We start from the raw sequence: 54,703 nt of genomic DNA on the forward strand, positions 1-54,703 counted from the left end.
GCTTCTGCTGAGGAGACAGAGAGAGTGCAGATGTAGCTGAACGTGACTCTCTCCTCTTGCAGGAGCCAAAGAACCCTATTCTGTGTGGACTCAGTTTCCTTTTTATCATAAAACTACAAATTTGAACGTAACAGAAAATAGTTTGGTGTGGGGACTTCAATGCACATAGCACTTTATGGGGAGATCAATATGATTATAATGGAGGAATTTTAGAAGAGATAATTGAAGAAAAAGAATTGGTAGTTTTAAATAACGGGGTACTCAGGTAGACTTGGTAAGAGGTAAGGAATCGGCTATTGATCTGACTTTAGTTTCTCAATCTATTGCTAATAATTGCAGTTGGAAAGTATGTAAAGAAAATACAATAGGGAGTGATCATTATCCGGTTTTTACAAGGATAGGAATAGATATAGAGGAAGATCAGGTAGAAACTGAGGGGAGGTGGAAATTTGGGAAAGCAAACTGGGATAGGTTTAAAATAATGAGTGAGATTAATATGAAAAATGTAGATATAAGTAAACCAATAAATGAATTAAATTTAGAAATTAGTAATTGTATTATTAACTCGGCCAAAATATTTATTCCTAGAAGTAGTGGTATAAAAAAAAGAAAATAGTTCCTTGGTGGACACCAGAATGTTCATTTGCAATTAAACAGCGGAATAAGGCTTTTAAAACACTTAAGAAAACAATTTGCTTCCAAAATCTAGTTAATTATAAAAGGAAACCGGCAGAAGTTAGGAAAACTATAAGAAATGCTAAACGGGATTATTGGAGGAAATATTGTGAGTCTTTGGGGAAAAATACTGCTTTAGATAGAGTATGGAATACTATTAGGAAAATGTCAGGGAGTTCAAAAGAATATTTTTCCCAGTAATTAAAGATAATGGAAATATTATAATAGACAATAAGAGTAAAGTTGAAATATTAGTTAAAGGTTTTGCTAAGATACATAGTACAGAAAATGTAAATAATAAAGAAAAAAGAGGGTGTGAAATGACATTAAAGAGAAATATTGCATTGGTCAATGATGAAGCGGATTGTGAGGATTCTATTAACATGAAGTTCTCCTTGTTAGAATTAAATAAAGCATTGAAGAATTCTAGTAAATCTACTCCTGGGAAAGATCAAATTAGTTATAGTATGTTAAATAATTTTAGTGATGTGAGTAAAGAAATATTATTAGAATTATATAATAAGGTGTGGGAGGAAGGGATATTACCTGATATATGGAAAGAAGCCATCGTTATACCAATTTGCAAACCTGGTAAAGATCCTAATTTAGCTGAAAGTTACAGGCCAATAGCTCTAACATCATGTATGGGTAAAGTCATGGAAAAAAATGGTAAATAACAGATACATTTATTTTTTAGAATCTAAAGAAAAGATTAAATCTTATCAATTTGGATTTAGAAAAGGCAGAAGTACAATAGATCCTGCATTATATCTGGAACATGAAATAAGACAGGCTCAGGTAAATAAGAAGAGTGTGTTAGCAGTCTTTCTGGATGTGGAAAAGGCTTATGATATGTTATGGAAAGAAGGGCTATTGATTAAAATAAAACGAATAGGTAAAAGAGGTAAAATATATAGATGGATAAAAAGTTTTTTTAACTGAAAGAAGTACTAGAGTAAAAATAGGTGGGGTAATAAGTTCAAAATATCAAGTTGAAAATGGCACTCCCCAAGGTAGTATAGTAAGTCCTATTCTATTTAGTATAATGATTAATGATATTTTTAGTAGTATAGATAAATCCTTTGGTGTCTCATTGTTTGCAGATGATGGTATTATTTGGAAGAGGGGGGAAAAATATAGAGTTTGTAAATAAAAAACTACAAGAAGCATTACTGAATGTAGAAGCTTGGGCTTTAGATTGGGGTTTTAGATTCTCAACATCTAAGTCTAAATGTGTTGCTTTTACAAATGGAAAATTAAACAATAATGTAAATCTCAAATTATATGGGGATGTTATAGAAAGGATAGATCAATTAAGTATTTGGACATCTGGTTTGATAAAAAACTTACATGGAAGATACATATAGATAAAATAGTTGAAAAAAGTAAAAGAATTTTAAATATAATGAGATGTCTAAGAGGAAAAGATTGGAGAGCAGATAGAAAAGCATTAAAAACAGTATATAATGGACTAATTAGATCAATTTTAGATTATGGTTGTATAGTATACAATTCAGCTTCAAGTACTTTATTAAAGAAAATAGATAGAATACAATATCAGGCATTAAGACTTTGTTGTGGAGCAATGAAAACTACCCCGGTTTCCGCTCTACAAGTGGAGATGGGTGAGATGCCACTGGAGCTCAGGAGAGAACAACTAGCCATAAATTACTGGGTAAATATTAAAGGATTTAAAGAAAGTCATCCTCCGTATGTTACACTGCAACCATGTCAGGAAAAAGAAAAGAAAAAAATTAATAGTTTTGGATGGACAATTATGAATAAAGTAAAAAATGTAGGAATAGATAACTTTGTAATCAGTCCTGTGATTGTTATTCCTGCTATTCCATCATGGATCTTTGGACAGGCTGATGTTGATTTAAATTTATTGAGAAAAGGGAGACAGTTAGATAAAAAAGAGGTGGAAAATTATATTAAAAAAGAATATTCAGAGTATATACAAATTTATACAGATGCTTCTAAAACATTAAATGATAAAGTAGGTATAGCATTTGTAATCCCAGATTTAAATATTATGAGGAATAAAAGAATAACAGATAAATTGGCAGTGTATACAGGTGAATTAATGGCTATCTTAATGGCTTTAGAATGGTTGAGGAAACAAAAGAAAGGGAGGTTTTAATTTGTTCAGATTCAAGTAGTGCATTAATAAGTATTCTAGAATTTATTTCAGAGTCAAGACAAGATATTATATTGGATATTCTTCACTCAATTTTTAGGATTAAAAATGGTGGTTCTGTTGTTAAATTAGTCTGGATTCCTGCTCACATTGGTGTTATCGGTAATGAGTTAGCTAACAGTTTTGCTAAGAGTGCTGTAAAAAAGAATGTTGATTTAAACATTAACATAAGTAAAAATGAGTTAAAGAATATTATTAAAATGTATTTCAAGAAGAAATGGCAAGAACAGTGGGATAAAGGAGGGAATGCTAGATTTTATTATAGTATTCAAAAAAAGGTTGGAGAATTAAGAAAATGTAATTAAAGAAAAAGAAGATATTTATCTAGAATAAGGTTCGGACACACAGGATTAAATAGTACTTAAAATAATGAATAAGCATAATACAGGGTGTTGTATTTGTGGGAAATTAGAAACTGTCCAACATATTTTTTTAGAATGTAATAAATATACTCAGGAAAGAGAGATGTTGTGTAGAGAGTTAGACAGGAATAAAAGTAAACTAGATATAAGGGAATTGTTTCAAATGTCATCTGGGGATGTAGTTTTTGGGAGTATTTTTAATTTTCTAAGAAGAACGGGTATTTTAGGGAGAATATAATAGTTTGTCTGGCCCATACTCCATTCTGGAAGGTGGCGGTAATGCACCTATAAGTTGTTTGCCAACCGCCATTAAAAAAAAAAAAAAAAAAAAAAAAAAAAAAAAAAAAAAAAAGAAGAAGAAGAAGACCTTCTCCCTTACCAAGATGGCGGCAGCGCTGACGCATCCGTTCGCCCTAAGGTCCCCCGGAAGTAGCGCTGAGCAGTTGTTAGCAGCTAGCTTGCTTTGTGGACCGTCCGGTCGGATCTCAGGCCAGTTTGGATCAGCAGCTGCAGGAATGGGTTCAGTTCTTCCTCTCAGAGACTTTATCAGGCAGAGACTGGATGCTGCTGCGGAGGAGATCTTCTCCGAGGTGGAGAAAACCATCATCCGCCTGGAGGAGGAGCTGGCCGCCCAGAGCAAGCTGCTAGCTGTGTGCCTGAAGCCGCAGGTCAGGCTGCAGAGGCTCGGTAGGTCTGATGTTCATCTGCATCGCTGGAGGTTCCTCTCACTTAGATCCACATTACTAGATGTTCCCACTGTAGAAACACACCAGACTAACCTCCCAATCAATGAGGGCTCAGATTCATGTGGGTTTAATGACTGTTATTATCAGCAGGGCCGGATGTGGGAGAATATGGGCCCCTGGGCTGCAGATGTGGAGCAGAAGGTTCCTCTGTAGCAAAGGTGTAGGGTGGGGGGGTTCTGAGGGTGGGGGCAGATGGACCTACAGTTACTCCACCTGAATGCTTTCTTCAGGTTTTTGTATTTTCTAAAATTGAATTCTTTCCTGTTGTTGAGAACACAAGGAACCACAATACACTGATATTTATGTTTAAAGATGTTAGAGAGATGATTTTAGTGCATTATGTATGTAATGGGTTTTAGAAGATGTAGATTAAATTCTACTAAAATATGTTTTATAGTTATTTGTGATGATGAGTGGTGTTTGGCGCCCCCTACTGGTTGGCCTATAAATACTGGGAACGGCTGACAATTCCACAGAATGTGTTTGGCCCCCAGCTGTGGTGAGTGCTCCGGTCTGGCTATCTTCTTTGTAGAGTTGGGTATCCGAGGGATTGCTGGACTTTTTATTGCATTCCAGCTGTTGGTGAACCAGAGGGGAGGCTAACCAGAGGATTTGTTTTTCTCTACCATTCATTACAGTAAATCTTTTTTTTTTTTTAAACCCAACTGTCTGGCATCTGATCTGTGCATGACAGGATGGCTAAGAGAGGAGCTGTGACGTATATATACAGCCCAAAAACATTGATGTATAAAAAAATAACCAATAACAGCCGATTCTGATGACAAAATCAATAAATCATGCATCACTAGTAAAACAATTTTTAGTTCCATCCATCCAGAAAAATATGGATATGCTAGATTTTAATTATAGAATAGCGTATTTTTTTCTTGAACATGGATATATATTTTATTGCATGTTGCATATCCCAGTAAATCTGTTTCTCCTTTAAATCTGCAGCTCTCCCTGTTTCTCTCCGTTTAAAAAGATTTATGAACCTCTTCACTAATATAATGATGCTAGAAACTACATTTCTAGATCTGTAGAAGCTCTGCAGTCTGATTCTCTCTTCAATAAGAAAACATGTTAACCTGGAACTGGGATTCATGGTCCTCCAGTGTTTCCCACAGGATTTCAGGAGACAGTGGTGGGAGAGTCTCTGACCCTCGGGGGTTTTCATGTGTGCACATTTTTAAGCGTGGTGTATCCCACCTAAAGGGGAACGCCGTTTTTTTACATTGGGCTTTATGTCATTTGGAGCCGTTCTGAAGATATTCCGTGAGGTTCTATCCAAGTAACGTCTTCCTATGAGCAACAACTTGAAGGCACAAACTAAACTGTTCATCATTTATTCTTTATGGTACGCCAGCATTCAGAACATGGAGACGAATCACTGTCCCATTTTTTTTAGGCCACTTTTCTTTTTCTTTTTTCTCTTGTGGTCCACTAAGGAGCCTACAAATCATTATCTTAGAGAGAAAAATACAATGGACAAGTTGATTAAGTGACTGTTGCTGTGTGAATCAAATGCCGTTATTTAAGATAAAATATTTCAAATTCAGTTATTTATTTTAGACCAAATAACTTTTAACATTTACATCCCGCTAGCTCCCCACCTTAATGTAAGCCAGGAGGGCGCTGAGGGTAAACATGCTTAGACATCCCAAGTTCCAGAAACTTATTTCAGGGAGATGCTTGTTTCATGCTTTTCTGTGCCCCAGGAAAACACGCTGCTCCCCCAGGGAGGAACAGTAGATCTGCCACTGTTCCTCCCCTTCACTAGACGTGGATATACTTTAGTATATTCTGCAGTAAAATTAGTCATATATTTTTGTTTTTTACTGGAGGATTGAACCTCAACCATTTCATAGGATGCACAGCTTTGAGTTGTAACTAGGTGACAGAAACTTATCAGACTGATCCAATCAGCTCTCTGATCAACCAGTCACCTGCATCGCTGGTTGAACAGAGCACCGCTTTGGACAGATACGCTGCACAGGTTTCACCAGCAACCTACACCCCGCTCTCTATTGTTGTTCCTGCGCAATCGAAGTAGTTCTAATCCACACATGATGCATGAATTATTGCCTGCTTGCACTCACTGGCATTAAAAGAACAAAACACCACCTTGCAAAGTGTAAAATCCAGGATCATTTATCTGACTCGCGGGCATCTATGAACAACTATATCAGGAAAACTTGGGATATCTGCATGCTGTGTCTCTGACCGCAGCGCTGATGGGGACTTCTGTGGAAGCAGGATGACGGGGTTGGGACGGGGGAGGCGCCCCACGGCAGCACCTGCTGCTGGAGGACAGGAATAGAAACGGGCGAACCGGGCAGCTGGGGTGGCATTTTTATAAAGAGGGCGGGACGCGCGCTTAAAAAAAATACAACAATTTGTCTCTCTGACAGATCTTTTTGTTGTTGTTTTCTCTCTCTCACTGTGTCTATATAAGACTGTGGCGGGCCCAAAGACACTGTGGCGGGCCCAAAGACACTGTGGCGGGCCCAAAGACACTGTGGCGGGCCCAAAGACACTGTGGCAGGCCCAAAGACACTGTGGCGGCCCGCCATTAATTAGAAACACTGGTCCCTTTAAACCCGTGTCCCTCGGGGGGCCCTGTGGGGGGTTCTCCGGGAGTACGGGGTGCCGGGCCCTTTGATACGGGCTGTCAGGTCCCTGTATGACCGGTGTCAGAGTCTGGTCCGCATTGCCGGCAGTAAGTCGGGCTCGTTTCCAGTGAGAGTTGGACTCCGCCAGGGCTGCCCTTTGTCACCGATTCTGTTCATTACCTTCATGGACAGAATTTCTAGGCGCAGCCAAGGTGTTGAGGGGATCCGTTTTGGTGGCCTTAGGATTGCGTCTCTGCTTTTTGCAGATGATGTGGTCCTGTTGGCTTCATCAAGTCGTGATCTGCAGCTCTCGCTGGATCGGTTCGCAGCCGAGTGTGAAGCAGCCGGGATGGGGATCAGTGCCTCCAAATCCGAGGCCATGGTCTTGAGCCGGAAAAGGGTAGAGTGCCTTCTCCGGGTCAGGGGGGGTGTCCTGCCCCAAGTGGAGGAGTTTAAGTATCTTGGGATCTTGTTCACGAATGAGGGAAGAAGGGAGCGGGAGGTCGACAGGCGGATTGGTGCAGCGTCTGCCGTGAAGCGGGCGCTGTACCGGTCCGTCGTGGTGAAGAGAGAGCTGAGTCAAAAAGCGAAGCTCTCGATTTACCGGTCGATCTACGTTCCTACCCTCATCTATGGTCATGAACTCTGGGTCATGACCGAAAGAACGAGATCGCGGATACAAGCAGCCGAAATGGGTTTCCTCCGTAGGGTGGCTGGGCTCTCCCTTAGAGATAGGGTGAGAAGCTCGGTCATCCGGGAGGGACTCGGAGTAGAGCCGCTGCTCCTCCACGTCGAGAGGAGCCAGTTGAGGTGGCTTGGGCATCTGTTTAGGATGCCTCCTGGACGCCTCCCTGGTGAGGTGTTCCGGGCACGTCCCACCGGGGGGAGGCCCCGGGGAAGACCCAGGACACGCTGGAGAGACTATGTTTCTCGGCTGGCCTGGGAACGCCTTGGGGTTCCTCCTGAAGAGCTGGAAGAAGTGGCTGGGGAGAGGGAAGTCTGGGCCTCCCTTCTTAAGCTGCTGCCCCCGCGACCCGACCCCGGATAAGCGGAGGAAGATGGATGGATGGATGGATGGATGGATGGATGGTCCTCTGAGAAGCCCAGATTTTTTAACTAGAAAAGAGAATATAATACTCTGGCCTAGAGTGGACATGTCCCCGCCAACTCTGGCCTAGAGTGGACATGTCCCCGCCAACTCTGGCCTAGTGTGGACATGTCCCCGCCAACTCTGGCCTAGTGTGGACATGTCCCCGCCAACTCTAGCCTAGTGTGGACATGTCCCCGCCAACTCTGGCCTGGTGTGGACATGTCCCAGCCAACTCTGGCCTGGTGTGGACATGTCCCCGCCAACTCTGGCCTGGTGTGGACATGTCCCCGCCAACTCTGGCCTAGTGTGGACATGTCCCCGCCAACTCTAGCCTGGTGTGGACATGTCCCCGCCAACTCTGGCCTGGTGTGGACATGTCCCCGCCAACTCTGGCCTGGTGTGGACATGTCCCCGCCAACTCTGGCCTGGTGTGAACTCCTTCACAGTAGCTGAAACAGGAGCTTTACCGATCTCTTCCTGGTTGTACCTCACACTGACCTCGTAGCGTTAGCTTAGCATGTAGCATCTCTCAGGGTTTCGTTTCATCTTGTCCGACTGCTTCATAGAAAAGGCTCCATCGAACAGCTGGCGCTGAAGATAGATTCTGATTTCCTAGATCTATTTATTCATGAAGGCCTGATTGAATCTGATTCAGGATTTGATTTGATTGGTTTATGATTTAGTCCAGAATATCAAGCTGTTCCAGTTTTCCTTGGATGTAGAAAATGTAATTTTTAGTTCATTTTTTTTATTTAAGATGAGAAAACACAGAATTGATACTTTGAATAAAGTCAAACCAGAGCATGCTGGGTAAATAAAATGGCTACAGACTTTGATTCTTTTGTCTCACAAATGTTAAAATAAAGGATCATTTCAGGGGTTTTATGAATCACTGTCGGGTCAATTAAAGGAAAATCCATTTAAATCGATTATTTTTATTTTTTATTCTTTCGTCTTTTTTTTTCTGGCTTTACTGGACGTGTGGAGACTACACGATCCAGCATTATAATGGGATGGCTGTGAATGGAAATGGGTCCAATTCTTATAGTTGAATACGTCATTGTTTCCTCTTAAGCCCACGCTGCTCCCCAGGCGCCGCACAGTGGCAGTCTACTGCTCCCCAAGGGGATGGGTTAAGATGCAGAAGTGAATTTCTCCATTGGGAGATTAATAAAGTTCAATTAATAGTTATTATTTTCGAGTCGATCATTCGGACCATCTCCAGTCCTTTCGTTTCATCCTGTCTTCTCCATTTTCTCCAGCTTAAAATCCTGTTTCCTGTTTCTTCGCTTAATCTTATTTTCCAGCAGTAACAGTTTTATTTTCTGTGTTTAAATGTTTTTGATGATCTCCAGATGTGATTGTTATTATTTTAGGTTTTCCTGGTGAGAAATCACAATCGGCTTCAATGTAAAGCCTCTTTCCCAATGAAAATATGTTTTTTAAACATGTGTCGACTCGCTAACAATCGGCATCTGGCTCCCTTCCCATTGGCAATAAAAGCTGATCTAACCCCTTGCTGGCAGCTCCGTGGCCTCTGACCCCCTACAGCTGCATGTGTGGTGACGCCAACACATGGGTTAGCATTGATGATGTCACCAGTGTGACAGAAACCAGGAAAGTAAACATTGGAGAGCAACATGGAAGGAAGCCACGGCGTAGTCAGTGTTATTTATTGTTTCACTCTATTATCTGTATGAATCCGTCTCAACAGAGCTGCTCCATGTTTATCGAATGGAAAAAGAGTCTTTCTGCTTGTTAGATCAGACCGACTGGCCAGTGGGAAAGGGGTATGAGATGGAAGTTTCATCCACATCTTCATTTGCCAGGTTCATCACTGTCTTCCTCAGAGTCCAGCTAGGTGCCTCCCTCCTCATCCTCATTCAGCTCCATGTTTATCAAATGGAAACAGAGTTGTTTCTGCTTGTTAGATAGGAACCGACTGGCGTGGTGTGTTGGCATCTGTAAGTTGCATACAATGGTGTGAAGTAATTAAGCGGGTAACCCTGGCTCTGGTGTTCCCACAGAATTCCGATCAGAGCCGAGGCGATTTCAATCCGTGTTGCTTGCCGAGTCGTTTGACCCGGATAGACAAGCAATCGTGAGCTGTTCCCACTTCCACTAAATGCCAATTGTTCCCGGTTTTAAACAGGTTTTTCAGCCAGTGGGAAAGGGGTATTGGAATCCTTCCCCTCAAAATAAAACACAGATTTTAATTGGGGTCCACAGTAGAAGAAGAAATGCCTTCATCGTCCCGCAGTGGGGAAACTGATTGGACTGAGAAACAAACAAGCAGACAATCGATGATACACTGAAGGACGCAGAAAGAACAAAGCGGTGAAAGAAATTAGTGAGTCCATGGAGGGTTCCAGAGCTGCTCGCCCTCAGGCTTTCAAAACTCTACATCTAGAGTTCTGAATTCTAGAGTTCTGAACTCTACATCTAGAGTTCTGCTGTTCTTTGTATAATGCCACATAAAGGCTCTTTTCGAAGTCCTGGGCTGCATCCTCCAAGGAGCGGTCTACCTGGACTGGATCCTTCGAAGTCCGTGAAAAAAAGGAGACCGGAAGAGTTTGGGCTGTGAATCCGAACAGGTCTACCCTTCGTGAAAGTTGACGCACAAACAGGAAAAGAATGAAAAACGAAGTTTTAAAAACTGTTTGTTTATTTCTTTCATTTTTATTGAGTGGAATAAAGGTTCCAACCAGCGGGAGCAGGAACAAATAAAATCAAATGTAATGATAGAAACCTTAGTCAGTTAAATAATAAATAATATGCTGCTGTCATTTTGCACATCTCTTTTCAAATATCCATTATTGTAAAAATGTCCATAGCTGGATATTGGTTATTTATTCTCCAGTTTTATATTGTTAAAACACTTTACAGGATTTGCTATTATGTTATTCTTATAAGTTTTTCTAAGGTCCTCATTTGTGTGACCATTTCCAATAATCAATAAAGGGATTTTCTATTCTATTCTATAAAAGGGGTAGAAATATATAAGTAAATCTAAACATCCATCCATCCATTCCATCCATCTTCCTCTTATCCGGGGTCGGGTCACAGGGGCAGCAGCCTAAGAAGGGAGGCCCAGACTTCCCTCTCCCCAGCCACTTCTTCTAGCCCCTCAGGAGGAACCCCAAGGCGTTCCCAGGCCAGCCGAGAAACATAGTCTCTCCAGCGTGTCCTGGGTCTTCCCCGGGGCCTCCTCCCGATGGGACGTGCCTGGAACACCTCACCAGGGAGGCGTCCAGGAGGCATCCTAACCCGATGCCCGAGCCACCTCAACGGGCTCCTCTCGACGTGGAGGAGCAGGGGCTCTACTCCGAGTCCCTCCCGGATGACCGAGCTCCTCACCCTATCTCTAAGGGAGAGCCCAGCCACCCTACGGAGGAAACCCATTTTCGGCCGCTTGTATCCACGATCTCGTTCTTTCGGTCATGACCCAAAGTTCATGACCATAGATGAGAGTAGGAACATAGATCGACCGGTAAATCGAGAGCTTCGCTTTTTGACTTAGCTCTCTCTTCACCACGACGGACCTGTACAGCGCCCGCTTCACGGCAGACACTGTAAATCTAAACAATGTATGTATAAAGAATATATCTGCAAAGTCTCTAATATTCAAAAACAAAAAATACTTAGTTAAGCATATTGTGCAAAACTGCAATAAAAGAAATTAAAATCCTATCAGATTTATAGTCCCCACCCTGCAGATATATTAGAATCTGTCCTTAAATTCCAGCCAAACCCATTTACACAGTAACAGATAAAAACCTTTAGATAAATCAAACATTACCGCCACATATCTGACTCTATAACCATTAAAACAACTATTTTCATTCATCTCAGATGGAACTATTCACAGACTTGTATTATATTAAACTGAACTTCTAATTTTCACCACTGATCACAGAGCAGCTGGCTTGCTTGGTCTCGCAATGAATCCGGGGATATCCAAGGATAGAGAGGATACATCGGACCCGTCCTTCAAATTAGGCAAAAAGAAGGAAGCATTTTAAGGCCGCATAACAAGGACTCTTGGAATCCGAACAGACCTCCGCGCGGCACTATGACATAATCGTCCTTCGAATCTGGCCTTCTAAGGACGCGTCCTAGGAATTCGAACAGAGCAAAAGTTGGTGCTTTAGGCGGTTCAGGTCAGAAACTAGAGGTCCAGTGCCTCTCAGCAAACCCCCGTTGCTGCCACTCTATGGCGGGAGGTGTTTAGGGGTGGGTATTGGCAAAGAAGTCATGATTCGATTCGAATCACGATTCACATGCCATGATGCGATTCTATCACGATGCATGACGATACTTGAAATATTGCGATGTAACGCAATATTTTCACTGACACTGTAAGAAAAAAATACAGCCATTACCAGTGGCTGACTGGCTGTGTGTGATCTGGATATTGTCTTCAATTGATACATAACTGAAAGCAACTGAATTCATACATAGCTGTATTTATTGAAACCACTTTTGGAGGTGTTGCCATGAAAACAAATACTGGACACAAATATTATTATTACTGGTGGTGTGGACACACTGACAAAAAGATCTTAGGATTCATCAAACTTAAAATAACAAAATTAGGATAATCAGTGCCGTTTACATGGCCTCAGTGGTCCTTTAAACCAATGAAATGAAAACATTAAAATGTATGACATTTCCCCTTTTGCAAATTACGTGCATCATATCATTTCCGTTTTTACCTTCTTTGTTTTTAAAGCCAAAATGCATCCAAGTATCTGACTTGAAATGTGATGGAGCCGCGGGGCGAATTTTCATAGTGTCCTCCATGTTTTATTTCATATGACTCGTCGCAGTATCCCACGGCCGGAAATGCTTGTGACACAAAGCAGCGAGCATCAACACATCCGCAGCGACATCTGCTGGACTGGAAGTTGTATTCCACTTGATTTGGCTGATGTGCGCCAACCATTAATGTTTTTTATTTGTTCATTTTTTTTCTTTAATAATCGATTCTTGCCTTCAAGAATCGATGCAGTAGATCACAAAAATTAGAATCGCGATGCATCGTCATGACGATTATTTTGCACACCCTTAGAGGTGTTACTGGCAGGTTCTGATACTGTTTTGTTGGTGGAACTGGACTATCTGTCTGTTTGGACTGAACTCATCATTGTTCTGTATGAACCCATCAGTCAGAACCAGATTCAGTTATCAGAACACAGACTAATCCTGGTGTTGCATTGTTGGTGGTTCTGAAGTTTAGAACATCTTTTGGATCGCCATGATCATGATGATATTCTCTGTCTCCTCAGGACTTCCTCCCAGACGAGTTTATAAGGAAGAGGTTCTGACCGACTACAGGAGTCTCTGTGTTCAGGACAAGGTGGAACCAGAACCTCCACGCATTAAAGAGGAGGAAGTGGAGCTGTATCCCCCTGAGTTCACACAGAACCTCACAGAACTAGAACCTCCATGCATCAAAGAGGAGGAAGTGGAGCTGTATCCCCCTGAGTTCACACAGAACCTCACAGAACCAGAACCTCCACAGACCGAAGAGGCTCAGCAGCAGCCAGAACCTTTGCAGGGAGAAGAAGCTTTGGATGATCCAGAATCTCCTCGGAATGGAGATGAACAGTGTGGACCAGAACCGCTGCAAATGGACCAGACCCTGGTGGAGCCAGACAGTCCACAGATCATAGATGACCTGGACGAGTTAGGACCTTTTCACATCGAAGAGGCCCTGTCAGAACCAGGATGTCCACAGATTATAGACGACTTGGGTGAGTTGGAGTACCTGGATACCAAGGAGGACCTGGAGGAACCAGAACTCCTGGAATCAGAAGATGATCCGGAATCAGAAGACCCAGAATCTCCGCAGAATAAATCCAGAAAATTGGAGTTCTGGACCCGACATGACGATGAGAGTCCACTGCTTAGGAAGGAGTTTGATACCTTTGTGCCGCGACATAGAGAGTTCAATAGTGCAGAACCATTGGGGAGTTCTGAAGACGACCCGGCAAACGTCCAAATACCAGGTACGAAACACTGTACTTGTCCGAATGACCCAACAGGTCTGGAACGGAGACTAGCCCACTGCCTTAATCTTAACCCATTTAATCTAGATTATTAAGGGGCTCACTGGGTCTGTTAAGTCCATATTTAGGTTCAGCTGTTGGTTCTTTTTTAGTTTGGACCGGCAAAATTAGTTTGGGTTCTGAATATCTAGGGCACAATTGTCAAACTTGTTCCAGAAAGGGCCGTGATGCTGCAAGTTTTCTTTCCAACCAAACAATAGCACACCAGACTCCATTCATATCAAGTCATCATGTTCAGATTGGACCCCCTTGATGATCCGATCTGACAGGAAATGTTATTGGACAAAGTAGTGGCGTTTATCTCTCATTGAGAGTCAGTGGAGATGATCGCACCCGACACGATTCTCTGCAGAGGGCTGCATAGTTCTGCATAAGGTAGACCCCAGGTCTGTTTCAGTCGGACTATGCAGCAATTCACCGGCAATTTTATTGGTCTGACAGGAAGAGAGACAAAATAAAAGCCCCATTTAAAAGTTACCTTTGACCATTTACACACCACACTAGCATGATTCCTCGCCTCCTAGTGGCAATCTATGTTACTACTTCTCTCTAGAGGTGAAAAAGCAAACCAACATGGTGGCGCCTGCAGCATTTAGGAAGATTGCGGAGAGTCAGGCGAAGAAGGCAGCCTTTGGTGAATTACTTGACAGTCGTCTTCTAGGAAGTGGATACGACAAACGATAGTCTACTTAGGGCTTACAGCAGGGGTGGGCAATTCCAGTTCCTGGGGGCCGGTATCCTGCAACTTTTAGATCCATCCTTGGTCCAACACCCCTGAATCAAATGGCTGACTTACCTCCTCAGTATGCAGTCAGTTCCTGCAGAGTCCTCCCAATTATCTGAGTACTTGATTCAGGTGTGTTGAACCAAAGGCACATCTAAAAGATGCAGGATACCGGCCCCCAGGAACTGGAATTGCCCACCCCTGGCTTTCAGACACAAGAAGAAACAACAGATGGTCGAGGTTCATCACACTGTAAGGCTGAATCATCACTGGAAATTGTGTGGCACGGTAGGGAAGAAAGGATTTTTAAGAATGTCTGAAGTTTCCTGATTACGAAGGCTGACTGTAAGGAGATGAGGCGGTCTGCTCATGCGCTCTTTGTTATCTGTGAACTGAGCCAGAACTGAACCGTGCCGATCCCTACCAATGAACTAGTACCATGTTTGTACGGTTCGGTTGTGTCTGGCAGAATCCAGTTAAGTTCTGCGTACCATTTACACTCAACAGTTATCTTGGTTACCGTGTTCGGACCAATCTCAGCACGGTTTCAAATAGGGGTGTAAATAATAATTGTTTTGTATCGATGTCTGTGTGAAGCTTCACACAGACATTTTTAATTTATGCTCAATATTGAAGCGTGGTTTGAGCTACACACTGTGGGTCTAGATACGGCCGAGGCGGCGAGGAAGTGGGGACGAGTTTAGTCCGACGACGGAGGGACATGAGGGCCAAAAAGAGCAGAGATTCAGCTGGAAAAAGGGTCCCAGTGTTCTCACGCACCTCGCTCTTCTAGCGGGTCAAACTTCACGAGTTGTTTTTCACAATTTCGGTCATAAAAACAAAACAAGCCGGCCTTCTGTCTGCTGCACTGTTTGCGGTCAGCTACAATCTGGGAGAGGTGCAGCGGAGCGTCTCTCAAGGGGGCGGTGACGTCGACACTCTGGAGCCTTCTTCTTCTTCTTTTTTTTAATGGCGGTTGGCAAACAACTTATAGGTGCATTACCGCCACCTTCCAGAATGGAGTATGGACCAGACAAACTATTATATTCTCCCTAAAATACCCGTTCTTCTTAGAAAGTTAAAAATACTCCCAAAAACTCCATCCCCAGATGACCTTTGAAACAATTCCCTTAGATCTAGTTTATTTTTATTCCTGTCTAACTCTCTACGCAACATCTCTCTTTCCTGAGTATATTTATTACATTCTAAAAAAATATGTTGGACAGTTTCTCTGGAGCCGAGGTATTGCATTGAACTCATTACACTGATTTTCTGCAGTATTTTTGCAGTATTTTTTGATGCAACTTTTCTACTTCTGTTATTTGCTGTTGTTTCTAAAGAAAATGCATAATGATATTACAGCTTTCATTGATTTATTTCAAACTTGAAACTTTGTTTAGCCTGTAAGGTGTAAAAAAATAATAATAATAAAAAAAATTAATCAATGAATCGAATCGTGGTGTATTCTTGAGTATCGAAAATAATCGAATCGTTGGGTCAGGAAATCGATACTGAATCGAATCGCCGTGATGGATGTGATTTACACCCCTAGTTTCAAAAGGGTAGAGTAAATCTCAGGGAAAACTGTCAGGATTGGAGTCGTACAGCGAATATAAAGCAGATGGGGCAGACTGGCACAAAAATAAAAGAAACATTTAAAAAAAGAATACCGTGGTAGGAGTTCAGGGGGACTGAAAACAGAAAAAGTAGTGATCCAGTTTGAACCTCTCAAAAACAAAACATCGAGGGGAAGAAAGAGTGATAAACTGCTCTATCTGAGAGAAACAAAGGGAAGTAAGTGCAGCTCATCACTCTATCCTCTTTATGAAAGAAAAAAAACTTGAACAAACTTCACAGATCTCTCTCTGAGAATCGCCTCTCTGCCTCATCCAGCATACAAACCGCCCCACAGCCTTTATTGCTGCGTTTCCCTTTTCTTTTTATGTAGTTCCTGTGGTGTATTTAATATAGACACAGAGTCATGAAGTAGGGGGAAGCGCCGTTTTGTTTTTTATAATCCTTCCTAGTCAAATGTGGGACAGTTTTTCAGTTCTTTGGGCACAGAGACCGAAGTAAACAAAAAACTCCACATATCTAGATCTGCTCAGTCTGCCTGGTCGAAGCCTCTCTATATACTTTCAGTGTGAATAAATGGGATTGGAGATTAAAAAGTCGTCACAATCGATGTGAGCCGGGCTTTAGCTTGTTGGTCAAACCATCAACTTTTTAGTTTGTTATTCTCACTTTAATTCCTATTCATCCATAATTATTATGATTGTTTAATAGGAAATTTAATGAATTTAATTGTTATTTTTTCAACACAATTTTATTCCCTATGAATAACAAACATTTAAACAAACTGTTGGTGAGAGCAGAAGTGGGTGTAGTGGAAGGGCGGGGCCTATCGTCAGTGCCAAACACGATACACTACACCAGACATGCTCCATGCTTTCCAGCATCCTTCTTTTTGGTTTTGTATTGAAAGGAAAATCTGAAGTTTTAGCATTTTTTTTCTATGTATTCCAATTAATCATAGAATAAGTTTAGGTAAATAGATGAATATTCTTTAGAGTATTACTGTTTTTAAGCAGTTTCTCAATAAATCATAAAAATAAGATAAAATCACTGATCACTAAAATCATTGTTTGCTATAGCCATAATTACAAGCTATATTTTGTAATAATAGTAATAATAAATAGATATTTAATAGATTCTTGTCAGGTCTAAGCACCTAAAACGTCATACATACATACAGGGAAAGAAAGAAGGCCCAGAGACAATTAATTTAGTTACTCGCGAGGAGAGTAAGAAGAGACTGCGGAGTTTATAATCTCCACCCCACTCTGCCGGTCTTCAGCTTTCTCCTCGCTATTTATTGAAGTCAGGGGATGTCCCTAATTACACAAGCTGAGGTTTAACTAAGGGAAAGGGAAACAAAATTATCTTACTTTAAACCTCAGCACATATGTTAAAACAAAGCATGTGGTTGTTTTACAATTGAATTGTTCCAAGAACACATGTTTAGAAGAAACATGTGATAGAGGATGTTCAGGCCTCCTTCACAACCCGTCCGTTGCATGACCTGTATCTGGAACGATCTTTAGCAAGAGTTAATAAACGATGAATCACACATTATACATCATAATAGTTCAATAATACACAACCCATGAAACACAAACCGAGTATAAATAAAATATTTCTAACAGTTCTGTTCATATAAATTAATAGCCACTGCACAAAAACGGATGCAGAAATATTGAGTGACCAGACCGGAGCTCCTCCTAGTCGACCTGTTAGTGCAGAACCAGCTGAGACTACACTGTCAATTTTTTTATGGTTTAGCTCCGTGGACTAACTTACTTTTTTCTGATTGTTTTTTTTCTTAACAGAACAGAACCGTGTTTATCAGGAAGACGTTCCAACTGAGCCCGAAAGGTTCCTCAGTGTGGATTCAAAGAAACCAGGGTTTCTGCAGATTAAAGAGGAGCAGGAAGAAGTGGGCTCCAGTCTCGCTGGACAGAGACCAGAGACAGACTTTTTCATGGTGACCGTTAACTATGATGAAGAGGAGCAGAGTAAATCAGAACCAAGCAGTTCCCAGCAGTCGGAAGACTCAAATGAACCCAAACCCTTTGTTTGTAAGACTTGTGGCAAAAAGTTCTCCAACATGTTGCTGCTGCAAGACCACCGAGTCACGCACCAGAACGAGAAGCCTTACTCCTGTGAGCTGTGTACGCGGCGCTTCGCCCGGCAGGACAGTGCCTTCCGCCATATGATTACGCACACCGGTGAGAAGCCCTTCTCCTGTAAGATCTGCGGGGAAAAGTTCGGCTTGAACAGTCACCTGGTGCGCCACCTGAGGCGGCACACGGGGGAGAAGCCTTTCTCCTGCCACATCTGTCACAAGCGCTTTAGACAGAGCAACACCTTGACCTGTCACGTCAGAACTCACACAGGGGAAAAGCCCTACCCCTGCAGCGTGTGTGGGAAGGGCTTCATCAGGAGGAGCTGTATGAACATCCACATGAGGATTCACACAGGAGAGAAGCCGTTTACCTGCAAAGTGTGTCACAAAACCTTCAGTCGAGGGACAGGGCTGAGCTTCCACATGAAGACGCACACGGGGGAGAAGCCGTATTCCTGCAAACTGTGTGGGAAAACCTTCAGACAACCAAGCCACCTGCGGTGCCACAAGAAGCGCTGCCAAAGGGTCTGACCTGCAGAATGAAAACATCTGGTTTTCTGATCCTGTGCTGAATGAGTTAAAATAAACTGGACCTTAAAGCGGCTCTTCTGGGCCCATTGATACCAGGAGAACATCGGACACTTCGTTAACCTACTGCAGGTGGCCCTTCTATCGGTAGCAACAGCGTTAGCATATTTAACGCTTGTCATGTCAAAAAAGAAGCACAGGAGAAAAGAGGAGTGAACTTGTGTTGGGGGTTGGGCCTTCCTATGATTAAAACACCTGCACACCCATGTGTGGCAGTTTTGACAGGCAAAGGAAGAGACTGGCTCCTGGCAAGCATGTTTAAGCTCATGGTTTAATCACCAGATACACAACTGGGGCCTGTTTCAATAAGGAAGTTCAACCAACTCTGAGTTAAAACTTGAACTCTGAGTTGACTTATCCTGAGATTGGAAACTCTGAGTTTTGGGTTTCAGAACAGCTGAAATGAGTTAGTTCAATCAACTCTAAATTGACTGACTCTGAGTTAGGCGCGTGCACCACAACTATAAAAAGCCATTATCAATGGAGCACAGATTTTACGAGTCACCATGGCAACAGCATCAGATAAAAAAAGGTGTGCATATTTCTCACCAGCAGAACTGGATGTGCTTATGCAAGCATATGCAGAATTTGAACATGTATTTAAAAAAAAAAAGCAACACGACTGCAGCGGCGAAGGAGAGAGAGTTAGCTTGGGTGAAAATAGCTGCTCGAGTCAATGCGTAAGTTTACATTTTAATTACTTTTATACAGTGTTGGGTGTAATGAATTAAGTTACTTAAGTCATATAAATACTGTAATTAAATTAAAGACTATAAAACAATAGTGGATTTAATATCAAATTTTAAAAGGTATATTTTGATTTGAACTTTCTCCCTCTAGTTACACACTTTGGTCAATTTAAGATTAATTCATGCAATTGAATATTGTTTATTTGAAAGCATTAGAAGGGCAGTTTCTTGTCTCTCCTTGTATTGTTCAAGTGGTTGAGGTTGATTTGGGATTTAGAAAGTAATTAATAAGTAAGTAAAACAAATTAGTAAGTAGACCAATACTTTCTAGAGACAGTAATTATTACATTAATCTAATTAGACTTGTTGAAGATAAAATTGTAGTTAGTAATTAAGAACTATTTTAGAGTAACTTACCCAACTGTTATAATATCAGAGGTGAAACTGGAGGAACAGTATTTTATTAAACCTAATTTAGTTTTCATGGATAGGTGCAATCCTGCAGGCATCAAAAGAACATGGCAGCAGCTGAAAATGAAATATAAAAACATACTTGAAGCAGGTAAGCCTTGAGCACATCATGGGAGTAGAGTAGCTACCTGGCTTTACAAACAGGATCATCCATAAAAGGACATGCCATTTCATTCCCTTTGCTGCGCTCTACGTGACTGAAATGTGTGCAATGAATATGTCCCCAAAAAATCAATGAGGTGTTTAAACACCACTTCCTCTTTAAAAAAGGGGAGGAGACCAAAATAAACTCTGGATTTTCTGAAGAAAACCTGCTCCCGACCAGGTTAGGTTCACAGAGTAAATTGCCATTGTAACTGACTCTGAGTATAAGTTACCTCTCTTTCAGAAACGGGCTTGACTTACTCTGCTTTCTCAGGTTTAACTTACCTCCCTTTCTGAAACAGAAAACCCAGAGTTTCCCTCATTTCAGGGTTAACAAACTCAGAGTTTTCACTTAACCTCCTTTCTGAAACAGGCCCCTGGTAAGAAGAAAATAAAGTTAGCTATTATTATTATATTGTTTGTTTGTGCTTATGGGTGAGCCACAGTGGAAATGTTTGATTTAAAACATTTTTGTTTTGAACTAATTCAGTTTCTGTTGGTCAAATTGTTTGTTTTAAACTAATACTCTTATGTTTGTCAATTTGTTTTAAAGGTTTTCAACCTAAATCCAAATCCTAGATCCCAAATAAAAAGCAAAAATGGAAAAGGATTTGAGTTGTGCCTAGCGTCCTTGTTGGTGATGACCAGCCGTTTTCAAGTTTGGGGAGGAGCTGAAGCTAACAACCCCACATAACTTGACAACACCACCTCATGTATGCTAGCTGATGTTCAGAGGACAGCAACACACAGTGGGACATATGGAAAGTCTGTTTATCGTATAGTGATGTAGGATCTACTTTGTTTTAGCTACTCAGGTGACGTCTACTCGTGATGAACATCCAACAAACTTTAACAATCGGTCTTCCAATAAGATATGACTTAATGTTCATTCATTTCCTGTTGTTTTTTTGTTTTTTTTTAGGCTTTCAGCTCCAAATATCCACTAAATCTCTTAAAAGTATGAAGGAATGTTATTTATTAGAAAAATTGGTGGATTTCCTAAGCGCAGAGTGGAATTTAATTTAGATTCCCTCCATCCATTGTCCATCATGCTTATACCTGCTGGGGTCGTAAGGGGTGCTGATGCCTATCTCCAGCTCTTAATGGGTGAGAAGCGGGGTACATCCTGGACAGGTCACCAGTAGAGACCAGTGATGGAAACAACGGCGTTCAAAGTAACAGCGTTATTAACGCCGTTACCTTGTTTTAGTAACGAGAAATCAAACTAATTACTTTGACTGTAACTATAACGCAGTTACCATTTCCGACACCCCGTTACTGCGCGTTACTCAGGTCGCACAATTAACCTTTTTTCATAATAGGACTCGTGCGCGCCTTGTCATGAGAGAGGGGAGGATGAGAATGGCTGATGTATAGTGAGATTCCATCGGTCAGTTGGGTAGGTGGGTGTTTCTGCTGGTGGGTGTTGACGTACAGCACACACAGAGAGATGGAGAGTGAGGAGGACTCCAGCAGCAAAACAGCGTTTTCCAGATGGAAATACCGGTGTTACGTCGAGCTGCGTTTCCCCATCACATACGGTTTCCCCTGCATCTCCGCACAGCGCAGGCGGCACTATTCACCGCGCAAGCATCAGGAAACGCGCATGCTTCTTAAAGGCGCGCAACAGTCGCCCTGTGCTTGCACCACAGGAGAACTATGGAGAGCGTGAAGGATCAAATGATAGCCTATATGGAGAAAGGAGATGGATGGATGGATACTCTGCCTTTTCAACCTACTGTATTTTTTTATTTTAAACATTATTTGATGGATGGAGATCCATATTTTATGTCACACACAGAGTATACATCTAGATAGATAGATGATAGATAGATAGATGTTTCAGTATCTATAACAACCCAAAGACACAGGATTTCAGAATTAGACATCCCCAGTTATTAATTTCATATACTCACCAGATCTGAATGCCGTTAAAAAACTTCACATCGCGTTCCCCCCTGATGTCATTTACGTTGAGTTGCAATAAATGCTAAACTCTCTGCTGGTTCTTGTCTTTGTTGTCCGCTCTATTCAGCTCGCTTTGAAACACACGGCGAGAAGGTGGGGGCTGAGTGGTGAGGGTTACGGGGGCGAGAAACACAGAAGTAACGCAATAGTTACTTTTACTAGTAACTAGTTACTTTTATTGTGGATTTCAGTTAGTAACTCAGTTACTTTTTGGGAAAGGTAACTAGTACTCGTACTCGTCGTCTCCCGCTTTATCCGGAACCGGGTCGAGGGGGCAGCAGACTAAGCAGAGACTCCCAGACTTCCCTCTCCGCAGACACCTCCTCCAGCTCTGCTGGGTGAAGCCCTAGGCGCTCCCAGGCCAGCCGAGAGACGTAGTCTCTCCAGCGTGTCCTGGGTCGTCCCCTGGGCCTCCTCCCAGTGGGACGTGCCTGGAACACCTCCCGAGGGAGGCGTCCAGGGGGCATCCGAAGAAGATGCCCGAGCCACCTCAACTGACTCCTCTCGATGTGGAGGAGAACCGGCTCTACATTGAGCCTCTCCCGAATGACCGAGCTCCTCACCCTATCTCTAAGGGAGAGCCCAGCCACCCTGCGGAGGAAGTTCTTTTCAGCCGCTTGTATCTGGGATCTCGTTCTTTCGGTCATGATCCAAATTTCATGACCATAGGTGAGGGTAGGAATGTAGACCGAACAGTAAATTGAGAGCTTTGCCTTTTCGCTCAGCTCTCTCTTCACCACGACAGACCGGTGCAGCGTCCGCATTATTGCAGCAGCCGCACCGATCCGTCTATCGATCTCCCGCTCCATTCTTCCCTCACTCGTGAACAGGACCCCAAGATACTTGAACTCCTCCACTTGAGGCAGGGACTCTCCTCCAACCTGAAGGGGACAAGCCACCTTTTTCTGGTCGAGAACCATGGCCTCGGACTTGGAGGAGCTGATTGTCATCCCGGCCGCTTCACACTCGGCTGCGAACCGCCCCAGCGCACGCTGTAGGTCTTGGCAGGAGGGAGCCAGCAGAACTACATCATCCGCAAAAAGCAGGGACGAGATCCGCTGGTCCCCGAACCAGACCCCCTCCGGTCCTTGGCTGCGCCTAGAAATCCTGTCCATAAAAGTTATGAACAGGACCGGTGACAGAGGGCAGCCCTGTCGGAGTCCACCATGCACTGGGAACAGGTCCGACTTAATGCCGGCAATGCGAACCAGACTCCTGCTCCGCTTGTACAGAGAACGGATGGCCCCTAATAAAGGGCCCGCGACTCCATACTCCTGGAGCACCCCCCACAGGGCAGCACGAGGGACACGGTCGAATGCCTTCTCCAAGTCCACAAAACACCACAAGTAACTAGTAACTATAACTAATTACTTTTTCAAAGTAACGTGCCCAACTGTTAGTGACTGACATTTCCCGTGGGATGGGAGTCAGTATTAGTAACGATCACGTGATTGGGACGGTACAGGATTAAACATTAACGGGAGCAGACAGGAAGCAAACCAATAGTAACAAAAAAAAACTAGGATCAATGCCAAAAAATAGAATAAAATAGAAAGAAAAAAAATCCAGTACTGGCGCCGCCATTTTGTAGTTTTTTTCCTTGAAGCCTACACTATAATGCAAGTAAAAAAACTAAACAACCCAAAAACCAACAGTGCTTCCTCTCTGAGTTTTTCACCCGCGCTCATTTTCACCCGTGCTCAAAAACAACAAGAATGGGAGTGGTGCAGGAGCGGGAGTCATTCTGAATGGGAGCGGGATGGTAGTGGGAGTAGTTTCACCAGGAGTGGGACGGGACAGGATTTAGATTTCTATCTGGCCCGGTATCGGGACAGGACACAATTTTTTTCTGTGGGAGTGGGATGGGACAGGAGTGAAAATCCACTCCCGTGTCAGTTTCTAGTCGCCAGTCACATAGCGCCACTTCAAAAGACGTCATATTACAGCACCTTACAGGGAAAATTCAACCAGAACCAGTCAGATTGATTAAGAAGGTCTCTATCTGAAGAAAAACAGTTAAATCGTTGGCTTTTCAGAATTCCCTCCTCCTGGATGATGATTTGGGGACCGCAGACGTTACTTGCATTGTACCGTTTACTGTACAGCAGGCATCCCCAAAGTTGGTCCTCGAGGGCCGCTGTCCTGAAGGTTTTAGAGGTTTCTCTGCTTTAGCACAGCTGATTCTGATGATTGCAGTTAAGCAAACGCCTGTTAATCAACTATCAATGTAAATCAGCTGTGCTGGAGCAGGGAAACCTCTAAAACTTGCAGGACAGCGGCCCTTGAGGAACGACTTTGGGAATGCCTGCTGTACAGCAATCCTTTACACAGACGATGCATGCAGGGACAGTGGAGAGCAAAAATTCCCTTTTAACAGGAACAAACCTCCAGCAGAACCAGGCTCAGTGTGAGCGGCCATCGGATGGGACTGACAGGGGTTAAAGAAGATAGAAGCTGACATAGAAAAGGTACACGAAGCATTGATCTATAAATACTTTATATGTTAGAAAAGGTAATGTAAGCTAGTTTCATAGCTGGTTCTGTCTGGGAAAGAAATTGTTAATCAGATGAGCTCAGCCATATTTTTGTTAGGGGTGAAAGAGCACGTGAATATTAGTCTCAATAAAAGCTGAGCCCATTGCTATATTTAAGAGAGAAACAGGAATAAATACTAACAAAAGGGGTGTTGAGAGCAGCAGCTCAGCTGATATGTCTTTCCAGGATGATTTCACAGCCAAAAGGCAACAGACCAGAATTAGAGAATAGAGAAAGAATGAAGCAGATTGATGAAGAGTGGTCCTCCAGCAGCTTAAGCCTATAGCAGAAGGGGTGTGTGGATACATTTATTTTGTTCTTCTCGATTTTCTCTTTATCTTTCAACGATATCATTTTATGGAGCTGTTAAACAACAACATGAACTTTGAGAATTTATATAAACATGAAATTCCCTTACATTTTTGGCAAAATTAGTCATTTTTAATCCCAGACTGGGATAAAACCAACAACATAACCTTCATGAATTGAGTAAATCTGATAGGGAAAAAATTAAGTTGTGGGTTGGAGTTATCCCTGAAATAGTTTCATCATTACTTAATTTAGGCATCACAGCGGTAAACAGTAAGACTCATAGTGAGCTGAGGACATCTGAAGGAGGCCTTGATTTCATTGATATTTCACCACTAGAGCACCAGTATTGAAGTATTAGTGTGAATACTGGTACTTGATTGGTTGATCAGAAAGGCCTTTTGAAGCGACCCGTGTGCAGGGTCAAATGATTTGAATGCTTGGAGTGGGGTGTATGTTGAAGAGAGGCTTTAAGGTACCGTTAGCTGACATAAGCTAGCATTAGCTTTTAGGGGTTACCCTAGCTAGCTACATTATATACGGTCTAAAGTAAGCCAGTATGATCTGATAGTAGTCAGCAGCTGTAACTATTACTGAGAATTTGTAACTATCTAATAACATAAATCATTGCAGGGCTCGATGTTAACCATCGCCCGATCTCCCTGGGCAAATAGTTTTTATTGTTGGGAGAGTACAAATTTCATTGCATTTTCCCGCCGGGCAAGTGCAATGATCGCAAAAAAAAAAAAATTATCCCTCAAAATTACTTTAAAATCACAGACATTCCATGAAAATAACCCAGAAGTGTTGCCGCCGCTTTTTTGTTGTTTTGTACACATTCTCACGTGATTTGAAAAAGCCGGGTGATTTTCCGCCAAATGGCGGGATTTTTGTCCACCTAGCAGTAATTTTGATGTAGTTACCAAAACGACAAACAAGCTAGAAAGCGCTATCATATGGCAGTCTTCTGTACTGTGATGCAGGTCACACATTAAAAAATGTTCATTACATTTTTTCTCTTAGACATTGGAGAGGTGCATTTAAATGTTATAGAGCTAAACATGTTAGATTGGTGACCTGTTATGTTCTTATTATTGTCTTGTTGCTGCATTTATTTTGTCAGGGAAAACTAATCCTGAGTTAGTTAAAAGTCAGGGAATTCCGAAATGATGTCAGACTGTGGAAACCCTGAATAAAATAACTATGTATAATGATTCTCTAGAAAAGTCAAATTATATTAATAGTATTATCTTGAATAAACATACCGTGACTCTAAAATAAAAGTCATTTGTGACATTGACTTCTGTCTTGTGATTTATCTTAAGTTTTTAACCTGTCAAGTTTTTTTTAGATTTTTAACATTACAATTTATATTTTTCCAAGCACACAACAGTTTAAAGCAAAGTTTAGTTTGAAAAGAATGAGCAGGAAGGATTGAAAAGCATGTTAACAGGGTAATGTAGGCTTGAGTTCATTATCTGACGCATGCAGATACACACCAGGAACCTGGAAACTTAAAAAATATTAAATTATTAAATGAAGAGAGTGAAAGGCTCTGTGAGCTGGTCGGGAGTAAAGTGCCTGATTTTTATTTAAGGAGATGCTATCAAAACGAGTCGCTCTCAGACATCAGTACAGCATTGGAAAAAAGGAGCAACATGAGGAAGGATTCAGATCAAAACATCCAAGACTGGAACTGATTGGTGGAAATGAGAAAAGAAAGATTTAAAGCCTGTAAGTGAAGCAGCATCTAGTTGTTATTATCTGAAGCTCAACCTTCAACACAAAGAAAAGAAAATCCTAAAACTGATTGGAGATTAAAATGTTAGGATTTAAAAGGAAGCTTTCCCACATGATGACACATTTCCTTTTATCTCAGTGAAGAATGGACTCATTTCAGCAGTAAATGTCGTTTCCATTGATACGCTGCATGGAATCTGTGGGGAAATACGGATCTGATCCATCAGCTGTCTCAGGTCTAGAGTACATCGTAGGAACACTTCAGCTGTGAGGAACAGGATCTAGAGCCCCAGGATGATGCAGCTGATGCTCATCTAGAGTTTCTCCCAGCAGATGTTTTCCTCTCAGCGGGCTGCTGAACTGTCGTCCTGTAGCAGGTCTACTATCTCTGCTTCCTCACAGCTCTTTGGTCTGATGATGATGGACAGCTTAGTGACCCCAAGATAATTTCATTCCATAAAGGAAGAATAATGAAAGAGCACAGTGGGATTTTTCTGGTTTTAGATTCAGATTCAGTTAAAGTGTTTCTGTGATGAAGTTGAAGACCTTCATTCTCTTTAGAGGTCTGATTATATCTGCTCCCATAGCTCCCAGTTTATTCTGGATCAGTGGAAAATAAACTATCAGCCATAAAGCAGGTCTGTCTCTGCACCTGATTGGCTACATGGTTTCTTTTCTTATTACCTACAGAGCTCAGTGGAACCAGCTGAAGGTTCAGCAGATGGTCGGTTCCTGCAGATGTGATCTGATGTAGAAATAAACTAGTTCTAACTTGGTCTTTGAGGGAGAGGAGTTGAAATGATGACAGATGGAGGCAGAGGTGATGAAGTCTGGGTCTGGATCCCCTCTGACTGGTTAGGGACTTTAACAGAGGAAACACTTTGTCTGAAGAATTTAGAACCGCTTTAGGATTTTAATTTTAAATCCATCACGGTTCATGATGGAGTTTCTGATAATGGATGGAGCTGGAGAGGAAACAGATGAATGCTGAGACTTCAACTCAACACTTTCACACGTAAAAGAGGTTACAAAACATTAACAGAAACTGTTTTGCACAACACAATGGTTTCCACAGAAATGACCTATTGAGGTGTTTCATTGTAACTGTTTTACTACTAATTGCTCTTGCTTGTTACTGTTTAAACACCTGTTTTAAACTCCCAGCTTCTGCACAGATGTTTATCCTGTTAAGAAGCTCTGCTAAGCTACTGCAAGGTCATCTTACACCCTTGTGACCTTCAACAAATATACAGATTGCTAAAAAGAATTAGTGCTGTCAAAATTATCGCGTTATCGCGTTAACGCGAGGCCATTTTAATGGCGATAATTTTTTTAACGTGAGATTAACGCTATGTGGTTTTATGGTACAATTTTCCAAGTACATCCCGCTGCAGCCTGCGGGAAGGCGGGGCTATTTTCCCCCAGTCTATGCATTTCTCATAGGCTTCGAGAGCGGAGCTCCTCAAGGAAAAAAGACGCTCATACACTGGGTAGCGCTAGTGCCTTTTCTTTAAGCCCCACCACCAACAAACAAGTTGAGTGTCTGGTAACTAGTAGCAACCTGAAATACGCTGAGAAAACAGATTACTGAGGTGAAATGGAATCTGCTACGGCACTCTTGATGTCTGTGTACGCCACAGGTCGGTATCGCGTGTGTGTGTGTGTGTGTGTGTGTGTGTGTGTGTGTGTGTGTGTGTGTGTGTGTGTGTGTGTTCTCATTTTTGTAAAGAAGCTGAAAAGTAACTTTCTAGAGCATAGACTACCTCCATCTAGTGATGTCGGTCTATTGATTTTGATGTATTGATTGAAAATTGTTCATTATTATCTTGGTTAATTAACATCTAATGTTAACTCTACTGCATTTTATAGCAGTAGGGTAAAATGCTTGTCTTTGTTCAAAAGACTGTATTAACTGTAAAGACTGTCTTTTACATCAGCCTGTTTTCAGGGCCTTTTTTTTGGCTACATATTTGTTATTTTTTGCTACATGCCTCCCCATCTTCTTGCCGTATGTTTCTATGGTATAAATCAGTGTCTGTGACCTGTTTTCATTAAAAAAAAGAACATTGGCACAAACCTAGCCTGTATGTATTTTTTGTATGTCATCGAGAGTATTTAAATGATTTTCAATCAGAAAAAAAATGTGTGATTAAAATGCGATTAATCGCGAGTGAACTTAGGCATTGATGCGATTAATCGCGATTAAAAAAAATTTAATCGATTGACAGCACTAATATAAATTGAACACACAATTTTATTAATCCGTGGGAGCGAGAACAGATCCAGTCTCTCCAAGGTTTCCTGCCTATTGGGATTTAAATTACAGTTTTCTAACTGAAAGTCTGCAAAGAGCTGTGAAGGTCTCCACATACAGTTAATTAAAGCATGATACAGACAGTAGAAGGAAACAATAAAACAAACAGTATGATAAAATCCGCCCCTCTCATCCAGACACCGAGCCGCCTGCAGCTCTGAGACGGCCTGTTGTTCATCAAAGCAAACAATACCAGCTGACTATAGAGTCTGAGCTGAATTATCCCATCACACTGTCAAGGTTTTTAATGATTATTTTGCTATTCAATTAATCTGTCAATTAGTTTTTCAATTAATCGATTGATAAAAGATTTAAAGGAGACATTTTCTAGAATGAAACTAAAACTTTTCCACCTGAGGAGTTCTGGATAGAGCATATTGATGAACGGAAAGGCAATAAAATCTTAAAAGCTACATTTTTACACCTGTGGTTAAATAAAGCTAAAGGTTTATTGCTCTGTCAACTAAAAGCATGTTTTCGAGTCTCTATAAGGCAGTCAAAGATTAATCGATTACTGAAACAGTTGACCATAATGTCAATAGTGGATAAATCTAATTAATTATTTCAGGCCCAGTTTCCTTCTTCACTAAATACACAGACTTTCAATTTTGATTTCCATGTGAGAGAAGCTTTAGCCTTCACATAAACCTTTTAAACAGAAAAAAGGTAAATTACCACAGATATAAACAAACTTTATATTATTTATAAAGTACAGGAAAACCTGTTAACCCTGCAGGACAGCGGCCCTGAAGGCCCCACCTTTGATAGTAGAAGTAGCATAAAGTAGTTTTTGCTCAGTAGCAGAGCTCAACACTTTAAATGTACATTTCTTTATTAGGTAGCTTAAAATCAAAATAGTTACACACTAAGTAGCGCTGCCTTGATTTTTGCTCCATGAAATGATCCAAATACTCTGAATATCCAGAAACCAGCTGATATTGACGTATAATGCGTGTAGAAAGGGGACATGAACTAAACCTTCAAAGCTCCGCCTCTCACCTCGCCGCAGTCAGCTGAGTTGATCTGAATGAAGCAGGTGTCAAACGTCATTGGTGACATCATGCGAAGGAAGCTCCGCCCACTGCCTCACCTGAGTTTTTTTCACTCCTACCTGTAGGTCAGGTTTGCTAACGTTAACATGTTAGCAACAGACTAAGGTTACCTGGAGTTAGCTCAGTTCAATTCAGTTTATTTCTATAGCTCCAATTCATATCATGTCATCTCAGGTCACTTTCCAGTTCACCAGATCATCCAGTCAGATTGATTCAAAGTTTTCTATCTGAAGAAACCAGCTGATTGCATCGACTCATTGACTCTTCAGCAATCCCTCACACTAAGCATGCTTGTAGCGACAGTGGAGAGGAAAAACTCCCTTTGAACAGGAAGAAACCTCCAGCAGAACCAGGCTCAGTGTGAGCGGCCATCTGCTGAGGCCCACTGGGGTTCAAGGAGACAGAAGCAGACATAGAAAAAGAAGCATAGATACAAAAGGCAACTGTAAAATGCATCCCCGTCCAGGAAACACACAGCCAGGCAGATGAGCTCAGAGTCAGAGAAACAGGACTACACTGAAAAACAGGGCGATCAAGGCGACTTTTAAAACATGTTTTTAACCATAGGCGTTTTAGACCATTTTACCTTAAATTAATAATTTTATTTTTATATATATTATATTGTCTGGGCTTTTTTTTGAGTATTCAGTTTCACTTTGATCCATGTTTTTCTTTGTTTTCTAGTTTTATTGGTTTAATTCCTATTGTTGCGTTTTCTGGATATATTTGAATTCTTGGGTTTTTCCTTTGTCGCTGGTCCCCTTTTCTATAGCTCCATTCTAGAATCCTCTCTTTACACCTGCTCCCAATCAACTCATTAGTCCAGTGTTTGTTCTATCTCCCATATAAGCTCTCCCTGTACAGCTCCTCAGTGCTGGTTCCCTGTCTTTCCCTGGTTCCTAGTCTTTCCCTGGCTCCTAGTCTTTCCCTGGTTCCTCGTCTTTCCCTGGTTCCTAGTCTTTCGCTGGCTCCCAGTCTTTCCCTGGTTTCTAGTCTTTCCCTGGTTCCTAGTCTTTCCCTGGCTCCTAGTCTTTCCCTGGTTCCTCGTCTTTCCCTGGCTACCAGTCTTTCCCTGGCTCCCGGTCTTTCCCTGGCTCCCGGTCTTTCCCTGGTTCCTAGTCTTTCCCTGGCTCCCAGTCTTTCGCTGGCTCCCAGTCTTTCCCTGGTTCCTAGTCTTTCCCTGGCTCCTCGTCTTTCCTTGGCTCCTCGTCTTTCCCTGGCTCCTCGTCTTTCCCTGGTTCCTATTCTTTCCCTGGTTCCTATTCTTTCCCTGGTTCCTAGTCTTTCGCTGGCTCCCAGTCTTTCCCTGGTTTCTAGTCTTTCCCTGGTTCCTAGTCTTTCCCTGGCTCCTAGTCTTTCCCTGGCTCCTCATCTTTCCCTGGCTGCCAGTGTTTCCCTGGTTCCTCGTCTTTCCCTGGCTCCTTGTGCAAGTTTTCCCTGATGTCTCCATTGTTCTGGTGAATTTAGCATTTTTAAGTTGGATTTTTGGATTCCTGCCTCTGTTACCTGTGATAACTCCATTAAAGCTATAAGAACTCACCTCTGCCTCCTCACCCCTGCATTTGGGTGCTCAAAACTTCAACCAAAAACTTACAAAATTAAAAACATATTTAATACAGAAAAGTCTAAAACTATACAGTACTTGGATAAAAAACAAACAAAAAAATATATCTAAAAAGAATACATACTTTCCAATTAAATATTTATTCAATTCAAGCTGCCAGTGAAAAAGTAAACATTAGATGAAAATGATGTCATTAATTTTGTAATTGTGGTTCAATAGAAATATTAATAATAAACAAACAAAACAAGTAAGCCAACACCATGGAGTTCATAAGCTAAAATTTTGAGCATTACTTTGAGTGAATCACTTCAATCAGGTGTTTTCTTCAATGTTTAGCCAGATTTCTACTCCTGTTGGTGAAATATTCTAGACCAATGTGCTCTAAGGTGTCTAGGAATGTTTGTTAAATCACTGTTTATAAAAACACAATTCAAGAATCACTATTTCAATCCATCAAATATAATTTTGTATGTTTTTATGTATATTTTTTCTAGTTTCTTATTAGAATTGCTGTTGTGAATTTATCCTTTCTTTATCGGGAGTGTGTAACTTTCAAGCACCACTGTATATATTTACCTTGTTAAATAGAATCTATTTTAGGATTGCCAGTCCAGAGAGGGAGCGGTGTCTAAGGGGAAGGAGAGGAGCAAGGTGGAAGGTCAGGTAAAGCAAGCTAAGTTTTGGTACAGCCCTTCTTAGAAGACAAAAACCTCAGATATGATGTGTTGGTAAATGATTGAGGCAGTTATTGGCAGAAGGCAAGTTTCACAAATATAGAAAATGTATGTAGAAAACAGTGAAATGTTCTACTTAAGGTTTTTAATCCTATAAATGCGGCTCAACCAGCTGCTCGTCTCCCTTACCAAGATGGCGGCAGCGCTGACGCATCCGTCCGGAAGTTGTCGCCCTAAGGTCCCCCGGAAGTAGCGCTGAGCAGTTGTTAGCAGCTAGCTTGCTTTGTGGACCGTCCGGTCGGATCTCAGGCCAGTTTGGATCAGCAGCTGCAGGAATGGGTTCAGTTCTTCCTCTCAGAGACTTTATCAGGCAGAGACTGGATGCTGCTGCGGAGGAGATCTTCTCCGAGGTGGAGAAAACCATCATCCGCCTGGAGGAGGAGCTGGCCGCCCAGAGCAAGCTGCTAGCTGTGTGCCTGAAGCCGCAGGTCAGGCTGCAGAGGCTCGGTAGGTCTGATGTTCATCTGCATCTCTGGAGGTTCCTCTCACTTAGATCCACATTACTAGATGTTCCCACTGTAGAAACACACCAGACTAACCTCCCAATCAATGAGGGCTCAGATTCATGTGGGTTTAATGACTGTTATAATTAGTTCTGGGCGATATGGAATAAATCATTTGGACTATTTTATATCACAATAACGATATATATCGCAATATGCTGCAGTTAAATACGTTTTCAGCAAATCTCTGAAAAATCTGACAAAACAATATACCTGCTCACTTTTTCAACTTTATTTTGAAGTGACATTTATAGAATTGTCACAAATTAGAAAAGTAAATTGTAGTGCAGCAATATATATGCATAAGATGAGGCAGAGGTAGGGCTACAGTATCCTTCACATTTTTTCAAAAATCCTACTGGTATTTAAATTAAATTACCCAAATAAATAAATCAAAGTGCACTAATGCTTAGTTTCTTAAGATTCTGAGTAGAAAATCACACATTTTTGTACAAAAGATAGTTACAAAAATAGTTTTTCAAGTTTCAGAAATCTGTAACGTTGTAGTGCAAATTTTGCATACCATAATAGCAAAATAAATGATCAATGTTAAATAAATCAGGGTTGAATATAACTGTAAACTGTTTATGGCATCAGCCATCATAAAAACGGATACATTGTCAACTCAGAAATGTCGTTTCTGTCAAAACCTTATAGGTCGAGTGTGAGGAAGACAAGTTGGTCAACTGTATTCGGCTAAAGACGTGATCTCTCACATGTGAAAATGTTCCCACTCACACTGAAGGCCCGTTCAGATGAAGAACTAGTAGCAGGAAACACAAATACTCAGCGAGCCGAGCCACTAATGGGAAGTTAGACTCATGCTGTTTCCACCATCCCAGAGGGTCTGCCTCTGAATCAGGCCCAGGCGTCTGTAGATACATGGAGAGCTGCAGTTCAATGGATGCTCTGCTTGGCTGAGAGAGGGCGGGGCCTTGGCCTGCACCTGGTGCCTTTCTGAATTAACTCCCCAAACTCTTTGCTTCTTTGTTGGATAAGGAAGGTCTGGATAATCTTCAGCAGCTGCTGGTGACATGGAGGTGGCTGCTGGTTCTGTACTTTCAGGTGCCGGCGTTGCCATGTCCACCAGCTCTGCTGCAGCTCTCATCTTTATGAACTCCACCCTGTCTTCCTTTATGTATGCTGTCTTAAACCGAAATGTCTAGTTGGTGGTACAGTCATTATGCTTTTCATTCAGGTACTTAAGGATACCCTTTCTGATTGCTTTTTAGAGCTCTGTGTCCCCTTCTTTCTGGCTGGGTATTTCGTTGATGAAGAGATGCAGTACCGGCTTTAGAAAAGAGACGGTGACGTACTTCCCCCCAATAAAGCATCAATAAACTCCAAGAGGGGACCCGGTGCCTTGTTCATGGACGCTAGTACCATCATAACTTGCCATCTTGGCACCAGACTTCTTGCCTAACTAAGATATTAAAAGAAATAGGTTACTTTCATCAGGAAGTGAATCTAGGCTGCAAACATGATCATAATCCAAGGAATCAGTGTGCAATGTCCAGTTTCCACGTCTCACCTTCTTGTCTGCAAGAAGGAGCTGTGACTAGGGCTGGGTGTTTTCGCCAAAGTGATGAATCGATTCGATTTTTATTCATACAGTTCTAAATCGATTAATTTCGATTCGATCTGTTTTTACAATAATGAAAGCGGTTCATCTGTGTTTCAGAATACTCATGTATTTTATTTTTTCCTGTCACATTAAACACAAAGTGCAAACTTGTAAATCGGACAGTTTAAGCTTGAGATGTGAACAAAACTGTCTCATTTGTGCGAACTTGTTTGTGAAAAGTGAAAAAGTGAATCCTCACTCGAGCAAACAGACGTGACACAGCAGACATTCATGCTGCATTATCTCCACTACACAAACCATATTTGCAGCGTTGTCTGTAACTACAGGGTGTTTGCTGCTCTGCCTCCATTGGTTAATGTCTTCAGTCAACCTATTGGCTGTATTTGCAGCTGTCTGGCTTGAAGTCATCTTGAGTGCATCTTTCCTGCTCATTTGATTGTGAAGGTAACGTGCGTCACTATAAAATTAATCAATTTAATTCCCTAGACATCGATTCTGCAAAAATGTAAAGGAATCGATTCAAAATCGATTTTTTTACCCAGCCTTAGCTGTGACAGAGCTTTCTCCTGCTCTAGGAACCTGTGGATCATCTGCTGCTGTGAACCCCATTCTGTGGGGGTTTCAGTGATGAGCTGACGGGGAGGCAAGCCGGGCACAGCTTGAGCCTTGGCCAACTCACGTTTTCTCTTCCACGAGTTGGAGAACACGCTCACCACCTATTTACAGACCCCTTCCACAGCCTGCTCTGTAGATGCTGGTCTGAGAGCTTTCAATGCGTTCTCTGTTTCAATAAAAGATGAGTGTAATTTAATAACAGAAATGTGAATTTTATGATATAAACATTTATTTATTTTATAATAAAATCAAATTAAATCTGCACACAACTCCCGTCATCCATTACGACACCCACAGCCAGGATCCATTATCTGGGAGAAACCCTGGTTAGTATTAATGTGTTGTGTGTAGGCTGATCAAACATAAAACAGGAAAACCAAACCAAGTTCCATTTCACTAATATTTTGTTGTCAGTTTAATTAAGAATTGTCATTGTCACCAGTTGTTACCATGGTGATATTATTTGAGAAAGAAACCAGCTCAAGAAGTACACAGATAACATAATACACAGGAAAAACAGACACGCTCCCTCAGTGATGCACTCATGCTCGTACTAAATTACACTTAAATTACACTTAAATTAGACTTACCAGTAGCTAGCTAGAGACTAACCATTCATCCAGTTCCATTGCAGTGATATTGTTAGTGGCATTATCTGTGGTGACACCGACTAGGTGGCTTTCTTGCAGCCCCCATGACTAGGGATGAGGATCGTTAATATTTATTGATATCGATACCTTTATCGATACTCCTTATCGATCCGAGTCTTTATCGATACCACTATCGATACTTTTCTGTTATTTGGTGGAGAGACGATGCGACAATATGTTTTTAACAGACAGAAATGAAGTGGGAAAAAAACTATTTGAAGAAATCTCTTCTTTTGGTTTAAAAAAATATATACATTTTCACAATTGTTGGTTAATGTATTGTCTACTGTCACTTTTCATCATGTTTTTAGTGATTAGGAAAATATTTAGCAAATAAATAATTGTATTTTAAATTAAATGTATTTTTTAATAAATGTTGGCATCAGTAGTTTAATTATATATTCTAAAATAATTAGAGCAATATACAACTATATTACTGATGTTTCTCACCAAAAACTCAATTTCCCTTTTCTTTACGTTACACTTGAACGCCTCATGATAACCTAATTGTCGTTTTACTGAGCCAATCTGAACACATCATCACGCAGCACGTCTGAAACTTTATTTACTTTTCAAGCTAACTAGCTTGTATGCTGCCGATTACAACACGGATTTCACAATTACTATTTTTAACTGACCGGACAAGCTACAAAGTCTGTGTGCGCGCTTAGCAGTGGTACTCTGAGTGGATGATGAAGACAGGCCCGACTGTGGTGCGGCGGCAGGAGGAGGAGGAGGAGGAGTCTTTTCAACCCGGAGACAGTCGAAGGTGCTGCATTTGGCCTTTATTTGATGCACAATACTAATGTGCTTGGCCATTGAGGTTATGTTCCCCCCTTTAAAAGAGATGATTTTTGCAACATACGCTGCATTTCGCTTCTTCTTTATCTTTGAGCTTGGTAAAGTGAAGCCAAACTTTAGACCTTTTCGTCTGTTCAGCCATCCTCGAGTCACGAGCGAAGTTAACTGCCAGACTTCACTGGTTTTACTTTTAATATCTGTTTGCTTACAATTTCATTCCAAAACATTGGTGGACATGCTGCAGTGATTGGATTGATTAGATTTAAATGCTGTGACGCGACTCGAGGGACACACAATTATGTTACAGGACCTCCGGGAGAAAAAAAAAAAAACGACCAGACTCGATAGTGGTATCGATAAGCCCAAACGTTATTGATTTTCGGGTTTTGAAAAAAGTGGAACCGGGTCCTTGATAGAACCGGGTTTCGATCCCCATCCCTACCAATGACTGCAGTGTATCTCTGAGACCTAGATAGATAAATGCTTTTATTTATATATATATATTATCAATAGAATAAATATGCAGCAGTAACACAATGATACAAACTACTGCTGAAGTAACATACCTTGGGCTAACATGGCTCCTGTGTGGTCATCTGGAATGTAGGCAGTCTGTAAATGGCGAGCGCAGAGGGTCCAGCCTTCACTGATGAAATGGATGGTTACACTCATATAGGGCTGCGTCACCCTGCTTTTCAAGGCATAATGCACCACGCTGCAACCCTCCTTCTCTGCTTTGGCCTGGCATGCGTCATATAAGCGAGGCAACTCAACTTGGCTGAAGTGCTTGCGACTGGGCATAACATACCCCGGGTCAAGGACTTTGACAAGCTCTCGGAAGCTCTCCTTCTCAACGTCATACATGGGGACCATGCCTTTACATATGTAATGTGCGATGGCAACTGTCATTTGTGTATGGCGATTAAAAGTTTTCTCATACGGGATGCATCCTGCTAACGACTCCGTTATCTTTGGCTGGCTATGGTTTTTATTTTTGCAACTTCCTCTCGCTGTTTCACAACTTGCTTTACCTCGCACTTTTTGGATCCTTATGTATTCTTTTTCCTGGTTCTTCTTTAGGTGATAGAAGAGGTTTGCCCGCCCGGCAAGTTCAATAATCACAAAAAAAAAAATGTATTTATCACTCAAAATTACTTTACAGGGTTCCCGCGGGTCCTTAAAAAGTCTTAAAAGGCATTGAATTCTTTAAAATAAAATTAAGGCCTTAATTGGTATTAAAATGTCTTAAATTAGTCTATCATAGGTCTTAATTTTTAAAACATCATAAATAGGATTATTTTTATTACGATTTATTTTTGTAATATAAATAATTTTTTTATTATAAAAAAAAAAATTAACGGCTCGCCATTATTGGTTCCGTCCCGAAAGCGGAACCAATAAAAGCGTTGTTGCGGCCGGGACATTTGGGAGATGCGCCATGAACATAAATATGAGCAAGTGTAAATGTAACCAAAATAGTCTCCAGCCAAGAGTTTTCTCCATGGCTAAAACCAGGGAACATACATGAGGCTCAGGGGATTTATGCAAGAAGTCATTCAAGCTCAGAACGATGGGAATTAAGGCAGTGGAGTCGCACACGCGAAGCACGAAACACAAAGCGTCAAAATGGAGTTACAGAGAAACAGGCGGTATTTCTCAGTTTAGTTCCACCCTTGTCTCTGCAACGCCTCCACTTATCACCAAATCAAACATACTAAGAAAACCATACAAAGAAAAATAGCTGCAAAAAGACTTAGCACTGGTTATGTTGGGGCTTTAAAACTGATTTGTTTTGTTCCCTGCTAAAACAAAGTTTGTGAATTCAGTTAAATAATTGTTCAAATATATCTGTCATTTGTGTGTTTTTAGCTTTCTTCCTGTATGGGAAGCTTTTCAAAATTTGAAACATTAGTGCAGTGCTTTATGTTAAAATAAACCTTTGGGTTAAGTTGTCGCAAGCAGGTTTTTCTTCTGTTTCTTGTGAATTTGGTCTTACATTTTTATTTCAAGTGGCATTAAAAAGTCTTAAAAAGCCTTGAATTTAACTTGCCTTATGCTGTAGGAACTAGGGCTGCAACTAACGATTATTTTAAAAATCGATGAATCGGCCGATTATTTTTTCGAGTAATCAATGAATCGGACAAAAAATATTTTTTATATTAACCTCTTTATTCCAAAATAAACATTTTAGACAGAACAAACAAGCACACAAGTACAGGTTGCTCATTAACTGTACTGGTGCAATATGAAAAATAAATGTTTTTGTAAAACTACGCAAACTTACATGAGAAATGTAGCTGTACATCCACAAAATATAGGCTACTTTGTTTCATAAAGCGCAAAAAAAGACATTTTTGTTTTAAAAGCCCCTAAGGGGTTCAAACAATTTCAACAAATGAGTTTTTTTAGACTAGAAGAGTTCTGCCTTTTAAGACAGGAAAGTATAGCAGTTAAAGTTGCTACTTGAGAAAATACTGAACCATAGAGATAAAAATAGCCCTGTGGTTCAAATTATAAATTGTATTTGGAATAAAAATGAGAGAACTAGGGGTGGTAAAAAACACATCCTCTAAAGACAGATATTTACATGGGAATGTGGCAGATAATTAATTGACATATTCCTGATCTTGCTGGATTTTATTCTGCTTTACTTCCATAAATTTCAGGATCTTCTTTACTTTATCTTTGCCAGAAGCTTTAAACTTGAAAAGCCTTGCCCTCATAGTTTGCAAGTTAATTTATTTATAAAGGCTATTTTAATTATTGTGATCAATTTGCGCCGTCAATCCTGGCGCATGCGCGCTTCATTTGCAGTCTGGACGCTGAAGGTAACATCCTGCGGCTCTGACTGCAGCGCTGAGAGGGACTCCTGCGGGAGAACAGGGTTGGGATGGGGGAGGCGCAACACGGCAGAGTAGGAACGATACATGCTTTCACGTAAGAGTCTCCAAAAGCCGCCAGTGACACCGTAAAAAGTCGCCAGATTTGTCGCTAGTCGCTTTTTTTTTTTTAAATAGTCGCGGGAGGGGTCTGAAAAGTCGCTAAATATAGCGACAAAGCTGCAGCGCTGGCTCGCTCTGCCGTAATTTTTTTTTCTTCCCCCGTTTCAGTCAAGTGGCAGTGATGACGGCGGCGGTGGATGACGCATTAATCGCGCGACACAAATAATCGATGATGAAATTCGTTGCCAATGCTTTTAAAAGTCGATTTCTATCAATTTTTATCGATTCGTTGTTGCAGCCCTAGTAGGAACCCTTTTTAAAATCACTGACATTCAATGAAAAAGACCCAGAAGTGTTGCCGGCGCGATTTTTGTTGTTTTGTACACATTCTCGCATGATTTGGAAAAGCCGCGTGATTTTCCGCCAGATGGCATGATTTTTGTCCGGGAATTGGCGTGAATCAGACACATTTTTTTTGACTTAGCAGGCTAAAAAACAACAACAAGGCAAAAAAATGTATGTACAGTAACACACCCACCACCTATTTTACCCTCCACCCATTTCACCCACCACCCAGATAACCTAGATTAAAAATTTTCAGTCAGGGATTAGGAAAATTGGCATAATTGTATGCCATGTGCACAGTGTAAATATGGCTATCATATGGCAGCCTTCTGTACAGTGATGCAGGTCATACATTAAAAAATGTTCATTACATTTTTTCTCTTCGACATTGGAGAGGTGCATTTAAATGTTATAGAGCTAAACATGTTAGATTTGTGACCTGTTATGTTCTTATTATTGTCTTGTTGCTGCATTTATTTTGTCAGGGAAAACTAATCCTGAGTCAGTTAAAAGTCAGGGAATTCTGAAATGATGTCAGACTGTGGAAACCCTGAATAAAATAACTATGTATAATGATTCTCTAGAAAAGATTTATATTATATTAATAGTATCATCTTGAATAAACATACCGTGACTCTAAAATAAAAGTTATTCATTTGTGACATTGACTTGACTTGTGATTTATCTTAAGTTTTTAACCTGTCAAGTTTTTTTTAGATTTTTAACATTACAATTTATATTTTTCCAAGCACACAACAGTTTAAAGCAAAGTTTAGTTTGAAAAGATTATGCAGGAAGGATTGAAAAGCATGTTAACACAGTAATGTTAATGCATGCATATACACACCAGGAACCTGTAAACTTAAAAAATACTAAATTACAAAAAACAAACATGTTTCACTGATATATATACAAAAATGAATATTAGGAACTATATTTATCAAACATTATACTGGGCAAGTTAAAATAGTTTCTGGGCAAATGAAATGTGAAAGTCACTTGCCCTTTGGGCAAGTAAGGTAACAATCCTTAACGTCAACCCCTGATGTGTGTATATATATATATATATATATATATATATATATATATATATATATATATATATATATATATATATATATATATATATATATATATATATTGGCCGATATCCGATATGCCGATATTTTAAAACTCATGTAGCAGCAGCATGTCCACCAATGTTTTGGAATGAAATTGTAAGCAAACAGATATTAAAACTAAAACCAGTGAAGTCTGGCAGTTAACTTCGCTCGCGACTCGAGGATGGCTGAACGGACGAAAAGGTCTAAAGTTTGGCCAAGCTCAAAGATAAAGAAGAAGCGAAATGCAGATTATGTTGCAAAATCATTTCTTTTAAAGGGGGGAACACAACCTCAATGGCCAAGCACATTAGTATTGTGCATCAAATAAAGGCCAAATGCAGCACCTTCGACTGTCTCTGGGTTGAAAAGACTCCTCCTCTTCCTGCTGCTAAAAACATGATGAAAAGTGACAGACATGTTAATTTTTCTTAAAAAAAACAAACACCTGTTAATTTATGAGCTGATATTTTATTTCCTTTTGTGTGACACAGCATATTATTTATTTAATTTATATACATTATGACATTTTATTTTTCATTTGGTGCTGCTGATATATTCTAGTTAGTTTTATGTCATTTCGAAGTGGCCTATTACATTAGCCATGTTTATTGAAGGCTAGAAACATTTTTGTTATGCTCACTTGTTAAGCAATAAAAGCGATACCAGTTCTGTTAAAAACATATTGTTGCATCGTCTTTCCACCAAATAACAGAAAAGTATCGATAGTGGTATCGATAGAGACTCGGATCGATAAGGAGTATCGATAAAGGTATCGATATCAATAAAAATTAACGATCTCCATCCCTACCGATAACCGATATCGATACCGATGTTAAAGCTGGACAAAAATAAGTAGTCATTGAAAATAGAAGTTTTGTTATCCATTTCTGACACTTTGAAAAATAATATATTCAAAAATATATTTTCATATGCTGATATCAAATTGATTTTGAAAAAAACGCGGTATCGATCTATTTTACTTTCAAAATCTGGTGAAATTTCATCGTTCTGTTACAAACTCTCGTGATATTTTGCAAATTCTTGTGAGATTTTGTTAGTAAAATAGATCGATACCATGTCAATATATCAACATATAAAAAGATGGCAAAATTTTGTGAGTTTTCGGGGGATTTCGTAGCATAACGATGACATATAGCAATATTTCATTAGTAAAAGAGATTGATATGTTGTTTTTAAATGGCAATATATCAGCATATGAATATATTGTGATATTTTAATGTATCAATATTTTTTCCCTCGTCTTTAGAAGTTTTTAAGTCTGTAAAAAGAGGTTTTTGAGGAAGAAGAAGAAGTAGTATTTTTTTTTTTTTTGACTTTAGAAACTCAGAAGCTGATCAAATATCGGGTTAAATATCGGTGGGGTGGCCGATGTCCGATATTTATAAAGCCACATAAAGTTGGTGCTTTAGGCGGGTCGGGTCACAGAAACTAGAGGTCCGGTGCCACTCAGCAAACCCACGTTACTGCCACCCTATGGCCGTAGGTGTTACAGGTAGGTTCTGATACCGTTTTGTTGGTGGAACTGGACTCAGTCTGTTTGGACTGAACTCATTATTGTTCTGTATGAACCCATCAGTCAGAAACAGATTCAGTTATCAGAACACAGACTAATCCTGGTGTTCCATTGTTGGTGGTTCTGAAGTTCAGAACATCTTTTGGTTCGCCATCATGATGATGATATTCTCTGTCTCCTCAGGACTTCCTCCCAGATGGGTTTATAAGGAAGAGGTTCTGACCAACTATGGGAGTCTCTGTGTTCAGGACAAGGTGGAACCAGAACCTCCACGCATTAAAGAGGAGGAAGTGGAGCTGTATCCCCCTGAGTTCACACAGAACTTCACAGAACCAGAACCTCCACAGACTGAAGAGGCTCAGCCGCAGCCAGAACCTTTGAAGGGAGAAGGAGCTTTGGATGATTCAGAATCTCCTCAGAATGGAGATGAACAGTTTGGACCAGAACCTCTGCAAATGGACCAGACCCTGGCGGAGCCAGACAGTCCGCAGATCATAGACGACCTGGACGAGTTAGGACCTTTTGACATCGAAGAGGCCCTGTCAGAACCAGGATGTCCACAGATTATAGACGACTTGGGCGAGTTGGAGTACCTGGACACCGAGGAGGACCTGGAGGAACCAGAAGTCCTGGAACCAGAAGATGACCCGGAGTCAGAAGACCCAGAATCTCCCCAGAATAAATCCAGAAAAGTGGAGTTCTGGACCCGACATGACGATGAGGGTCTGCTGCTTAGGAAGGAGTTTGATACCTTTGTGCCGCGACATAGAAAGTCCACTAGCGCAGGACCATCGGGGAGTTCTGAAAACGACCCGGCAAACGTCCAAATACCAGGTACGAAACACTGCAATGGTCCGAATGACCCAAAGGGTCTGGAACAGAGACTAGCCCACTGCCTTAATCTGAACCCATTTAATCCAGATTATTAAGGGCCTCACTGGAGCCGTTCAGGTGTGTTAAGTCTATATTTAGGTTCAACTGTTGGTTCTGGTTTAATTTGGACCAGCAAAATTATTTTGGGTTCTTAATCTCTAGAGGAAATGGGTCGTTTAGGGTTGGGAAATAGTGTTTACCTGTTTAGGCAAGGAAAACCAACAGAACCAGGATCAACCATGACTTTATTTGAGGAAACCACCTCTAAACCAGTCTAATCCTAGAAGGAGAAAGTAACCAAACCCTTCATTGGTGTGTTCAATTTGGCACAAGCAGAACCTGACTGATAGCATGAAGTAGGCTAGAAGTTCCCAAAAGTTTCCATTCAGCTGCTTGTCTTTCTGCCCCTAAAACGGTGTGAACCCCAGAAAACATTGCAACTTATTTTGCTTCCAATCTGACAGGAAATCTTATTGGACAAAGTAGTGGCGTTTTAGCGCTCATTGAGAGTCAGTGGAGATGATCGCACCTGACATGATTCTCTGCAGAGGGCTGCGTAGCTCTGACTGAGGTAGACCCCAGGTCTGTTTCGGTCGGACTATGCAGCAATTCACCGGCAATTTCATGGGTCTGACAGGAAGAGAGACAAAATAAAAGCCCCATTTAAAAGCTACCTTTGCCAAGCTGGGTTCCTTATGACCATTTACACACCACACTAGCATGATTCCTCGTCTCCTAGTGGCAATCTATGGTATTACTTCTCTCTAGAGGTAAAAAAAGCAAGCCAACATGGCGGCACCTGCAACATTCAGGAAGATTGTGGAGAGTCAGGCGAAGAAGTCAGCCTTTGGTGAATTACTTGACAGAGTCGGCTTTTGGAAAGTTGATACGACAAACGATAGTCTACTCTGGGCTTACAGACGCAAGAAACCACAGATAGTTGTTTGTGGTTCTGTGAAGGAACAAATCTTGGCAGTGGTTCGGATTCCTTTAGTTTATACTAGGAATATATCTGGACCTCTTGTAAAACTCAGCAGACACTCAGATAACCAAAGCTGAGGAGGAGCAGATCCAGTTTGTCAGTGTTCTGATTGGTGGAGACTGACCAGACCTGAGCTCCTCCTAGTCGACCCATTAGTGCAGAAACAGCTGAGACTCCATTGTTGATTTTTTATGGTTTAGCTCTGTGGACTAACTTACTTTTTTCTGATTCTTTTTTGTTTTCCATGAAACAGAACAGAACCATGTTTATCGGGAAGACGTTCCAACTGAGCCCGAAAAGATCCTCAGTGTGGATTCAAAGAAACCAGGGTTTCTGCAGATTAAAGAGGAGCAGGAAGAAGTGGGCTCCAGTCTCGCTGGACAGAGACCAGAGACAGACTTCTTCATGGTGACCGTTAACTATGATGAAGGGGAGCAGAGTGAACCAGAACCAAGCAGTTCGCAGCAGTCCGAAGACTCGAATGAACCCAAACCCTTTGTTTGTAAGACTTGTGGCAAAAAGTTCCCCAACATGTTGCTGCTGCACGACCACCGAGACACGCACCAGAACGAGAAGCCTTACTCCTGTGAGCTGTGTACGCGGCGCTTTGCCCGGCGGGACAGTGCCTTCCGCCATATGATTACGCACACCGGTGAGAAGCCCTTCTCCTGTAAGATCTGCGGGGAAAAGTTCGGCTTGAACAGTCACCTGCTGCGCCACCTGAGGCGGCACACGGGGGAGAAGCCTTTCTCCTGCCATATCTGTCACAAGCGCTTCAGCCAGAGCAACACCCTGACCTGTCACGTCAGAACTCACACAGGGGAAAAGCCCTACCCCTGCAGAGTGTGCGGGAAGGGCTTCGTCAGGAGGAGCGCTATGAACATCCACATGAGGATTCACACAGGAGAGAAGCCGTTTACCTGCAAAGTGTGTCACAAAACCTTCAGTCGAGGGACGGGGCTGAGCTACCACATGAGGACACACACGGGGGAGAAGCCGTATTCCTGCAAACTGTGTGGGAGAACCTTCAGACAATCCAGCCACTTGCTGTGCCACAAGAAGCATTCCCACAGGGTCTGACCCGCAGAGTGAAAACATCTGGTTTTCTGATCCTGTGCTGAATGAGTTAAACTAAACTGAACCTTCAGGCGGTTCTTCTGGGCCCATTGATACCAGGAGAACATTGGACACTTCGTTAACCTACTGCAGGTGGCCCTTCTATTGGTAGCAACAGCATTAGCGTATTTAATGTCACCTCATGTATGCTGATGTTCGAAGGACAGTAACACACAGTGGGACATATGGAAAGTCTGTTTATCATATAGTGATGTAGGATCTACTTTGTTTTCCTTACTCAGATGACGTCTACTCTACTTGTGATGAACATCCAACAAACTTTAACATCGGTCTTCCAATAAGAGATGACTTCACGTTCATTAATTTCCTGCTGTTGTTTTTTTTATACTTTCAACTCCAATTATCCACTAAATCTCTTAAAAGTATGAAGGAATGTTATTTATTAGAAAAATTTGTGGATTTCCTAAACGCAGAGTGGAATTTAATTTAGATTCCCTCCATCCATTTTCCGTCATGATTATAACTGCTGGGGTCATGAGGGGTGCTGATGCCTATCTCCAATTCTTAATGGGTGAGAGGCGGGGTACACCCTGGACAGGTCGCCAGTCATACAGCGCCAATTCAAAAGACAACATTTACAGCACCTTACAGGGACAATTCAACCAGAACCAGTCAGATTAAAAACGTCTCTATCTGAAGAAAAACAGTTAAATCAATAACTTTTGAGGATTTCCTCCTCCTGGATGAGGATTTGGGGACCACAGACGTTACTTGCATTGTACCATTTACTGTACAGCAATCCTTTACACAGACGATGCATGCAGGGACAGTGGAGGGGAAAAAATCCCTTTTTACAGGAACAAACCTCCAGCAGAACCAGGCTCAGTGTGAGCGGCCATCGAATGAGACTGACTGGGGTTCAATAAGATAGAAGCGGACATACAAAAGGAACATGAAGCACTGGTCTATAAATACTTAATATTTTAGAAAAGGTAATGTAAGCTAGTTTCATAGCTGGTTCTGTCTGGGAAAGAAATTGTTAATCAGATGAGCTCAGCCATGTTGTTTTTCTCCCTGGCTGCTCTCAATCAACTTCTGGACCAAATCCTGACTGATAGCAGTCCATTCTTGCCCAATCAATGCCTGCATTTTGTCAGAATTCCTAGGTTTTCGTTTGCCCACCCGTCTCTTGATGATTGACCACAAGTTTTCAATGGGATTAAGATCAGGGGTGTTTCCAGGCCATGGACCCAAAATCTCTTATGTTTTGTTCTCTGAGCTAGTTAGATATGGTAAATGGTAAATGGCATGTGCACAGCTGCCCTGGGGCTCACTGACAGAAGCGGGGCTGCCATACACTGGCGCCACCGGGCCCCCTGACCACCATCAGTAGACAATGCAGGTGAAGTGTCTTGCCCAAGGACACAACGACACTGAAAGTCGGAGTCACCTTTGCTTTATGTAAGGTGCTCCATCATGCTGGAAAAGGCATTGTTCATCACCAAACTGCTCTTGGACGGTTGGAAGAAGTTGATTTCGGAGGGCATTCTGATACCATTCTTTATTCATGGCTGTGTTTTTAGGTCAGACTGTGAGAGAGCCGACTCCCTTGGCTGAGAAGCAACCCCACACATGAATGGTTTCAGGAGGCTTTACAGTTGGCATGAGACCAGACTGGTGGTAGCGCTCACCTCGTCTTCTCCCAACAAGCTGTTTTCCAGATGTCCCAAACAATGGGAAAGAGGATTGATGAGAGAAAATGACTTTTCCCCAGTCCTCAGCAGTCCACTCCCTGTACCTTTAGCAGAATATCAGTCTGCCCCTGATGTTTTTCCTGGAGAGAAGTGGCTTCTTTGCTGCCCTCCTTGAGACCAGGCCTTGCTCCAAGAGTCTCCGCCTCACAGTGCGTGCAGATGCACTCACACCTGCCCGCTGCCATTCCTGAGCAAGCTCTGCACCGCTGGCAGCCCGATCCTGCAGCTGAAACACTTTTAAGAGACGGTCCTGGCTCTTGCTAACCTGACTCCCCCAGATGGATTTGCTCTGCATATCCATCTGGAAACCTTCCGTAGAAGTAATTTTGGGAAGGGGCGAAAGTACTGGTTAGCTGATTGGCCTATGTTGGTGATAGACGGGCCAAATAAACCAATCAGATCAACGAAGCATATGACGTAACAGAGCGACAACGAAGAGGAGCCAATTGATAGATCAAACTCTTGCCAAAACCAGTCGGGAGAAGAGCAAAAACATATTTTCCTCTGAGAAAAGTCTCCAGAGCAATGTTTTGCTCTTCTTTCAGTGAAGAAATACAGTTTAATTCTGATAAAACTTGCTAGGTAGCCACGCTACAGCTAGTTTCATCGGCTGAAGCCGCCATGTTCTTTAGACTGAACTGTTGCGCTTGTCGTTGCGTCACACCTCAACCCGCCCTCAAAGCCAACGCTGATTGGACGTTCGTTTGGTGAATGGCTCCAAATTTTCTTCAACGGAGAGTCTCCAGACTGATTAGTGAGTGAAATCTTGAAAGCTCGCGAGATCATGATGGTCTCACGAGGCTATGCGCTTGCTGGTCTTTTTTAGGCGCCCTGGAGCCTTTATGGCAACAATGGAACCTCTCTCCTTGAAGTTCTTGATGATGCCATAGATTGTTGACTGAGGTGCAATCTTTCTAGCTGCCATTCTCTTTCCTGTTAGGCCACTATTGTGCAGTGCAATGATGACTGTACGTGTTTCTTTAGAGATAACCATGGTTCACAGAAGAGAAACAAAGATGGCAAGCACCAGCCTTTTTTTTAAAGTGTCCAGTGGTGTCATTCTGACTTAATCCTGACAGATTGATCTCCAGCCGTGTCCTCATCACCACCCACACCTGTGTAAATGGAGCAATCATTGAAACCATGTTAGCTGCAGGGCTGCAATGACGTTGAAATGTGTTTTGGGGGATAAAGTTCATTTTCTAGGCAAATATTGACTTTGCAATGAATTGCTGTTACGCTGATCACTCTTATAACATTCTGGAGTATATGCAAATTGCCGTTATAAAATCTGATGCAGTAGACTTCCTAAATATTAACATTTAAATCATTCTCTAAACTTTTGGCCATGACTGTAGAGCCCTAGGATGATGCAGCTGATGCTCATCTAGAATTTCTCCCAGCAGATGTTTTCCTCTCACCGGGCTGCTGAACTGTCATCCTGTAACAGGTCTACTATCTCTGGTTCCTCACAGCTCTTTGGTCTGATGATGATGGACAAGTTGGAGTCTAAGTGGACAGGTGTCCTTTATTCAAATAACGTGTTTCCAGCAGGTGGAGTTAATGCAGGTGAAGAGTGGAGGACAGGTTAGTGACCCCAAGATAATTTCATTCCATAAAGGAAGAATAATGAAAGAAAGTGGGATGAGAAAATAGTCCAGTCTCATGGTGGATGGTCGTTTGGTGCATGGCGCGTGTTTTGAAGTCGCTTGTGGAGAAATGTCCTGGTCCGTGAGTAGTGAGGAAACAGGAAGCGATTCTTGTGGGATGGAAGAGGGAAATGGTGACAAAGAAGGTTGGATGATAGCAACATCAAAAAATGAGAAAAAGCAGAGATCAGTTAAAGGGGAATCCAGTTTAGAACAATCAAGTGATGATCAATCCATACATTCCACAGCAAAACAAAATGAGTACAAAGTCGTTAATCAGGCAGACTCTTTTACAAATTGGAATCCGGTTCACTTAACAAAAGCCATAAAAAAACTTGTTGGAGAAGTCAGAGGTGCCAGAATTCTGTACAGTGGAGACCTGCTAATAAACTGCAGAGACAGCGCCCAGCAAGGCAAAGCCATTCAGATCAACAAAACTGACGGGATAAGAGTTCAGTGCAGCTTAATGGAGAACAAAAAGATCAGCAGGGGAGTCATTGGAGGAGTTCCTCTAAGAGTTTCTGAAAAAGAGATTCTAGAAAACATAAGCGGTGCAAAAGTAAAAGAAGTAAAATGATTAAAAACAACAAGAAACGGAGAAAGATCTGACAGTTTATCTGTGTTAATTAAATTCGAGGAATAGCAATTACCAAGCAAAGTATTCATCGGTTACATCAGTTATAATGTCAAAATTTACAATCCTCCACCTTTGAGATGTTTCAAATGCCAAAAATTCGGTCGAGTAGCAGCAGTTTGTAAAGGAAAACAGAGGTGTGGAAGGTGTGCAGGAGAGCATCAGTACGGAATATGTGGAAAAGAAGCTCAAATAAAATGCTGTAACTGTGGTGGAGAACATACTTAAAGTGAGCAAAAGGTCTGAGGAATTTAAAAAAATGAAATTTGAGCTCGGAATAACTTACGCTGAAGCTGCAAAAAGGATCCCATCTCAGTCAGGAAAAAACAAACCAACAGTTCAACACACGGCAGATTCCAAACCTCTAGAGAAATGTCCAAAAATTGAAGATTACTCACTAATTGTTATAAAGAGAGATTTTGTTCGATTCATGGTGGAAGTTATTAATTGTAGTGCACCGACGACAAGAAAAAACGAAAAAATCTAAATAATAGTGAAGGCTGCAGAAAATTATCTGGAACTTAAAGATTTAAACTGGGAGATGATTGAAAGCATGATGGGAAAACCGACCATCAGAAACTGGCAAAGTGACGATGACTTAAAGTTAAATTAAAATTATAAGGGCAAATATGATTTAGTATTTATTATGTTGAGTTAAGTTACACAGTTTATTTTTTTGTTTCTGGGGTGAATCGTTTCCTGTTTCCTTGCTTTACTCCATATCAGTTGGTGGCGCTAATGCACATCTCACAAGTCTGCCAACCGCCATAAAACCTCAGAAGAAGAAGAAGCACAGTGGGATTTTTCTGGAGTTGGTTTTAGATTCAGATTCAGTTAGTGTTTCTGTGATGAACTTGAAGACCTTCATTCTCATTAGAGGTCTGATTATTTCTGCTCCCATAGCTCCCAGTTTATTCTGGATCAGTAGAAAATAAACTATCAGCCATAAAGCAGGTCTGTCTCTGCACCTGATTGGCTACATGGTTTCTTTTCTTATTACCTACAGAGCTCAGTGGAACCAGCTGAAGGTTCAGCAGATGGTCGGTTCCTGCAGATGTGATCTGATGTAGAAATAAACTAGTTCTAACTTGGTCTTTGAGGGAGAGGAGTTGAAATGATGACAGATGGAGGCAGAGGTGATGAAGTCTGGGTCTGGATCCCCTCTGACTGGTTAGGGACTTTAACAGAGGAAACACTTTGTCTGAAGAATTTAGAACCGCTTTAGGATTTTAATTTTAAATCCATCACGGTTCATGATGGAGTTTCTGGTAATGGATGGAGCTGGAGAGGAAACAGATGAACGCTGCTTAACTGGGACCGGGTCACATGGGGAGTAGTTAAAGCAGAGATTCCCAGTATTCTATCCCCCTGACACCTCCTCCTGCTCCTCTAAGGAAGTCTGAGGCGTTCCTCCCTATGGAAGCATCGGCCTCCTCAACCAACTCCTAATATGGAGGAGAAGCAGCTTTTCTCTGAGTGTCTCCAGGATGGCAGAGCTGCTCATCTATAAAGGAGGGAGGATGAGGAGCTCAGCCTCTTGAACTCTGTTCTGGATGTTGATTGGTCCACTAGTGCCTTTAGATAACTTCCTTGATCTGATGTATGATTCATTAGTCTGAAGGTGACCAACTGCTCCACCAGCCAACAGGTCACATCATGACTGCATTGGATGTTACCTTCATAGATGCACTAAGCTGTGGTAGACGGGTTCTAAGATCAAATACTATTTAATCCATCAAAGTTCTTCAGTGAACCAAGAAGAATTTGTCAATAATAAAAGTTTTCTGCTTAAAATGGATGTTTAACCTCTATTGCTGTGCCTGTAAACGTCTGACATGTTTAGCATCAATGTGCTTCTTATATGTTCTATTTTATTAATGTGAGCGTCTGTGTTTGATCCGATCTGGTCATGTTCTGAGGTTTGGATCTGTTCTGCCCTAGAAATAAAGTTTGGAGAAGAAGTTTGACCCAAAGAGTATTTCTTTCAAACTGATGTTTAATTTCTTTTTGTTTCTCTTATCCATCAAATCATCATCAACTCTTGCAGTGATTTCATCAGACCTTCCTATACAAACCGCGTGGGGCCAAAAGGCCAAAGTTGAACTCCACTCAGTGAGAGCGTTCACTGCTCCTCCTTCACCTCATGCAACTAGATACACCTGAGATGTTGTCAAACAGCAGCACCGCATTAAATGGGAGGAGCGGTGATCACTGAAGTTGAAATTAACTGAACTTTTCCATAAAACCGTGACACGGCAGCCAATCAGAGACTGGTTGGAGGTGAAGGTTTTTACTTAAAATGGAATGGAGGAGAGAAACCATCTCTGTGACTGCCTCGGTCATTTCTCTGGACCCCTTTGAACAGAGAGCAGATGTTTCAGCTGCTGGTTTGTGGTGTTTCAGTGAAGCTCTTATCATTGATGTCCAAGTCTGATGTGGTTGGAGGTGTTGGAACCAGTCAGCGTTGCCCTGTGAGGCAGACAGTCTGTGAACAAGAACTGATGTTAGGATGCATCTGGTTTCACACTGACAGTGTTTCAGAAAGCTGACGTTCTGCCTCTCTGAGAGACAACAGGTCCTCGAATAACAGCCTCTGTTGCTCCTGAGGCCTCCTGCTGTCAGGGTGATCAGATGTTCTTCTCCTTTGGTCAGCTGACTGAACTCACCTCATGTAGCCTGATCAGAACATCATGTCAGACCTTCAGATCAGGAACATCTTGCTTATCATTGATCTCTGTCTCCTGTCCTCAGAGTGCAGACATGTCTTCCAGCAGCAACCTGCGGTCTGAGGATCAGTTCCTGTGCTCCATCTGTCTGGATGTCTTCACTGATTGTCCTCTGTGCAAAGAACATTTTACCTCTAGAGCTCAGCAGAAGGTCAACTCCTTTATCAAAGAGATGGTTTCTTAGTTCAGACGTGAAGCTCAGCAGAAAGCCATCAGAAGAAGCATCTCAGAGCAACAAGCTGCCAAACCAGGAGAAGTTCCCTGTGACGTCTGCACTGGAACCAAACTGAAGGCCCTGAAGTCCTGCCTGGTGTGTCTCCTCTCCTACTGTCAGACTCACCTGGAGCCTCATCTGACAGCTCCACGTCTGAAGAAACATCAGCTGATGGAGCCTGTGGAGAACCTGGAGGACAGGATGTGTCTGCAGCCCGATAAAAAAGAAATAAAAAAGAAATAAAAGATTGCTAGATGCCCTCCATTACTACCATCCATGCTTAGTTCTGGAAACACAGAGCGCACTCGCTACTCATGATGCCATTGCATCTACTGTGCATGCAAAACAGTTGAGCTTTATGGATGCAGTTAACATATGGGAGATCCCATACAAGCCAGATGTATTTGGAAATGTGAACGACCACGCAAAATAATCGGATTTCACAGAAAAAAAGAAATTGGAATTAAGCTTTATGGCCTGCAGTGTGAACAGAGCGTTTGTTATTGTTGGTGGATTGAAAAATTATGATTGACTTTTGAATTTTAAATTTTAAAATTTATTAAAATTGAAACATAAATGTTTGAACATCTACTTTAAAATCTTTTACATTTCTATGGTATTCATTGAATATATAAACCTTTTTAATAGAGGCTGTAATGCTCATTTTCCTGCTATCAGTCATTGTAATAAACAAACCTGATTGATGTCTCCCTAATTGAGAGAAAGTCTTGTTGTCTTAGAAGGTCATTTAAGATGATTTAATTAGTGTGTTCAGGGACACAATTTTAGATTAAAACTACTAACATTGAAAATATCTTTGATAAAACAAAATGTTTAAAAAGTTACTAAGAAGTTTTATCAGAAAAATACCCAAAAAGCTGATTAAAATCCATATTTTTATATCTGATATGTAACTTGGCCATCAAGACAGAGGTTTGTTTTTTTCCCCAACAGTGTCCTGTCTGGCAATATGCCAATAAGAGTAATTGTCTTGATCTCAAAAAAGAGCACAACACATTTTACTTTCACAAGTGGAGCAGTACGGCTATCGACATAGTTTTTCGCTTGATTTACGCATATAAAAAGTTTTATTACAGCTCATGCAGGGAATATTTCAGATTTCATGGACACTGCAATGTAAGTAGAACAGGAAAGGAGAAAAGATGAAAGAAAGAGGAGATAAAAGGGAGACAATGATAAAATGTCTTCAGTCTGCTTCATCACCTGCAAGGAGATGTAAAAGAAGCACAGCACAACCACCGTATAGTTTAAGTATATAGTATAAAATAAAGCAGCGCCTTGATACTATCGCTGAAGTATAAGTAGTACTATTAAAGGCACACTATGCAACATTTTTCAGTTAATTAATGTGTTCCATAACGTTTTGGATGATTAAATGAGTCATTTCAGGTTGAACAAAGGTATTCTCGGCCGCCCTGGTGGTCTGTGGGGGAAATACCGTACTTGCAATTGCAGGAGCACCGGCCCGCACCCACAGGCTCAGAAGTCTCGCGAGAGTCGGTCTTGCTTTACGGCGAGAACTGCTACACGCCCCCAGTTAAAAGCATGCTCGTTGCTAGCACAGTGGCGATCTTTGTGCAGTTATCATGGCGGAACCAGCGAGAAAACAGCGAAAGCCCATGTCGGAGCAGGCAAGAAAGAGGAAAAGGGATCCGGACAGAGAGAGGAGTCGTTCACGGGTGAACATTGGGCAAGCTTTTTCCGAATGGCGAGAGCTAAAATAAAAAGAAGGCTGCAAGGCTGACGCGGACCTCGCGTTTCTGCTGATGCGATTCTAAGTAACATTGGAATGGTTTCTCTCTCTCTGTGTGCATGTTCATACTTTCACTGTGTTAGTCATTCGTTGCGTTCACCTGTCTGCTAAGCTCAAAACAACCGCGCCTGGCTTGACCGAGAAACCAGGAGAACAGCTGTGCATATTTACGACAGTGCACTTTTACTTTCGCCCTCTGGGGGGAGCCTCGCTGGAAAATCAACACCGGTTGCATAGTATACCTTTAAATCTGACATGTATACTGTGGTAGCTGAAGATCAGAATATAGGCTTTCTCTATAGAAGTGAATCTCTAAGGCCCCGTCCACACAAAGTCAAACCCTGGCCTAAACGCACAAATTTTTCACCAAACCAGCCTCTCAACCACACAAAGCCGGCGTTTCGGGGGTCTGTAAACGATCTTTTTTTTATTCAGCCTTCAGAGTGGGAAGATTTTGAAACGCCGTTTTCGCGTTTCCATCTTTAAGCTCTAACCGCATTTTTTTTTTTTTTACACGCATACGTCATAGCGTCGCCTCTAAACACGCATGCGCGACACAGTATCACAACAACAATGGCGCCGTACTGTCTTGAATGGTTGCTGCTAATGCTACTCACCCTGCTGTCGGGCTTACAACAGAATCTTCTTCTTCTGGAATACCTCCAGGAA

General features: G+C 41.6%; 1 protein-coding gene across 1 annotated transcript; it reads left to right on the plus strand.

The window, feature by feature from the left end:
* The first annotated feature begins 3,620 nt into the window (after positions 1-3,620).
* Positions 3,621-46,118, plus strand: LOC119779434 (zinc finger protein 287-like). The gene is made up of 6 exons (XM_038279084.1): positions 3,621-3,924; positions 12,974-13,696; positions 17,870-18,694; positions 32,424-32,720; positions 42,535-43,185; positions 44,460-46,118. The coding sequence occupies exons 1-6, from the start codon at positions 3,621-3,623 to the stop codon at positions 45,284-45,286; spliced, it is 3,627 nt and encodes a 1,208-aa protein (XP_038135012.1). The 3' UTR covers positions 45,287-46,118.
* Positions 46,119-54,703: the final 8,585 nt, after the last annotated feature.

Source organism: Cyprinodon tularosa, unplaced genomic scaffold, assembly GCF_016077235.1.
Source record: "Cyprinodon tularosa strain WSP-4 unplaced genomic scaffold, ASM1607723v1 ctg1472, whole genome shotgun sequence".
Taxonomy (NCBI): domain Eukaryota; kingdom Metazoa; phylum Chordata; class Actinopteri; order Cyprinodontiformes; family Cyprinodontidae; genus Cyprinodon; species Cyprinodon tularosa.

Coding starts and splice junctions, on each gene's coding strand:
- LOC119779434 (XM_038279084.1), top strand. CDS start 3,621: ATGGCGGCAGCGCTGACGCATCCGTTCGCCCTAAGGTCCCCCGGAAGT. Junction 32,721..42,534: donor GGTCAGGCTGCAGAGGCTCG/GTAGGTCTGATG, acceptor CTGTCTCCTCAG/GACTTCCTCCCAGATGGGTT. Junction 43,186..44,459: donor GGCAAACGTCCAAATACCAG/GTACGAAACACT, acceptor TCCATGAAACAG/AACAGAACCATGTTTATCGG.